The sequence below is a fragment of the Cyanistes caeruleus genome, chromosome 4 (genome assembly GCF_971803275.1).
Source record: "Cyanistes caeruleus chromosome 4, bCyaCae1.hap1.1, whole genome shotgun sequence".
NCBI classification, from domain to species: domain Eukaryota; kingdom Metazoa; phylum Chordata; class Aves; order Passeriformes; family Paridae; genus Cyanistes; species Cyanistes caeruleus.
Genome location: NC_141704.1, coordinates 40,487,005 through 40,559,093, shown reverse-complemented (window position 1 = coordinate 40,559,093; position 72,089 = coordinate 40,487,005). Strand labels below are relative to the sequence as shown.

The window sequence follows — 72,089 nt, the reverse complement described above, 5'->3', positions numbered from 1 at the left end:
TTAAGAAATCATAAACCTGGGAACATATCAGAACAATTCACAGGTAAAAAGGTAAAGGAGAGACTTACCCAATAATTGATAGCTGATTACAAAACCAAGAGTGTCACAGGGTTGGTGGGTTTTGTTTGTTTGTTTTTTGTTGGGTTGTTTTGGGGTTTTTTTTGAAAGCTATTTTGTTTTTATAATTGAGACCAGATTTCTAGGACAGTGAGTGATTTCTCTGTACAACACAGAAAAATGTCTTTTTTTTTTTTTTTACAGAAATATTGTAGCCCTGACTGTTGACAAAGATGCTCTCTCAGGCAGCCAAGATCAATTGCATTTGTGGTTGTTCCAGTCATGAAAGCAAGTGGTTTCTATTATATTTAGAATAAAAGAAAACCCAAAATAACAAGTATCAAGGATTAGCATTTTGTGTTCTGGCCACTAAATCAATTGAACATAATTTACATTTCAAATCCTCACCAGTTGTCATGAAAGAAACCACGGTGTTTCTGTTTGGCTTTTTAGTTTGTTTTGGCAAGTAAGATATAGTTCCACTCCTTTGGCTGAATTCCAGATTAGCAATTAATTACATTCTGTCCACTTAAATGATCTTAGAAATTTCCTTGGGAAAAAACCCTCCTCCCTTCTTTCCTAAGTGCAACATATTGCTGCTTCCCACTGTTCAAATACCAAACTCATTATATCCCAATTCCATGTCTGAATAAGCAGAATGAGCTCTAAATGGAACAGTTTTACAGGAAGTGCTTAGGGATTTCTCTGAAAGACAATGTTCTAGACATACAATATGAAATTGTTATCATTAGAAAATAAAAAAGCTTTACTTTCAAAAACATCTTGTTAAATATGTTCAGACTGTCTTCTAAAATGTGTTTTTTATTTATTAAAAGCTGAAAAAAGCCTAAAGTATACTAAAATGTAAAATAAATTCTGACTTCTGACTTTCCTATTTTCTCTGCAATATATCAGGTTAAAAAAGATGAAGACAAACATAAACTTACCCAATTGCTCTGATTCCAGGGAGCACTTTGCGTTTCTGTTTGGTTTTGGTTTTTTTTGTAATTTATCAGAAAGAATTCTCTGACTATTGGTAGTCTGAGTATAAAAAATGAAGGAGATTGAAGTCAACCACAAAGCAGTTCATGGTTGCAGTTGTATTTTCTTCTCTAAGAGTTCTTTTGCCCCTTCAAAATTCTCTCTCCTCTGCTCTGTTTTGTGTCCCATACTGAGATGAGCCATCTTCCAGCTGTAAAAGATGAAACATCTAAGGTATAACATATTTCCAATATCGAATAGTAAATGAAATCATTCTCATCAATGAGAGAAACAGGTTTCAAGACTACAGAACTGTTTATTCTTATTTGGAGTTCCAGTTCTGGAACATAGTACAACAGATGTGGACAAAAAGAGAGAATCCAGCAAAGGAGCATGATTCAAAGACTAAAGCATCTCTCCATAAGAGGCTTAAATAGCTGAGTTCAGTCTGAGAAGGCTCAGGGATCTCATCAATGTTTCTAGATACCTGGAGGGAGGGTGTAGAGAGGACACAGACAGGCTCTCTTCAGTGTATCCATTGTCAGATGCAATGGGCATGAAATGAAACGCTGAACAGTCTCTCTAAAAATCAGGAAAAGTGTTTTACACTGGCACAGGTTGCCCAGAACAGTTGTAGAGTCTCCATCCAAGGAGATACTCAAAAGCCATCTAGACACTCTTCTGGACAATCAGCTCTGGGTGTCCTTGCTTGTGGCACCTATTCCTGCTCAGGTGCCTTCCAATCTCAGTCATTCTGTGATTACGTAGAAGTTTTCACTATAAATAATACATTATTAGAAATCTGAAATACAACATATAACTTAATACAATAGAAATTATCTTGCCAGTTTTTCTGAACACTTTATTAGTCTTGATAAAAAGTATAAACCAAGCCCCTGCAATTTTATGGTTTTTCTGTTATGCAATGTTCACATTACCATTTAATATTAAAACACTTATGAATGTCCAGTATTAATTATACACAGAAGAATTCCTCTCATACACATTCCTTTTGACTCTTTAAATTCTTTTGGACAATGCTCTTCCATCTTTTTTTTTTTCCCTTTCTCTTAGTCTGTTATCGCTCACATCTTTTTCATTGCAAAATTGTTTCAAGTTATTTTTCCCTTTATGTTCCCAAGTACTTTTCAGAAAGAGAGAAAGAACTGAATTAGATGTTTTTCATCTAAAATATAATTTTTTATTTTTTGAAAGTGGAATCCTAGCTCTTTTGGACAGTCCTAAATGCTTTTTAGGCTTGAACTTTAATTGCTTCTTGGTCCTTGCTCAGCTGAATAATGCACATAAAATAAATTAAAAAGTAGAATTATATTATCCAGTTTACTTCATTACTTTTTCTATGTGACACAGTGAAACAGTTCACTACATATATATATACATTTATAGATAGATATAGATATATTTTTATCAACAACTGGATTTTTTTTAATCTTCATTTCTTTGCTGAATATATACACATTTCACCTAAGAACACCTAACTATTAAATTTTCTTGCCTCGATTATACCTTTGCAAAGCAATCATATGATAGTTTCTCATCCAGTGTAATCAAACTGTAAATATAGATGGTCTGCTTAGTGTTTTCTGTTCATATATATCCCTGTTGTTCGACTGGTGTTTCCATTCTTCCTACCAATTTTCCACACTATTTCCCCAGTGATTTTTTTTATCACACACATTTTGCTTGGTCTCTGTTTTCTTACCAAGATAGGAGTCAATCCATTCCTGTGCTGAGCAGGGGATATAATGCAAAACAGAGTCCACAAGGGAAGGTCCTGATGGGTGAGTTCCTGCTGCTACCTGAACTAATAGAGAAGAAGAATGTGTTCAGACAAGCAGAGAAGATAAAATGCAGCAGACTTGTTCAGGGATGAAGTAGCATCAAATGGCTGTGTCAGCTGAAACAGAACAGAATTGAAGCTGCTGGGAGTGAAACAGTGGATGGCAAAGGAACAGAAGTTGATGAGATTTGAAGACATTATTTCCCAAGACAGAATCAAGAGAGCTTTCTTTTAGAGTCCCTTATAAGAGCCACAGTGACCATTTAAAAAGAGCTACTGAAAACTCATTTCTTCATTTTCAGTACATTTAAAAAGTTTAAGTAGACTGTGCAGCCTAACTGCTGCACATTTTGCTAAATATTATCACCATCATATTTTGTGAAAAATTACCAGGAACACTTTTAAACATATGATAAAATCTGTCTAATTGAAATAAAGAATGAATGTCTTGGCCAGTTTGGGCAACTCATTAAAATTTGCAGAGTAATTAATGTGCTACACCTTAAAAAGCACTAAAATAGAGACAATGAGATAAAATTTTCAACTGAACCTTAAAGGGATTCCATCCTCATTCTGTTTCTGAAAGCATGTGAAAGCTCTGTCCATTGTGTTAGGTGACTGAATGCTGAACCAAAATGTCCTTAGTCATTTCTGTACGGTGCTGTAGTTCAGCAGCACCAATTCACTGCCACCTCAGTACAGTTTTTCATAGCTTTTCATTTGGAATTGTTTGAGAGCTTGGTCACATCCACAAAAAGGAAAATCTTAATGACAACACCCATATGGGCTAATGCAATCTAACCTGGTAGAGTCCCTTTTAAAGCTAAAGCACCCCAGTACAAGCTGTAATTTTTTTCTCACATACAGAGATACCAACTGCAACCATCAAATTTATTTGACTTAACAAGTCAATGTAAATTGTGCCAAGTAATGATAAGGGAAATACAAACAAAGGAAGTGGTAATAGCTAAGACAACTCAGCAGAAAGAAATACAGAGGTACAGTAAAACTGTGGACAAATGACAAGAATAAAAGTATTTTGGTTGCAGAATAGTTGTACTTGCTAAGATTACTGTATTCTAATTATTATAGACCAATATTCATATGTATATACCTGACTTCCTAGTAAATCTAAACTTTCAACCTGTAGGTATGAAACTAAAAAAAAGTAGCCTTCAAAAGGGAAATAAATTTTCTCCTTAGAAAATTTACTGCTTATTTGTTTTCTTGGAGCATCAAATGACAGAAAATTCAAATCTAAGTTCTTTTTAATGCCACTTCCATAGCCATGGTACTGCATACATTGCCCTATGCACCACTGGGATAGTAGTGTTATAATTTTCTACATTTTTCATTCAAGATTTCCAACAAATTTCTTTTAAATTTACCTTTCCTGAAACATGCAGTTACTTCATACTTCCTGAACTCCCCTTCAACAGTTTATAAAGAAAAGGTGGATCAACAATTTAAAAATTATCCATGTTTCTATTCAATTTTGACTTGGAGGCAAAACCTAAGTACACATGTGGTCTGTCTTTACCTTTAGTGTGGCTGGTAATTCAGTAAAAGACAGAAATAACTGGAGGTTTTGTTGCCCAGCTACTGAATCTTTTTCACTTGACAGAGTGATTAACTCTCAAAATCTTTTCTAGTGTGGTGGAAATTGTTTTATACTTCAGCTATATCATTTAGGTTTTGGGAAAGGGAAAGCAAAAAAAATTCACCACTCCTGAATTTCACCAAACATTACTTGTACACTTTTAAAAATTCTGCATAAACATTTATATTTCATATCACATATAGACACCAGTTTTAAATTATAAGATACATTCAAACAGCTCAGACTGCCTTTACTAGCAGAAATTTGTCATGTTGGCACAACACATGACCTCCACAATCTCAGCAATAGAAGAAAAATGCTTTGTTAATGTTCACTCACAAACAGCCCTGTTTGAAATTGCACAGATGCAATTCTTATTGTTAACTTTTTCTTTTTCTTGATAGAAGCATTGGTTATGGCAGTCATCTGATAATACCAGTTTTCTAGCATACAGTATTCTGAAAGTGAGTGGAGAGATTGAAACACTGCATGCTTCAATTCATGCAGCAGCAGCAGAGTCCACTGCTCCAAGAAAAAAAGACTGGAATATCACAACAAATTATCCTCTGAAAAAATGACAGACTCCTCTCAAGAAATTACAAGGAATAAGTTATTTATAAATTAAAACTGCTTAAATTGCCAAATATTTGAGAGGAGATTAAATTATTTTTGTGGTCTTCTCCAAAAATGGTGAATGAAATGGGTTTTTGCTATGTTCCAGCTAAAAAACAGTGGGTTTTGATGTCTACATATCACCAGTTCAGTCACAATGTGACTGAGCAAATAGGATCACTCTAAAAACAACATTCAGCCCCAGAACAATATTAAACACTTCTTCACAATCAAAATTTACTTACAAGACCTTTCTTTTTCTCACAGTGTGATTTCCTTGGATCAAAGACCAACTGTTTTGAGTGTTCTCAAAATGTCTAGTTTGTAGAAATACTACTATCAATAAAAGTATTTTTGTCTTGCTGCGCTGAACAGCAATTGTGCAAGAATGGCTTTGGCATGCCCGTCAATACATCTTAAGAATGTAATAAAGAACTACACCATAGCCCAAAAATGCGCTACGGAATTCTTTATTCTAGGAGTGACAAAAATTCCAAGGTTTTAATAAATTTCAGAGAAATTAATGCAATCTTCTTTTTTACAGCTTATTATGTTAACAATTAACATCCAAATAAAGAACTTAGCTATAAAAATCAAAACAAGATGTAATTTTGTCTTTTCAACAACCTGATTTATTTTGTATTACATTTTGCTATATTTTCTGCTGGGATAAAGGTTTCATACAGCTGCACTTTCAGTATGTCAAAGGGTTCAAAAGTAAATCAGATATCAGACAGAGTTCATGAAGATATTCATTTGTGCATTTTAAAAGAGTAACTCACAAATATTTGGATATTGTCTTTATTTTTTTTACTGGACTCAGGAAAGTCTTTGGGTACATTCACAGTCACAGACACAGAGATTGCTTAAAGGTTTGCATAATTAAAATCTGTGACTAGGAAATAAAACTGCAGTGGAACTAGGAAATATTAACTGCAATGATTCAAGTGTGTTTTAAATAATTATGATTTTGTATCTGTGGGAGCAGAAAAAGACTTACTACCACCTCTCCAGTTTTTTCCTGTAGTGCCCACAAACGAATTTGATTTTAACACAGTCTTAGCAATATAGAAGGTTTTTCATTGCTTCTTTGGAGACTCATACTAGGAAATGTGTCTGTGATCCTCATATGTAATTTGGACTATGTCTCCTTTTTATAGAAAGAGACTTTATCCTAATTTTATTCTTTTGACCTATGCCATACCAAAGTAATACAATTAGTGTCAGTATTTTAAAGTAGAAAATATAACAGTGCAGAGCCAATGTGCATCATTTAGAAAACAATATGAACAAAATAGCTTGCCAATGTGTTAGCAAATATTTGGATGTTATACTTTAATATCCCTACCATAAATGTGTCAGCTCAAATTAAAAGTGCATTGTATACTGCTTCGTTGCAAGGACAATGAAAATGAATCCATCTTAATTTTCATTGTCCAAATGTGCAATTAAACCCTGCTGATCTGGTAAATATAAAGCTGCTTTGTTGCTTCAATGTGAGTTGGTATACAAGGAAGCCTCCCAGTTTGAGTTTAAATGAGAAATCAAATTGATTAGCATATAATTAGAGATAAACAGGCTCATATAAAAATCTAACCTCATGCAGGCATTGTCTGTTCAGTTAAGTAGGGCTCAAACTGAGCTTTCCATTTATAAACATAAATTGGACTTAGCTGAAAAGTGCTCTGTCTCCTGGCTTTCAGTGATATGATTCAACATATTTGATAGTCTGTCATTGTGTAATGACATTTAGAACACTGAATACCAATATGCACTTCACCAAAGACTGCTGAACTTCATATTTGTTATTCAAGTTTAAGCTTCACATCTGCTATTTAAGAAGAACCTTGATGGCTTAATGGATAAGATGCTGATCTTCCCCAGTCTGCCTTCTAAGTAATGAGCACAAGAGTTGTTTGTGTTTAATCCTACAGAGGCAGGAGGCTGCATCCTGCACAATCAACAATAACTTTTCAAAGACAGATAGGGTAATGTTTGTACCATGTCCTTTATAACCATGCAATCAAATACAACGAGTTTTATAAGTGCACTCCTAAGTGTGTCAAGAAAAAAAACAGGAAGATTTTAGACTTTAATTGGAGTCTTTTTTCCTAAGAGAACCTAACCAAAGAAGTGTAAACAGATTTAAGAGACAGTTGCCATTCAGGGGAAGCTACAAACAGAGAAACGTATTTAAACTGTTACAAAAACTGATCTTATTTAGTGTTCTTGTGGCTTGCTTTGGACAACACTTGTTAAAAGAATCTCTGAACATCTTATAATATATGAACATCATGAGAAATAGCATTTTAAGTCAAAATATTTTAAAATAAAATTGCTTATATGGGCCACACTGGTTCTGCAGTCATATTTAGCGATTATAAAGAATCATTCAAAAGTTTTACTAGACCATTTTAATTTCTTAGAGTTAAGAGAATTTGTTTTATTACACCAAGAACTGGGAATGCTCTCTTTTCCTTAAACACGCTTCAATGCTTGGCTTTTCACACGCTGTTGCTAGCCTTATGCAGATCATCTCATTCTTTTAACATTTTTTTCCCCAAGGAATTAACTGCAGGGAGTATAACTATAGCTTGATATCTCAAGCAAGTAGTATAACTACACTGGATTAATACTCAAGGTGAGGAGTCCCTACATCAATGACAACTTAAGATACTGAATACTGTGAACCATTTCCATTTCAGGTATTTTACTTGTCAAATACCATATGATATTCTGAGTCATAATCAAATCTTGCTTAGAAGTTGATAAATTGAGTTCAAATTAAAATTATTTTAGAGAGAGAAATGTAAAGTATAAGGAATACTCTTAAAACTTCTCTGCATAAATAATTAAAAAAATGCATTACCCTAGAAAGGTTTTGTAGAGAGGAAAATACAGGCCTTAAGATTTACTTAAATAAAAATATAAGATTTTCTTTGCCAGAAAGATTTTTTTATTCAAGGCATGCTTCACCCAAATCTTTTTGTTTTGCAACAGATTTTTCTGCATCTCCATAAAGCATTTTAACTTAGCATTTTAACTTTAGTGTCTCTACAGATGTCCCAAAGAGCTTATGCAGTCTCCATTTTTATAGGTTTTCAATATCCTAAAGTTCTTTTCAGGCTGAAGGAACACTCCTTTTAGGTGCTTGGACAATTCCCTTCTAATCATAGATCAACTTAATGAGAAATATAGGTTAGAACATTAGTGGTGGGAAAAACCTACTTGAATTTCTGTTAGCTTTTTTAAAAAATGATAAATGTTAAATGAATGACAAAAACTCTTATCTTAAACTTAAGGTTTCATTTAGTAATTGCTCTTCTGGCCAGTGAGTTAATACTGATATCTCCTTGTTTGATCACTTAAACCCGTGTGGTGGAGCTATCATAACCTTTTAGTCATAGGTGTATCATGAGCATTTTAGTCAGCTAGAAAGGCCAAAAAAGACAAAAGAAAAAAGATTCAAAAAAGACAAAAAAGATTCACTGCTCCATCCTTTGGAAACACCAATTCCCTGTGAGATCTCACAACTGAGCCTGCCTTTGAACAGAGGAAGGCTTGCCTGTCCCTACTTTTCATACTATTGAAGAGAAGGACATTCCCTTGTCTTCCAATTATGTTTCCAATGATTCCAAATTGGAAACTTTGCAAGATCTTTTGTTGATTCATATCCATGTGGCAAACTGGATTCACATCCAGTGGGGCAATAAAAGAACTTTGTTTGTTAGACAAGGCAGGCAGGGCTAGCAAATGAAGCAGTCAAAATATGGCCCACCTCACATCAGAGACACCTCCTACATTTCTAGTCTAACCTTTTTTATTTTTTCCTCACTAATGGAAATATTTTAAAATATGGGAAGACAAATATGTTTCTATTTGAAGATGTATTCTGAAAATATAAAAGCAAAATTTCTAATTACACAAGGTTTTTGGGGTTATTTTGAAACTTGATTTAACGTGAAATGACTTACCTCTACATCTTAGTATTTAATGTGAGCTCCTGAATTGGGAGGAATCAGAAAGAAAGGTCAGATAAGAAAATCAGAGAAAAAAAATCACTCACAAAATGGAGAGGCTATTTCTGTCTTTCAGAAAATACAGAAAAAGGTTTATATCTATAACTGGTACAAGTACTAAAGGTATAATATCCTGATGGAAAAAGTGGATGAAAATGACCTTAGAGAGAATTATCTTTTGGAATTGTTTTCATGATCTATTACTTGATATTCCATTTCAGGATTTCATTCCATTTCTTTCTAAATTTTATAAAAAAACAAACTAAAAAACAAACAAACAAAAAAAAAATCAGAAAACTCAAACAACAAAATAAAACCAAATGCAAGTAGAAATCCAAAAGAGCAGAGAAATAAAAAAAAAAAAAATACATTTTTCAGTACAACAGTCAAATTGATGGTCTGGGAAGAAAAAAATAGCCTATGTGCAGCAGGAAATGAAATAAGAAAATATGTCCTTTTGTGAAACTGTTGTTTCCTTCTCAATCACTACAGAAGTTTCTGAAAAAGGCTGGTAGTGCAGTGAAAAAAGCTATCTTGTCTGAAACAGGTGATAATCTTCTTTTCATTGGGAGAATAAATAGCCAGTAAACAACAGGGGACCAATTTCTGAGCTTTTGCCTATTGCCTTCAAAGGCAATACAGATTCTAAGGGACTCTCTTGTAACAGAGAATGCTGTGAAACACAAGGATAGCCAGAGAAGGTCTGTGTACAAAGTAGTGCAGCACAGTTTTGAATCACAGTCAAAAAAATCTAGACACTTATACTTTACAGAGCAGTATCACTGAATCAGCACAGTCACCCTCATGCTAGTAAACCCTGCCAAGATCAGCCTAGTCCAGACCCCTGACTATTAAAGTTCTTGCTCGCTAGAAAATTAATTCCATGGAAAGATCCTCATGTAACTAAAATGTTATCTGGATTTCTTCTGGAGCAAGGTCTGACATCTAGACATAATTTCCTCTTTACTTCTTTTGTAGGCAAGGCTTTGAAACTAATTTCATTTACAGTACTTCAAGGCCTAGACAACTAAGAATATTCACATTTAAATAAATTTCCTAGGTATACGATAAAAAATATTCCACATTAAAGCTATATATGAGCTGTCATTCAAAATGGAAGAATGCTATGAACTTCTATTTTGTCAGTATAAGTGATTATTTTTCCCTTACTAATTAACACTTCAGTGAAGCACATAATTTTCCGTTTTCCCTAGAGTCTGTCTTAATTTTAACCAATACTCATCCTATCAGCTGACATTTTAGTATGTATAAATTCTCCCCAGAATACGTACTATATAAATTGCTGATCGCTGTAGGACTCTACACTTGTTGACAAAAACAATAAAACAATTCACCTATGTATTCTGCAACAATTTATCCAGTTCAGTTACCCAAGATACAGGAGACAAAAAGTAATGCTGCAGGTCATTCCAAGTTGTGCAACCCTTCCTCGTTAAAACCTATCACCTCTCAGTTTTTGTGTGAGATGCTGCCATGCCTCATGAGTGACAGGTTAAAGGAATCCCAACAGAGTTGATATTTTATTCAACAGAACTGATTATTCCAATGCAATAATATTTACCCAAAGTCAATTAAAAAGTAAAATATAAAGTTTTCTGAGAGGAGTTTTGTTGGTTTTTCTCATTTCTATTGGGTTTGTTTGTTTTACACCTCCTTGAAATATATGTTGTGATAGCCAAGGAATGAACAAGTTAGGAAATCAGTCTTATTTCAGTGGAAAGCAATTACTTAAATTTTATAGGTGATTTTGAGTCCTCTTTCTCTCCTCCCACCTTCAGTTCTCTGTTTTATCAGAATACATTTTCAAAGGAAGCAGCACTGAAGAGATGTTCATTGGTTGAATATTGTTGTGTTTCAAACAACCATTACTGAAGTGAGAAAGAGCAAAACAAATCAACTGCTGTCATGTTTCTGCAAATCATCAGTTATTCAGTATGCCTAGAACAGAAACCAGGCATTCTATCACTGTTCTCCAAGTCCTGTTTGCAATGACAAAATAATATAATTGTAAAATGATTGTCACTGGGATGAAGTACTCAAGATATAATAGCTGCACAAAAATTCAGCACTTATGACAGACAAGTCAATGCTGCAAATACTTTAGGGAAGTACTTACAGAATCTTCATATCCTAAAAAAAAAAAAAATCTGAAGTACTTCCCTGACATGCATTATTTCCTCTTCTTCCTGAACTTCCTGTGCAAACTTTGATATTACTACCTTGCAAGCAAGTACTGAGAATAAAGTGAAGCAGTACAAGTCTCCAGACAAGTCTCCCACCAACTAACATCACACTGTGGTATCCATTCTGGTTCTTATATTAATCCATTTGAAACCATGCAATTTCTGGCTGTTTATTTACAGACAGTTGTGATCTAGTTTATTTACCCAAGTCTATTGCACAGGCAAAAACTCTTAATCACATAAAATTAATGGAAAACTGAATAACATAATTTCCATGGATTCACAAAGATAACTAATCAACCCTAGCATAAGACCATAGCACATCAGAAGTGTGAAAGTCCTTGTGTACCTAAATATTTCACTTAAAGGCAGGAAACAGGTGAGTGGGAGCACATTTTGAGTCTCCTCACAGTCAGCAAACAAATGCCAATAGAAGAACTCTTCAGATCTGAGCTAATCCCCACAGCCACAAGTAACAGCAAAAAAAATTAGGAGTTAAGTCTGCTGGTGAGTCTATCTCACATAAAAGATAAAGCTAGAACTGAAGAATTTTAGAAGCAACTTATAAGACTCAATGATTGAGCAATAAAATGTTATATGAGGTTAGACTAATTTAAGGTGACATACAGAATAATCACAGCATCATGTTTTATGTTCACAAGAGATGCTGAAATTATTTATTAATGAAACAAAGAATCTTGGCAGGGGGGAGGTGGAGGAGTGATTTTGGTGACAGGTAGCTCCATGAAACCAGCAGTTCAAAAGTAGATACCCATTTCTAGCATTGGGTTTTCTTTTTTAATTAGAAAAAAAAATGACAAGCCCAAAATCCCTTTTGATATTTCATGGTAGAGATCATGACTTGCTTACACCTTGAACTCTGTGTAGTTATTCTGACTCACCTAAATGAAGAATGTAGCACAGATAAACATAAATTGTTCAAAGGGTGACAAAGGTGGTCAAGCAGCTTCCACATATTGAATAGGGTGGTGGTCAAGTACTTTTTAGCTTAGAAAAGAGATGACTCACACAGTACGCGAGAGAAGTTCAGAAATCTCAGAAAGGACAAGGCTGAATAAGACTGACTCCTCATTCTGTATTACTCATATGATCTTTGTGTCTTCCATTTGTTTAGACAAATCATTATGCTACTGCTTGAGAAGTTAAATACCATACAGCACAATACTATTGATCTGCTGTTTCCCTCTGTGTAATCACACTTTTCATGCGTCCTTCTATATTGAAAATACTGTTCAAGCTTTGTTACATAGTTCTTTCTTTAATTCATAGCCCAGAATGAAAATTTAGGAATTGTCTGTCACAGAAATTGACAGAGAATTACAGGACATAATCAGAAATCACAGTATCAGAGAAACAAAAATAAGAAAACAACACTAGCAGTCATGAAAAATTCCATATTAGCATTTTTTATGCAATTTTTAAAATTTATGTATTTTCCTGGAAAAAAGCATTCTGCACATAACATGTTTAACCAAACATGTGGAAGGAGGTTGCATTGGACAAAAAATAATTTTCTTTAGAAAACTTGAGGGAAAAGAAAGTCAGACTTTTTATACTGGAGTCTCAAAGAGAATTTTACTGAAATACAATTCTCTAGTGAGGACATTTAGGAAGAAAATTACTGGTTTTTTGGTTGTTCATTTTACTCCAGGGTTTTTTTACCTAATAGACTCTACTACCATTCTTTACTAAAACACTTACCATAGGCAGATCTGGATTCACAGAATAGCAGAATCATTGAGGCTGGAAAAGACCTCAAGAGAATCCAGACCTTCTCTGATCACCAACTTATCAACTAGATCATAGCACTAAGTATCCTATCCATCCATTTCCTCAATAACTCCAGGGGTGGTAGCTCCACCACCTCCTTGGCAATCCATTTCAATGTTCAACAACACTTTCAGTGAAGAAATTCCTCCTGATGGCCAGTCTGAACCTCCCCTGGCACATCCTGAGGCTATGTCCACTTGTCCTGTTCTTGGTTGCTTGAAAGAAGAGACCAGCTCCCACCTGGCCACAACCTGGTTGCAGGTAGTTGTAGAGAACAATGAGGTTGAGATTTATGAGATAATATCCAGAGTTGGAAAGGTCTCATGAGGATCATGCAGTCCAATTTCTGGTCCTACACAGGAAAACTCCAAGAATCATACCATGTGCCTGAGAGCATTATCCAAATGCTTCTAGAAGTCTAGAAAGAGGCTAGAGAGATCCCGTCTACATTGATCTTGCTTATGGTTTGCAGTCTGGACCTGAGAGCATGACAATTACCCACAACAACTGGTGATAAAGACCAGCAAAGTCAATCCCCTCGTCCAGATCATTGATAAAGATATGAAACACACTAGACCCAATAGTGAGCCTTTGGGAGCACTACTGATCATCTGCCAGCTGGATGTAGTTCCATTCACCACTACTCTCCGGGCCTGCCCATCCAGCCTGTTTTTAACACAGAAAAGACTGCACTTGTCCCAGACATGGGCTGCCAGCTTCTCCAGGACAATGGCATGGGAAACTCCATCAAAGGCTTTGCTAAAGTCCAGGTAAATAACATCCACAGACTTCTCCTCATCCACTGGGTGGGTTATTGAGTCATAAAAGTTCCGGCTGGTTAGGCAGAACCTGCCTTTCCTAATCCATGCTGTCTAGGCCTGATCTCCTTGCTGTGTACGTGTGTGATGGCACTCAAGATGACCTGTTTCATAACCTTCCAAAGCACCAAGGTCAGGCTGACAGGCCTAGAGTTCTCCAGTTACTCTTTCCAGCTGTTCTTATGGGTTGACATTACATTGCGTAACCTCCAGTCATCAGACACCTCCCCAGTTAATCAAGGCTGATGATAAACCATGATGATGAGCCATGGAGACCCAGCAGGACCACCAAGCAGGTGGTCTGGACGTGAGTTTTTACACCAGTTCCCGTGGTACTCTTGGATAAAACTCATCTGCTCCTAGAGACTTGTGAGTGTCTAAGAGGCTCAGCAGGTCACTAACTTCTTCCTCCTGGATGGTAGAAGTGGAAGCTATTTTGCTGTCCATCCCTATATACCAGCTCTGGGGGATGATTGCCCTGAGTTAGGTTCTCTCATATGAGATATTGGATTAAAAGTTTTCCTGGAAGGGTTTTAAAAGAGAATGGGTGGACAACACAGAGATAACTGAAAATTTATGAAGCCTTGTTTTCTTTTATTATTCTGAAATCTATATATCTCAGTAGAGTGCTACATATACCATGTCTTGTGTAAAACTCTTCTGTCATATTTTTTTCATTTTATATTTATTAAAATGCTACAGGCAGCTGCTACACAATAAAGACTGAAAGTTACCATTTTATTTCCTGCTCACCATGCCTTCAGGAATAGGCTCTGTACAGAGACAGGTACAGAAACCTGTAATTTATGACTCCCACTGCAGTTTAGACAGGAGAGAGCTTCCAAACAGATTAGTGTTGTCAGAATTTCAACTATCTGTTCATACCCTGCAGCAGAAAATTAGATATCTATAGGATTTTGCTAGGCAAAATTTACATGCCCAAGGAATTGAACTTCTTTCATGCCAGACAAGGATTCTGAGGATCTACATTTCAGACATTATTGCCCAAATCCTCTAGTAAATCTATCCATAAAGCTGAACTGCTATAGTGTTTCTGGGTTTATAAAAGACATCATATCAAGACAAATTTCCATAAAATTTTTCAAATTCCAAATTGATGATATAGCTAAATATGAAAGGAGATCTCACTGAAGTTTTCTAAAATAGATCAGCAATAATAATTGGCAGTAGAAAATCTATTATATTAACTCTTGGAAGTTTTTTTTTCTTTATTTTCATTTTATTACTCAGCCTAAGAGCAGATCCTGGAAAAGATTTTTTTCACTTAGCAGTTATGGTACGAAATTATTTAGAAGCTGTTGTAAAAATACCAAAAAATGCAGTAATTTGTCTCTCAGAGAACACACTGACTTCCATGTTAAGAAAAAAATGCTGTTTTTCTACAACTCAGAAATGTATGTTAAAGGACATTGAAGCAACTAAAATTTTCTGTAAAAGAAGGAAACAAAAACACTTAACGTAAAGAAGATGGTAGATTTTAATAGAACAAAATACAAGAAAGTTTGACTTACTGTAAGATACAGCTTACATATGTTACCTACAGTTTAATTCCAATTGCTATTCACATGTTAAAATATTTTGCAACATCTTTCTTTTTTAAAATGCTTATATGTTGAAGTATAAAAAAGTAATATGGATGCATGCCTGGTAAGGCACCAAGTTACTTAATATTCAGGAAGAGATACTCTGCTGTCATGAAAATGTATGTAACTTTCTTTTATTTTCTAAGAATAAATTGAAATGCATCTGCAATCATATCTAAAATACTCACTCCTAAAAAATGCCCAAGAATCTCAGCTTCTTCTGAGACACTTGTATACAAAAATATTATTTTGTAGTTATGATAATCTACTGCAAAATGCTGAGAACCCCAGGTCGATTCCCTTTCACTTCACACCAAATAACTGAGCCACTTTAGTAATGACATGAAGTTTACATGAAATTTTATACATTTTTCCCCAGTAGAGTATACTCAAACTCTTCAATAAAACATGAATTGAAACAGGAGCTTTAGAAACATCATAATTTTTACTGTACTTAGACACAGCCTTGAAGAGAACTGGAAATAACCAGCATGAAAACAAACCCCACAGTGCCAAAGGTTTGAGATTCTAAATACTGTGACTCGACATGATTCTTGCAAGGACATTTTGCTTACTAGACTTTTTCAAATGAAGCTGTGATATTACATGTTTCTGTCTGTTTGGGAGGGATTACTTCTTAAAGAAAAAAAACATATATTGCAAAAAGGTAGCTCCTTAAATGTGCTTAGTAAAGGTTGCATAAGACAGAGACACTGTTGCATCCATTATGAAAATTTGTCTATACCTTGCAAAGTCTGAACTGCAAAACTTCTGTTAGTTCATTAATTTTAAACCTAATTCTTTCAACATGTCTGCAGGAAAAAGGAAAATTGCTGCAGATGTGCCTGGCCTTAAGTAAATATCTTCCCATATCCTTGATATTCTTCCTATTTTTAATGTGAGGATAGCATAGACTTTCTTTAAAAGAGAGATTATATATATATGTTAGATATTAACACTAGGAAAGCTCAATATAGTTATTCTATAAAACACTACAAGGCATATAAACCAATTTAATAAATGCTGTTCTACTTTCATAAAAAATCTTGACAGAGTTCAGTGATTATTAGCATGTGAGAAGGTTTTTTAAAATATTTTATCAAATAAGTTCTTTAATGTTAATAAATATTAGAATTAGGAAAATAAATTTGTCCACATTGTGCAAAGTTTCTTTTGACACTTCTAAAAGGTAAATTTACCTGTTAGTAATGTAAAATAGCTGTAGTGCAAAAATAAAATAAAATTCATAGCTGGTGAAATTCATTTGAAATGCATTAAAGAAAAAAAAATCAATCTTGTCAACAGTGTTTACTGCAGAAGAAAGAGAGAAGAAATCAAAATTGCAGGGTTTTATGTCTGGCCAGTCTTATTCTAAGGGACAAGAGAAAGAATTACAGTTCACATATATGGAGAAAATATTAATGCACTAACTAAAGTTGGTCTGCTCAAGACAACTAAATATACAATACCTGAACAATATTTATATTATTATTTGCAGCATATTTTCTATGGAAATAAGACAATAAGACAGAATTGGTATGATTATTAAATGAGAAGGGAAAGCCTTGAAAACATTGGGTTTTGCATCCCAAATGAAGAATTTTTCCCTTGAATGATCATTTTACAAATCTTTCTGGCCACAGATTGAAATTTCTTTATGCAAAACAGTGTCTGCTTTAAAACTTATTATTATCTACTTTGTTTGCCATCTCTTTATTAAAGCTCTTAAATCAATAGCCAGTCTAGATGGAACTGGGAAGAATTAGATTTAATAAACATGAAAATGAATAAAAGGCCACTGAGAATTGCCATTTGTATTCTAGCGGTGTAAATACACAAACTCAGGTGATTATTGTATTTTTTCATCCATACTAAGGAATAGGAAAGAATCTGCATTGTACCACACTCTCTTTCATCTGTATACTGAGATTCAGGGTGAGATTAGTCACAATATTGATGAAGGGGTTACTGTTTCTACAACATAAAATAATACATGTCCCTGTAATCTGTCCAGTGAAGATGTGGAGATTATAGCTGTGCAAGAGCCTCCAATAAATCTGGAATACATCCATTCACAATTATGTCTAACTTTTGGCAGTGTGGTAACAAGCATAGTTATATAGATATTGTCACCACAGGTCCCCTCCTCCCCCCATTTTTTATACACACTTTTAAATACCAATATTTATTCCAGCATTTTCTTTATTTACATATACATATAAATAAATATACGGTGGATTAAAAGAAAGTTATAATAAGAAAGGAAACAAAAACTCACTGGAAACTTCTTTATTTCTTTTATGGTGTAATTAAAGCAGAATATAGTATATGAAGGTAATGGAATAAATGTAAGATAAATCCAGACCTTCTACATGTTAATCAAAATCATAAACCCACAGTGATATTTTTAGAATTCAGATAGTATATCACATTATTCTTCTGCCTTTCTTATACTCTCATCTTAAAAAAATCTTAAAAAATATATTCTAATCTTAAAAAAAATCTTCAAATCTTTCTATAAACTTAGAGAATAAGACATATAAGGAGACAAAATCTGTATCTAATTTGTAAACCTATTTGATGGTTCAGAGAAGCCTACACTGATTCCAGCATTCTCTATATTCTATTTACTTCATATTTACAGCATATGAAATAGATAAGCATTTTTAGTACTGATGTATCTGTTTTCTGATGTCATCAGATATGTACTTCTATATCTCATACCAGCCTTTCAAAATCTGGAAGTGGGAAATATTTCAAATTGCTCTAGAAGTTTACCAAAATGAATGTCAGTTATTGCTATCCATTGATCTCAACAATTAAAGTTTAATATACCTGACAGCTACCCAGTACTCTTAAGCATTTCAACCAGCTGGCCTTTAAAATTAAAGCAAGTAACTCTGAAAACCTGTGTTCTCAAACCCATTCACATGCAGTTTTTAGCTTTCCCAGATGCAATACTCCATTTTTGTAGTTTAAGTTCCAGTGGGCAGCCCAGCCCAAACACAGCCACTCACTCAGTGCCCCATTTCAGATTGCAGGAGAGAATGGGAAGGATAAAATTGAGAAAACCTGTGAGTTGAAACAGTTTAACAGGCAAGGCAAAATCTCCACACACAATAAAAGAAATTAGGAATTCACTCACCACTGCCCAATAGCAGGTCAGTGTTCATCCATCTTCAGGGAAACAAGACTGCATCATGTTTTTATAGTGGCTTGGGAAGACAATTCAAAGGTCCTCCTACTTCCTTCCTCTTTCCCTAGTTTTTATTGCTGAACAAAGCATCATATGGTCTGGAATATCCCTCTGGTCAGTGGTGTCAGCAATCCTAAATGTGTCCCCTCCCAGCTCCTTGTGCACCCTCAGCCTCCTTGCTGGTTGGGCAGTGTGAAGGCACAAAGAGCCTTGACATTGTGTCAGCACTGCTCAGCAATAGCTAAAACATCCCTGTGATATCAATGTTGCTGCCAGCACAAATCCCAGTCACAGCTACCACAAGGAAAATTATCCTAGTCAAAACCAGCACTTCCATCTCAGTACCTAACACAATCTAATTAAAAAACTGAACAGCTACGATTTATAAATTATCCACAGATATCCAAGATATCGTAAACACCTGACTGAATTTAACACTTCAGCATGTGATTGCAATCCCACAGCTGTCATCACAACAACTAATTTATTATATAGAAATACATAAAACAGATCCTTCTAGAAGGTATGCTAAGGCACATGGAAGACAGGGAAGTAATTTGAGGTAACCATTAAGGCTTCACCAAGGCAAAATTCTGAATAACCTAGAGGTTTTCCATGATGGAGGAACTACATCAGTGGATAAGAGAAGAGCTACAGATGTTATTTATCTGGACTTCTCTAAAGCTTCCGACATGGTCCCCCACAACATCTTTCTCTCCTAGCTGGAGAGTGATGGATCCAAAAGAAACACTGCTAGGTGGATGAGAAATTGGTTGGATGGTTACATCCAGAGCATAGCGTCAACAGCTAATAGCTCCAATGGACTTCAGTGACAAGGTGTCCCTCAAGGGTCTGTACTGGGACCAGTGTTATTCAATATCTTCATTAAGGACATAGACGAGGAGATCGAGTGCACCCTCAACAAGTTTGTGATGACTTGAGAAACGGGCCTAGGAAAATCTCATGAGGTTTCACAAGACTTTGCAGCAACCTTTTCACATGAAATTGCAGCAAGGTGCTGAATCTGGGTGAGGGCAGGCTGGGGGGTGAACAGATGGAGAGCAGCCCTGGGAGAAGGACTTGGGGTGCAGGTGGGTGAGAGGCTGGACACGAGCCAGCCATGGGCACTCCCAGCCCAGAACACCAAACGTGTCCTGGGCTGCATCCAAAGCAGCGTGGGCAGCAGGGCCAGGGAGGGGATTCTGCCCCTCTGCTCTGCTCAGACCCCACCTGCAGGGCTGCAGCAGCTCTGGGGTCCCAGCACAGGAAGGACATGGAGCTGCTGTATCAAGCCTAGAGGAGGGAAAGCCTGAGTTCATCAGAGGGAGGGAAAACCTCTCCTACAAGGAAATGCTGAGAGAATTGAGATTTTTCAGAGTGGACAAAAGACTTTCTCTTGTCTCACTGTTAGAGGTGACCTAACTGTGGCCTTCTAGTACTTGAAGGGAATTTACAAGAAAAGTGAGGCAAGACTATTTACAAGAGCATGTGGTAACAAGACAAAGGGGAATTTGTTCACCCTGAGAACAGATTTAGATTAATATGAGAACATTTTTTTTTTTTATTCTGAGGGTGGTGAAGCAATGGAATAACCTAGCCATGGAATTTGTGGATGTCATATTACTGGAAATGTTCAAGGCCAGATTGGATGGGGCTCTGAGAAACCTGGTCTAGTAAAAAATGTCCCTTTCCACAGCAGGGACATTGGAACTAGATGATCTTTGAGGTGCCCTTCCAATCCAAACCATATCGTGATTCTGTGAAATACAACTATTGTTTGATATTTTGCAATACATCCAGTGTGTTGCTGACTTACATATATTAATACAGCCCCAGATAATTCAGTATCCAATTCAATATCCAGTTTCATGGATATCCAGAAGCATTCCTTCTCTGCTTTATTCTACCACAGTTTTAAAAACATAAGGAAAAGCACCTTGGAAATAGCTGGGCTAGATTCCATGTGTTATTTAATGGTTTTTTTTGCTAATTCCTCATGTTTGGACAAGAAAAATACATTAGATCTTGGCACAGCTTATCTTCATTTTAATTAGCACTGCCTTCCAAACAAATGGCAAGAAAGTCCTGACCTACATGTGGAATGACAGTATGAAATATGAAATCAGATATCTTCCTGGAGATAGACAGTTATACAAGCATAATAGAAAACCTCCTAACAGTTTACCTCTACAATATACTAATTCAATTATTTTTTCCCCCATCTTTCCTTAGTTTGTTTTTGCTAAAAGTTACATTTCTTTTGAAAGACAAATGTAGGACACCAAATTAGTAATGTGATAGGTGCTAACATGTAATTCCTTTAAACACATGCCAATGTCCTTTTTGCAGGAATAAGAATGAGTGTGAGTTTTTTACACAGGACAATTGCTACGATCAAGACAGATTTAGGTGCACTTGAAGCCCTCTGAGAATCAAAAGAGCAGAATTCTGTAATTCTTAAAAGACAAGCCAAACATTTAGTTAAACTTTTACTTCACCAGAATTCAAATAAATGTAGAATTGATATTTCAATTGGGTTGTTAACAAAGTACTTAATAAAAAGCTCTGATTTTTTTTACCATCTTGCTTGGACAGACATAACACTGTGTGCCTTTCCCATTTCTACACTTCAGTGATGCAGGGAACAGGTAATTGTGGTCTGTTATTGCCACTAGGAAAGTTCAAGAATTTTTTCCTGATTTTTACTTTTTTGTCAGACCAATTTTGGACCTTAAAAGCTCACACTGATGATATAATATTCAAAATGGTTTTAGAAGATTATATTAATATGATACTTTAAAGGGCTGCTCTAGAATGTGTTTTGGAAATATCAGTCCTCCAGTTTGTATTTTTGCCACAGAATCAGCAATGTACAGAGAAGGCACTTATAACCATAAGATATGTTTAAACTTATAATATTCATTATTATCTGCATTTCAGCACTGAAACAGTACTTCATTGGAACTGTTTCAGTTGGATCATATGTGCAGCAAAATTTTACTTTTTTTATTTGATTTGACAGTTGGAAAAGATTAACTTTTTGCTTCAGAGGTTTATGATGTCACTGTTCTTAATACAAAATTATTTTGTCTATGAATAAAGCTTAGTAAAGTGACAGAGCAAGTTAATACTTGATGGTATTTTGTATGCTTTGAGAATTAAAAATGTGATATTTTGAACTGTTATGGAAATCATGTAGTCTAGTTCCACTCCTATTCCAGAGGGTAGTCTAAAATTAAGAAAGTCCACAACTTGTGTTGAGAATACTTTAAGCTCTTAGAATGCCTAAACTTAAGCTCTTAGCTTGCACCCAAAAAATTGTTTTAAAGGTAAAGATTTCAGCAAATGATATAACTCATTTAGTATACAAATTTCTTAAGTGTGGTACATATTTATTACTGAAACATATAATTTTTCCCCACAATAATATTTTCTGGTTTATACACTTTTTTAATGGAACACTGTAACACAGAGAAGTGATGGAAACTTTGGTTGTTATTAAATGTGTTGTACATTATATTTATTAAATCCATGAGCTTTTTCATGTAGTGAGATCAAATTTAAAAATACATTACATGATACATATTTCTCAGTATATTTACTGAGAAAGGCTTATAGGTGATGCTCGTTTGCAGACAGATTACAGCTCGATTACAACTGTAAACCTATTGGAAATATAGCATATAAAAAATTATTCTTTGTTTTTTAAAATAGAAACTTATATAGGTAAGACATATTGGAATCCAGACTGAATTAGCTATTTTGTAATATTTCAAGCAGATAAAAAAATTGTTCTTCAGTCATAAAAACTAAAAGAGGAAAAACTATGGTTACTATGCAAGGAGGATAGCCATAAGACAAAATAAAAACAGGTACATTGACATTGTGTTGACCAAATTAGATAAATTTCACCAGATGCAGGATGTTTAAAATAATAAAATATTCACTTCTGCTTTTGTCTCCCTGATTCCCCAAACTTTCTTCCTATTCTGAGTACAATTTTCTATGTGTTGCAGATGACACAAACACCTTCTACAGAGTCTGACTCACTGTCTGACTGTCTGAATATTAGTCCTTTCAGAACATAACCCCATTTATTCTGAAAACCTGCAGTGAATTGTCTGGTGGCTCAACAAGAGGAAAGTTGGCAGCATTCTAACTTCTTGTACAGCACTTCAAATCAGCTTTCAAGCAGAACACTTGAGAAGAAATACAATATTGTAGAGAGAATATTGCATGAGTCAGAAAAAGACATTTTCTGGTATTTTTTTCCTTTTCTGTGACTTTCAGCCTGAAAGAATGCAGATCAGCGCTGACACCTTTGATACAGCTACAAACTTGGAGTACTTCTGGCTGTCTAGTGAGGTATTTCCATTCAATATTGTTCTGAATTGGGAAAAAAACAAAAAACAAAATAAACCAACAAAAACAAACAAAACAAAGACATAGACACCAATACATATTCTTGACCATTCATTCCCAGCTGTGAAAACAACACAATTCTGCTGCATACTACCGCCTTGGTATTTTTCAATCTGTGTGACTCCCAGCAATGTCCCTCAGTCGAACCAAAATCACAGGTCAAAAGAATGCAGTCAGTGGAAGTCTGTTCTTGTTCATCAGTGCTGATGTTTCTCTAGGTGTCTTTGGGCAAATTAATCAAACCCAGTCCAAAAGACAAAGCACACTGAGAACTGTTAGAGATGAACCGGAATTACTTGTATGCAAACTATACACTGAAAACTTCTAATTATAGAAAGAACACACATCAAAGCCTTAATTCATAAAGAGCTCATAAATGACTCTCCTTAATGTGTCCAGACCAGACAAACACACACACAAAATTACATTTGTAGGCTAAGAGTAGAATTTGACTAAGACTTTTAACCTAATGAGGAAGCTGACTTCGAATAAGTTAAGAATGTAAAATTATTTAGTAGTTTGTCTCTCAACACAAAAATTCCCCCTATCTCCTGCTCTGAAACACTCCTAAAATTTGTGTTAAAACTAAAAGAAAATTTTTAACAAAGGAAGAAAATTTTTAACAAAATATTTTCTTTCTGTATGTGTGTTTGATTCATTAAAAAAGTACTATATTCATTTAAAAAAGTAGTGTACATGATTCATTTAAAAAGTATAAGCTTTTAATCTATTTTTGCATTGTGCATAATGCCCATGAATTTTAACACTTTAAATAACCTTTAGCTCATTGATTTCTCAGTCAGTTGATGTTTTAAAGTTTAAAAGCTTCAAAATTTCATTTTAAAAATTAATCTTCTCTAGTTAGATTCTCAAACATGTAAAGCACTACAATAAACATACCACAGAAGACCTGAGGCTGATAGCCTCACTATAATTAAAAATTATTTGAGGCATTGTCAATGTAAGATTCTATTTCCAACTTTGCCAAACCTCCAGGATTTTATGTGGAATTTTTCACAGCAGCTATGTTCTTCAGTACACACTTTTATTTGTGTTTTTGGGATTTAGTATTATCCTAGGGTGAGAAAAATATTTATTGTCTTTTCTAAAAGTCCTTGAAATTTTACTTGAAAAATATCCTAGCTCTGCTTTGAATAAAGGAAGCAATGTTAATCATTCAGGAAATGTCACTCGACAGACAGAAGTGTCATTTTGCCACACCATTAAAAAAATCTCTGGATATTTTTTTGTGTATTTACCAGATAGTTCAATTAAGCTTGTTTTAACTTCACAAAGAATGAAGCAGAATGAACAATGTTGATCAATGTTAAAATCTCTCTGTATCTCCTTGAAAGTAATCAAGCTACACCTTCAAAAAATCCAGATGTCATTACTGTTACAAGGTGAATTAGCAGGAACAGTTTTCAACACAATATTATATTCATGAGCCAGGAATACAATGATAAATGTCTCTCCATCTCAGACAGACAAATATACCATTTGAAAGTGCCCACAAAGATTTGGCTGCCAAACAAAAGGTCATTTCTTTGTAATAGAAGCAAACAAAAAAACCAAACTAATTAAATATAAAAAACTAATTCAATTATACAGTCACCAGAAACTGTCTTTGACAGCACTCAATTCACACTTAAAATGTAGGTAAGCAATTCACATATAATGCCTTTATCACAAAATCAATTGCCCATGGTCATGTTGATTTTGACATACTGGTTTGTTGTAATTTCTATAGTTTTGGCACTGCTATGTGTTATGGTTAGAAAAAAAATATGTAACTGTGTGCATTTTAAAACGGCATTTCATTAGTTAGACTTGTAACTCCAACATAGATTCGCAGACAAATCAGAAAAACAGGTTAAGTTGTTCTTACAAATCTAGTTGATGTAAATGAATTCTCCAAACACTACTTTTATTTCTTCTTTTTGATTCACAGTATGCTCTTACGAAAATTCTCTGAATTCCTCATATCTACTTCCTAGAAATCATACTCTATTTGTTCTAACTGTACTTTTGGTAACACGATAGTTTCTTTTAGCCAAAAGGAATTTAACCTTTATGTCAGATGAGTATCCTACTTCCACCCTGAAGAAACTGCAACACTCATTTGTTTTTACATCATAGACTGTAAATCCAGTGCCATTTTGTATATTTTGCTGCTGTAGACTCAAAGAAGCGCTTCAGCCATTAGTCAATGATTACAATTTCAGTCACAACTTTAAATAGTTCACCAGATACTTTGAATTCTAACATTGTACTAGGTATTAAGGCACGATATAAAAGATGAAACTAAAATCTTTGGCTTGCTTGGCAAATTCATGCAGAGGTTTATCTTAGAAAGCTTTTCCCTATTTACTCTCTGTATACAAATGTATGCTGTATTTCTGTCAGTGCCACTGCATCAGCTGAAGACCTTGGTTACTTTGATTTTTTTACACTGCGAAACACGTAGGTTGTTCTTATTATCATATGTCTCCAAAAAAAAATTACATCTGCCAAATCCATCTCCAAGCTTTGCAGTGACATTATGACAATGCACTGCTATTAGAACATCTTGTCATAAAGCTCTGCTAACTGAATGGTAATTTGTACTGGAATAACCCTGTGTGTCACAGATCGCTCCTGAGTGAGTGAGCAGTGAAAATGGAGTTGCATTTAATGCAGCAAGATGTTACACTCTATCTTTTCCACTCCTTACTGTTCCTCTTTCTACTCCACCCTCCTCCTAAATATGCAGATCTAGATTAAACCAATAGTTCCCAATCAAAAAAGACAGACATTTCTATAAATGTTGCTTCAAAAAAAAAAGGAAGCAATTTCTCCAAGGTGGGAATCTTGGTTTTTGACCACCTGCCCAGAAATGTGTGTGATCAGTCTAGCTCAATAAAAAGATTTCTTTCCATCTAAAAGTCTATCTTACATAAAATCTGAATGTCAGAGTGCTATTAACCATCCTTGTCCTTCAAGCATTTCTTTATTGTTTCTTACATTATTCACGACACCAAAAACAGGTTAAGACAAAATACTGAGACACATTTTCTGAAACTGAGGTTAATTTGATAAGAGATTATTTCTATCTTGGCACTGCTCTACAGTAAAGCTGGGAAGGGGAAGGCTCAAAGTATATTTGGGCCCCTTCTACACCAAATCTTGAAATCAAGATATAAGGCCTATATACCCTTTAATGAAAACATGTTAGGGACAGCTGAAAGTATTGTCTCTAGTTTCTAAACACTTTTGCTTTGATGTTTTTTCACACATAGGACTATATTACATATTGCAAATCCTCCAATAATTTCTTCCAGCAGAAGGAAGAGTTTGGATAAGATTGCAGCCTCAGTTTATAGTAAAATTTATTTCAGAAGTATATTTTTTCTTGCTTAATTTCTCCTATTGTATAAATTCTTAACATGAAACCGAATTATTACTGATTCTTTGCAAATTTCAAAATTCTATTCAGTAAGAAAAGGATATAAATGCCCATTTGAACTAGGCAAATTCTGTGACAAACTATTCTTTCAGCAGACTTAATTCAGTACTTTGTTAAATGTTCCATTCATCCTTTCAACACCCTTTCTTTCACACCTATGGGCTGCAATTCTGGCTGTATATCTTCATTAAAGATTATTCGAAATCAAGATACAGAAAAGCCTAAGAAAGGTTAGCTCACGTTGATGGACATAAATATTCACACAGCCAGGCAGATTCAACCTGTGCTGCTCAGAAGCTGTGCAGCTTCAGCAGCACCATCCTTGAGCTAATTGTACACAGCCTCTCAGCAGGAGAATGACAGTCTATCTTGTAAGTGGAGAATAAATGAAAAAGACTTGTTTTGCCTAAAAAAGCAAACAGTGAGAGAAAATATGACTGCTATCTTGAAGCACACTTAAGCTTAAGGGCACAGCTGGCAAAAGAACAAGTGAGTAGAAACTTACAATGAACATGCTCAAGCTGCAAAACAGAAGATTTCTATCCAGTAGAACACAAAGGCTTTTATTTGCTTTCCAGCAGTGTTTTCCACTCAGTTTTTCTAGTTTTATCATAGCACTTCATAAGTTTATGAAGGATCACATAAATTAGATACCCATTGTAGCAGTGGTTGGACTGGATGGCTCTTTGAGTTCTTTGCTTGGCAGATGTGTGAAAAAATATGAATTATACCATACATGTCATCTTGTAACTAGCATATCTACCTATTTTCATATCATGGATCTGACTTTGAACACAGACTGGAAACCAAAGATGTATTCAACATCCTCCTCCTGCAGAAATGGCTGTCCAAGCTTTCTAATTCAGATTACCTATGCAATTTAAAAAGTCCTTTACCTATTTTTAACTAAAAAGAGTATCATGTAATCAAGCTAACTGTACTTCTGAAATATATGTCACTTCCACACTGTGATGTGCTGATTGGACAGGTTCAATTGCACTCTTATTGCAAATGCAAGAAAATGATGCATCATCAAACTTTTGACTTCAAAACCAAGACACCATTTAATAAAATTAATTGCCTCCAAAGAATCACTGCCACTTGCCGTCAAATACTCCTAAAAATTTTGGCACCAATAGATTTGTTCTATAAATAAATAGGTGCTACTAGAGGATGCAACTTGCTACTATTATCTTTAGATTAAATTAAGTAAATGGAAATACGTGAAAAGGAAAACTTCTGTCAAAAGAGATTCCTGGAGGGCTTTTCAATTATTTTTTTTTAGGGCCTGAAAAAGCGGAAAGAAAAAGGAGGCATTTCCAAAGAAAGATTCAGGTCTACCTTAGGTCCTGAAATTGCCTTGAAGGTCTGTCTTAAAACACTGATGGATCATTAGATATGAATACAATAACTTTAATATTCCCTGAATAGCAAATCAAAATTTCCACAGTTTTAATCCAGCTCTTCTTTTTTGGTCATGTTTTCACTCACCTGCTGCTGTGTCTGGAATAGTCTGATTTTTCATGTAGTCTCATTTTCATGTAACTCAGGTACTATTTTTGTAAGAGTATTCCATAGTTCTGTCATGATTTAACCCCAGATAACAACCAGGCACCACCCACTCACTCACTCACTCACTCACTCACTCACTCACTCACTCACCCCCAGTGAGATGAGGGAGTGAACTGGGAGAGTAAAAGACTGAAAACTCTCAGGTTGAGGTAAAGACAGTTTAATAGATAAAGCAGAAGCTATACATACAAACTACACCAAAAAAATAAAAAAAAATCATTCACTGCTTCTCATCAGCAGGTGTTCAGTCATCTCCAGGAAAGCAGGGCTCCATCATGTGTGACAGTGACTTGGGAAAATAAATGCCATCTCTCCTTCCAGTACCCCATACCTTGAAGTGGAATGTTTCCAGCACACAGGACCTGAAATGTGGCAAGGAAATGGTAAGGAAACCACCTTTCTTAGATTTCCTAAATGCTGTGATACCTATGGATTAGGGAATCCCTGTAAATTGCAGTGTGTTGTATGAGCACTGCTTATAAAATATACAAGTAAAGGGCTTTCTAATATTATTGCTGATTTAATTTACAGTAAATTGTTCATTTACTGCCTTAGAGGACTTTATTTAATTTCTTTAGTTTTCTATAAATACATGATAATATCTTGTGAGAGACTGGACTCCTAATGACTAATGACTCAAAACATCTGCCTATCTGTGGAGGTGGCAGTGTGCTTTACTGAGGCCAGGTTTGTATCCCTTGAGAGAGATAAGGTTTTGGGTGTGAAATGGTTAGACTTCTCTCTCTTTTTTTCTTTCTTTCACCTTATGCATTTTCTTGAGTAATATTTTTTGTCCTTTCATATTGCTATATTTCTGTATATAATAACAAAAATACAGCCTACATTCTTGCTTTCAACTGCAAAAAATTTGTTCTAGAATAAACCCTACATATATCTATATATTTATATATATTTACAAACACCAATCCTTCAGCATCATTTCATTCTAGTCAGCCCCAAGGGATCTATTAACAAAACCTGTGTTACTCCTGCCTTTGTGGGGGCAGCTGGTAACATATGTTAGAAGGTATTTCATTAAATACCAAACAGCTGGGGAAAAAACAGATGTTCCACTAAGGTTAACAGAAAGAAAAGTGCTTTCCTCTTCAGATGTAAAATGAGTTATGCAGAATAGAAGGTCTGAATACAAGTGGTAACACTTAAAAATTTTAAAATCCTAGATTTAATCTAAACCCAGTCAGACTACCAGATGGCTCTCTTCTTAGAAAACAAGGAATTTTTGCTAGAGTTCCCCAAGTACATACATCTCTGGAGAAAGCTTTAAAATTTATTTCTCCATAATTTCTGCCGTTGTTTTGCATTTAACTTTGCAATTACAGATAGCTTTCTAAAATATTTCTGCAGTATTTTGTAGCACTTTTCTTATCAATTCAAAATTATTTATTTGTGCACATATAAGTGTTTTTACTTTCTTCTTTATCTTGCTCTAAATAATTTAACTTAGAAAAAAAATCTATTCAAATGTTTCCGAATAACAACAGGCATTCTGCCTTGGTAAATTTGAATAAGAGAGAAAATACCCCTAGCCATACTCAGAGATCTTAAAAAATGTTTTTAATCAAAATTTTGCCTCAAACTTGAAAGTACTTTCCTAATTATTTTACTTTTTCTCATTCTTATGTGTGATACAAGCACCTACCTGAAGGATATTCAAGAGCATGAATCCATGGGTAACAGATACAAAAAAAAAAAAAATCTATGAAAGGAAAATATTACTTTTCAGTGCAGTGAGAAAATAAAGATTGTGTGTGTCCACGTGTTACAAGATCTAAATCTTATTTGTGGATCAAGTTTATTATTCTTTCTAAAAGAAACAAAAATTCCATTCCTCCTTTGGTTCCTATGCTTCATCCTGTTTTCAGAGCAAGCTCTGTCAGCTATGAGGCACACCCATAGCAACAGACATCTTAGGGTTCTATTATCCAAGGATGGAATAATCACAGTACTCCTGGAACAGATATCCCCTCTGAGATACATACAGGTCCTTATTATTTATGTTCAAATCACAGTGTACTTTCCAAATGGGCCAAATTGAGATTTTTCACAGCTCCAGTAGAAAACTTCTAGATGGAAAGGTAATGTCTTATATGAATTTTGTGTTTCTTACCAAAATAGCATTGTACTTTCCTTAAGGTTACCCTGATAAATCAGCCAGCTGAACATAAAAAACCAGTCCTCCAGATTATTATTAGTGATATACTTGGAATGCAAAATTTTATCTCAGATTGTTAAAGTTAAGCAGATATTTATGACTTTAATTGTGTAATTAAAAGTATACAGAAATAATTTTAAAATTGTCACTGGAATATCCAGGTAAATTTTTATTCTACAAAGGACTTTTATAAAGGCAGCAAAAAATATTTTTTACATAAGAAATAGGTAAAACAAGCAAAACTGCTTTGAAGAAGTGCAGGACACATAAATCTGCCTTGTAAATTAGGCTGCAAAGTATTTTTAAGATTTTGCTAGGTAAAAACCATATTATTTTCTTTTGTGATATTTTCTGAATATAACTTCCATTTATCTATATGAAAAAATGCTTGGTGTATAAAATAGCAATTCAGTGGCTATATACTGTCTAAGAAGAACTTTAAATTCGTTTTCAAGCTATACATCAGTTTAATACTTCAAGAGTATTTGAAGTATTGAATTTAAAGGTTTGGGATTTTTTCCAAAATAACACTAAGCTGTCCTATAAAGCTCTGTTGCATGATATAATATGGTGAAGTTAAATATTATCATTCTGAGCTCATATGAAACTTCAGCTGCATTCAAAGTATAAACATGTAAAATACTGACCGCATTTCAACTACCATTTAGACTTCTCTCTTCTTCAGAGCAGTATACCTGAAAACTGTCTTACTTGTATTAACTTTGAACGTTAAAAAACGTAACCTAAACCAGATGGCTGCGAAAATGACTGAAAACCGACGGAAAGATGCGAATTGCAAGTTTCACCAATAGACCGTATCAATCACAATGACATTGCCAATTACTCACTTTAACAGCCTATGTCCATTTGGCATTTTTTCCAAACAGATTTCATTTAGAACACCACTGCATTGGCGACTACATACACATATTGAGACAGGAGGTGAGACTGAGCCCATCCAGTGCTCTTCCCTCTCCTGCCAAAAAGCAGTCAGAAAAATCTCCGTTTTACTCTTCTGATTTGGAGCCACATGGCTCTAGTTTTGTTTTCCTTCCCACAGTTCTTGTAGACAGATCTCTTTCTGCAGATTCAATCTATTTCAGCTATTGACTTTTGGGTTTGAGGAAAAATTTAAACTAAAATTGGCTTAGACCATCATGATAGAGTCTTGGCCAAAAGAATGGTTGCTGGTTTTGGCCTTTATTGTAGCACAGCTTCACAGAAATGGAAGTTGATAAATTATCAACATTAGGAGTTTGACAGAAATTGATAGTATTTTAGAAACATTGACAGAGAACACTGAGGCCATTTTTCTGCATGCCTACAGTTTAGCGATGCAAAGAAAAATTAGACAATTTAGGTCAAGTAATAATACAATTTTAAATCATAATAATAATATGGTATGTACATATTGAATTTATCGCAAATTAACACCTTAACGTATTAACTAGAACAACTGAGACATTTTGAAAATATGTAATTAAATATGTTTCAAAAATATGTAATTAAAATGCAAAATATATTATTACAGCAGTGATTCTCTCAAATATCTTCAAGGCTGCTGTTCCTAGCCTTCATAATACTGTATTCCTGCCAGGACATACTAAGATGAACAAGGTAAAAAACTGATTTGGGTTTAGCAATCCAGCCTCTACAGAAAAGCTGTGTGATTTCTGCTTGACTGATCTCCTGACACTAACCAAAGATAACATGAGTTAATTGGGCCCTATGCTGTCTTCTTCAGTGAAACAAACAATACCACAGGCAGCAATTCCAGATTTTAACTCAGAATCACTGATTTTTAGAGGCATAAAATTATAATATTTGCTGAATCCTTTGTGGATGCAGCCAATTCTGATATTCCTGCAATATTCTCTGTGTGCAGTTGTGTTTGTCTGTATTGCCATCTAAACTTATTGTGTTCCCTTTTCTGAGCTGCTGCTGAAGTCTTCAGAAGAATTTTACTTTTAATCTCTGTCAGTCTCCTAAATTTCATTGACTGTTCTGAAATGTGCTCCACGGTTTCCTGCCAAAATACATAAAAATGTTCTCCTCAACAGTAGTCAAGCTCACTAAGAAGTGTGAAGTCACTAGTGGCAATACCTGGCAGAAGTGTCTCTACTTGTATATGAACTGCCAAAAGCAAGACATTTCTAGGAAATCTGAAGAAACAAAAATAACTACTGAACTTGGTGACTGTCCTGTACACTATTAAGGCTTTGAGTGAAAGAGAAACCACAGTGTATATTCTTGTCCACAAATATCTAAACTGGTTGTCACTGAACCATGTATATATGACAAAAAGATGCGTGCTTCTCCACTTTTGCAAGCTAGAATCTGAGTGGTATGTGTTGAGACAAGACAAGACACATTATTTCTCATCTCGTCAAAGAGAAACAAATGAATGTCAGGTGCAAAACCAATATAAATAATATGTCACCCATACTTTAAACACCAAGATGTGGAATTCCACTGAGATGCAAGATACAGGATATGAATGAGCTATGGAAGTGTAATTTGCTTTTGGCCAGAATTATATTTAAGGTAATTAACTTTTAAAATACTTGGTAAACTGGTGTTTCAAATATTTAAATGTATTGCTTCTTTCAAATAAGGGAAAAAGTGATTTTTTTAATACACAAGGAAGAAAAAAAGGAGATAATGAACCTTACAGCTGATGCAAAATTGGGGCCTTTTTATTATTTTTCTTATTATAAAGTGTCCTGCATAGTCAGGCAACAAAATTAAATTTGAGTCAGGATCAGAGAGATAGTTGATTTATTGGCCATTCTGACTGACAACGTAAGTCTAATTCCATTACTAAGAGATTTTTTTTTTTTTATTTTAAGGGCAGAATAGCCACCAATATGTGACAGAAAGGTTACTAATGAAATGTGTTCTGTCACCAATGTCAGTAACTGCTTACTATAATCTCTGAGATGTGTAATCATTTTGACTATCTTGAAATTATAACATGCTGTTTATCAGATTGATGGACCCCCATTTAGCATAAAAAATTGCTGAATTTTTCTTCTCTTAGATGAAATTAGGATATCATAATTAAAAAGAAAACTTGGCATTATTAACATCATACAAGTGCAAAATCTGGTTTCTTCAGATTCTCAGAGTTAATGTAGGATTTATTTTTCCTGCACGACAGAAAATGAATGTTAAAATTGAGTTTCCGCTCACATAAACTTTGCTGTAGACACATATGGGTAAAAGGGAAAAGCTCATATGGAAGTGCACAGGTACACATAAAACTTGGCTTCTCAATTCAAGAAAATCTTGCATTTGTATATTTTTTGTATAACATAGCTTCTGCACATGGAGTGAAGATGACTAATTTGAGTTTTTAGGCTAAATTAGAGGAGGTGAAATGTTCATTAAGGAAGTGTAATGACTGTGAGGCATAAGTGAAACAATTCAAGTAATTTGCTCTTCTTTTGGATTATGTTCTCTTTTGAAAATATTTGGCAGATGTGGGTGCTATTGCCTAGAACATGGATAACTTCTTGCTGCAAGATATTTATGCACAGAATCCTCCACAGGGAAGTTCCCCAGCTCCCACCATCACCCCAAATGCATCCATCAAATGAGCAGGACCTAGGTTTCTAGGTCCTGGAGTGGGACTTTCGTTACTGGAAAGGAGGTTTAAAGGTTTCAGTCCTCCTCTGGTAGTAGCTACTGAGGAATCAGGGGGTTTAGGATTGTGTTCCAGCCTGTCTGTAGAGTTTTTGCTCAAATAAGGACATCCCTTCACTGACTTGTTTAAAAGTCAGATTCTTATATACTGAGTAGCAAAGATACTTAAAAGTCTAAAAATATGAGACATTACAGTGATGGTATTTATAGAAGTTATACACTGATATTGCAATGCAGTATAGCTGAACTCTCCAAGGAGATAAGAAAACCTTTCCCTCTGTTGGACCAAAATCACCCCAATGACTACAACCTTCACCATAGGATTTACAGCTGGGTTTTTTTGTTCTATTTACAATTAGACCTCTATGATGAATAAACTGAAAGGTGTGTAACAATTTGTATGCACTTGTAATTTTGACAGACCTTGCTCTTCTTCTTGTCCAAGCAGAAGAAAACTTTAATACCTGCTCTGCAGAGATAACTGGTTACTGGAGGCAGATACTCCATAAACAATCCTTCTATTATAGGAAAAAAATGACCTTTTATTGATATGGCAAAGTTTGGGGAGAAGAATTTTGAGCAGAATGTAGAGAAATATGCCACCAGCCAAATAAGAGAACATGCATAAATATGTCTATATATAAATGTCTTCTGACATTTAGATTTTAACAAAGGCCTGTTTCTTAGATTTCTTAAAAAAAAACCAAATAAACAGTGTCCCCCACACACAATGAAAAATATAATTTGCTGCAATACTTCTTGTGGAAGGACTACTGAAATGGGATGTGCCATTCCTGCTGAGACTAGCATACATCTAAGTCAAGTGTATTTGGGCTGATAAATGCGTCTTTTTTCCAAACATGCACTTTCTCTCTCTAAAAACCTAACTTAAAATTATTTGTATTAACTCAAGCAGTTAATTCACACCTAGATGTATTTATGAGTTTATTACACAATTTTCTGTGTTTAATACAGCATTAATATCTAATAAGTCACTGTTAGGAGATCATTTACAAATTTAATGAAGATTATTGCCACATGTAAAGGATGCTGAACAGCATCCCTTGTCTTTTAGAAAAGATGTATATATTTACTTCATAGGGAAAGGCAGCTATAAAATGCACCTATGTCATTTTCATTACCATTTTCTTTGAAAATTGCTCCACGTATTCAAAGAAAACCAAGCTGTTTTAGGTGATGGAAAGCAGAGGGGAAAAAATTAGTAATCATGTAAAAAAATTCTTTTTCATCATGCATAAGCAATCTGTTGAAGGAAAAAATGCTATCGATATTCTAAACACATTGTATGGATGTAAATTCTCATGTGTGAAAGCTGTAACATGCAAAATTTTATCTTCAGATGCAAACTACAGTGGAGCCAAGTGCCACATTATCTGCAAACAGAATTACAAGGACCATTAAATCATTAAACCATTAAAGTCATGATAAAGCACAGACTACAAAAAAGTTAATGGAAGTTCATTTTCTTGAGGATCATGAGGCAAGCCCTCAGGTCCAGTTTCTGTCTTTTCACTTAGAAAGGAGAAGGATTTCCTGTTCAGCCAATGTGCCTGCTGCAGTTTACAATGCCCCAGAGGGAGCTTATGGGGACAGGTAGCAGGCAGCCATTACAAAGATTAATGGAGCCAGCACCACCTTTTCTGCACTCTGATAGGGAAGGTGCCTTTACCACCTTTTCCCTTCTCCTCCAAATAATAAAGTTTTGTTTTGCCCTCCATACAGGTCAGCCATTAAGCCACAGATTGGGGCACCAAATCTGTAAGGATCTGCAGGACCCCAGAGGATTGTATTTTTTACTAATTGATATCAGCATATTGGAGGTCATTACTTGCATCTCTGACTGGGAAGATTAATTTAGTCCTTTCACTAAATTCCTTGGTCTTCCTGTGGTCATCTCTCTACGGTTCTATGGTGTTTCAGAAAGAAAAATCAAAGCAAAACTGTATATAATATGTTCTCAGATTCTTTCAAAATACTGAGAATCTTTTCTGTCTAAAAATCTGAAGAGTAGTTGTATATACCTGGTCTTTTAAGTAGACCACAGAGACCACTTCTTTTTGGAGAGGCTGCAAATAACAGATCTGAGCATCAGCTGCTAGTTTTTCACAAAGGCCAAGTGTTCCTTCACAGTTCAGAATCCCTTGATCTCACCTATAAACTTGCAACTGCTGCTGTGTTACAATTTCCCACACATCTGGGAAAACACCAGCAGTATATGTGCAAGAGAGCAATAAGCTTTAGGAAGATTCCCAGTGGGTCCATCAATCTGACTTAGTGGCATCCTACCTCACAAGAGAACATGAAAAGGTAATGTGGAATGGCTATCCCTTCATTTTCTAACCTGAGTGATTGTGTAATTTAAGAGCAACATGCTAGAACTCCTTCCTTACTTCAGGACAGACAGATAATTGTATTTTTTTCCTTCTCATGTCATTCTATTTCAGTTGACCACTCTCTAATAGTTACCAAAAATTTATATTTAGCAAATAGATCCTCTAGTCTCTGCTCAGCTAAAACTTATATCTACTTTTACAAAGACATTTAAAAGTCCTGTACTGAAATTCAATATAAGATAAGCATACATATGTTTAAACATATATGTTTTGGATATTTTCTTCCAAATTTAGCAAAATAATTCTGTCCAGAATTGGTTTCAGTGAGACTACATATGGAATAATGTACCATTGGCAGCAGATGCAGGCACAGTGTATTTAAGAAACTCAGTATCACTCTTCATTAAGCTGTCATTGTGTAATACTTTGTATCTAACATGTTATTTAATGGGGGCACACTTTTTTGTGTGATGCTCCTTGTCTGTTAAAGATAATCTGCAGTACATACTTCCCTCGGGTTGTATCTGACAATGCAGCGTGCTATTTATAATTTCTCAAAATAATCAAAATTATACAAAACAATATAAAAAACTTAACTAATTTTTAAATAAATTCTAGAGAAAATTTCTTATCTTGGTTTTAGAAAAAGACATGAATACTGAAAAAAAAAATAATTTTTTGAGCTTCCTCAAAATGCTACAAATGATTGAACAACTTCAGAACTGCACTATAGTGAGAAACCACTGAAGAGACACTGAGAAACCATTTCAAGACATTAATGCCTTTCTGTGCATTGACCACTGCAACCCTGGAAATTTTTCTAATTCTTCTCCTATTACTAAAAACATCTCTTCATTCATTTGATAGTGAGTTTCTTGACTTAGCTTCAGAACAAGGTAGCTAATATACTATTTCTTACATAAATTCTTCTGGTATTTGAGAGCTTAGATAATACTAATGTTGAAGAGTAAATTAATGTGATTATTTAGTAATTCAGTAATTGCTCTTTTCTTAACCCTTTTAAGAATTTCATACAAGAAAGCAATCTGTGGACTCTAACAGTGTTCTACAATTATCTATCAATTTTGAAGAAAGTGAAGGACACAATAAGGATTAAAACTGCACTTTTTAGAAAGTCTGATATGTGGAGAAGAAAGTTTGAAAAATTGAGGTTATATTTTAAATTGTAATACTTTTTTTGATTTATTTCTAAGTAATTTAGCAAAAGAAAAAAACAGAACTAATTGTTAGAATTGAAAGTTTATGTACTTCTTAATCCCTTCCACAAGTAATGAACTGAAATCTGATTCAAAACTCAGAAGAACATGTAGTTGTCAGATTTTATCTTGTGATGTTTATGTCAATATACCTTGCAGAGAGAAAATTTCTAGCAGTCACCTTTCTCCCTGAACTGCTGTTATGTCTAAATAGAATTTAATTATGATTGCTTCTATCCTGATCTATAAATTTTGGTTAGCAACAGATGTTTTCTTTTTCTGATGACAAGGATGAAAAGGGCATTACCCACGTAAAAAAGAAAAGAAAAATTCTGAGACAGCCAGCGTGGCTAGAAACAGTCAAATTTAGAGCTTGGCAGTGTGTCAAAAACTGTATGTTGTGTTGTAAGACTGAATGAAAATATCAGAACTTGCTGACATTACCATCTCAGCAACTACAAGACCACAAAATTTTGTTCACTTTTGTCTTGTTTTTCTGTGTCCATTACCCTCTGTATTCAAGCTGTTGCCTTGAGAGCAGTCAATCCTAATTTTCCCAAGGAATTGTCATGTAGACAACAGCCGAGTACACCGATAACAGCACCAAAGTTAATTTTATTTTACTCAATTTAGAAATGTTGCCACACTAGATTAGAAGATCTAGTCATTTAAACTGGCAGCAAGCTTCTAGCAATGGCTAATGTCTGCTGTAAAAGCATGTTCTCATGCTGCAAAAAGCCAAGTGTGAATAATTACATTCACATGAGAAACAATTCCTTCATTACCAGTACCATGATTACTCTCTGTCTAGAAAAAGAAGATTTTAATATCTTTGGCACACACTCTGTGGTTCCTTATCAAGAAAAACTTATAATTAATGCTTGACCTAACAACCAACTAACACAAATTTAATTGCTTAGAAGTATGAAAGTAAAAGCTGTGTTAGTAGGAGAAACATGTACTGCTATCTACCAGGCCTTTACTAACCTCTAACTCAGAAGAAGTGCGTGAAATTATACCGGTGCTATATGAAAAGGCTGGAAAAAAAGAATGCCCTGTGATGCAAAGAATATATTTCCCTGAGTAAAGAAACTTCATATTTCACTGTTTTGAGGGAAAACTGTGTTCTAGGTCAGGCATTAACTGGAAATCTGACTGCCAGATTTCTTATTGAACACTAGCCTTTTAAGCAGTGTAGATGCTGCTGCCACTCAAAGTCAGGATAAGCAATTACCAGCCAAAGCTTTCTGCCACCAGCTGTTGTTTTAATTTCTGTCTCTATCTTTCCCATATCCTGCTGCTGGGATTCCTGCTTTTCCTTCACAGCAGACACGGTGAAACAGCTGGATGACAGTGATGGGAAGAGTTAGACAGAAGTACGGGTGATGACTCCTTTCTCTGTAGTGACTTCACCTGCAATACCGAAAGAAGTTGCTAGGTTCAGAAAAACTGAGAAATAATTATGTTCTATGACTTTTAATAAGGAACATTGGGTTTAAACTTGCAATAAACACCCCCTCCCATAATATATGGTACTGCTGGAAACTCCAATGGAAGGATAACCCACATATGCTGTTGTAAGAGATAACTTGAAGAAAATTAAAAATCCTATAGAGAAAGTAAATTTCATAGTCGAGATTTCTCCTAGTTTTGCCACCCTGTACTATCTGAACAGAGAAGCAATACTGAAAGGAAAGATTGTTTTACAAATCCTATCTCTGCATTTTTGTTTCTCAGTCAGCATTAAAAACATGTTTAACCTACACAATAAGAATTGTACAATGAAAAACATTCAAAATTTTATCATCTATTCTCTGGACAAAATAAACCTGAACCAAATATCCTAAACTGCGTAAGAAAACATAATAGTCATTAAAATATAGTAGCTTTCTTTATGCCAATGAGGGTAGCCCATCCTAGTTAATATATTTCATGTAATGCCAAAACATATCCTTATAAAAATATTGTCCAAGTTCTAAAATTGCTTTATTTCTGAATTTGCATGCAAACATTAAACTGTCTGTAGCAATGCACTTGATATAAAATGGGAAGATCACATCAAAACCATTGTTCTTCTCTAACCGATCCTGTCAACTTTTATAAATCACAAAGCTTGTGAGAGTATATATATGGCTTTCCCAGGTAAGTTCATCCTCTTTTTGGATGATTTTGAGGACATAAAATTATTTTTTCACTGCATATTTATCAGTATATGCTAAAATCCTCTCTGTATTCTTTTACTTTTTAATGCTCTTTCTCCTTACTAGAGTACTGCCTCAAGATTCTTATGCAATTAGGGAGTTAATCTTTACTGTTCAAATTTTCCACTGGACTGCAGTACTTGATGAATTGCATATAATCTCAGTACCCACTCATTTCACAGAACTTTACTAGTGCAAGTGAACATTTGAACTCAGATGTTGGTTATTTGGGAACTTTTTTTCTGATGTTAATCGGCTTTATAAAGCTACAAACTGTGTTTAAATAGTAAAGAACTCTTGCAATGGTCTGACCAGTTAGTTTTAAGACAAAAAAGTGTATGAAAAACTAGGATGTCAGTTTAGCAAGCAATATGCTCTCTACTATTTTCTTTCTTTTCTGTTCTCCTAATACTTTTCAGTTCTTTTTGTAATACTTTTCTGACAGCTTGCTTCTCATTTCTGTGCTGGCCCACTCAGAATGACACTTCTGGTAAACTGGCAATTTAAACTCTATTATTATTCTGCATTAAACTGATACAGAATGCCAGTCAGATATTGCAGTTTTTTCCATCCAGCTGTGCTGAACTACAAGTAGATATGGAGTAATTGACCTTATTGTTCACCGAATTGTACAATGCTTTGCTACCTACTGTTTTGTGCCACTCACTTCACTTCATGTGTCTTTACAAGTCATGACCTTTATGGGGGATATTACTCTCCAACAGAGACAAAAAACACTTTTTCAAAAGTAAAACATAAGCCATGATCAGCACAACATTTAGGCAACAGAAAGCCCAAACAGACCTTCACTGTTAAGCTCATTAATAGTTTCTAACATGGGAAAAGGAAAAAATAGAATTGTTTTTATGAAAACATACACTTGAAAAATCTCCAGTGGATGAATTAATCCTTCCTATTTTCCCAGAAAGACATGGTGGCTTATTTTGTAGTTGGAAAAACTAGGCATAATGAATGTACTACACAGAACAATTTAAATAAATAAATAAATAAATAAAAAGAAGTTGTAAAAGCAGGCCAACTGGCAAAACTCTATAGGTTTCATTTGACCTTAGAGAATTGTTAATCCACTTCAATAGTACAGACTGCTAAAAGCAAAAATACACAGTTTATTAAATAAAGCCTGTCACTTATATGTGCACCAACGCCAAGTTCAATGGGACAATCCTCTCTTTTTCCCAGGTATTTGCATATTTGCTGCATCCCAGGATGCAGTTTGCCCTCTTGGCTACCCGAGCTCACTGTTGACTCATGTCAGCCAGCAGCCCCAGATCCCCTCCTGCAGGCCCTGATTTTCAGCCAGCATGCTGTGAATCCCACAGCTGGATAACATATCCAAGAGAGTTGTCTGAGGGACAGTAAGGGAAGCCCTACTGTTCTCAGCTCCCTGGTACAAGAGAGATATGGGCAGAGTGTAACAAAGAGCCACAAGGACGATTAAAGGGACTGGAGCATTTCTCCTATGGGGAAAAGAGGGCTGGACTGGAGAAAAGTCAGAGGGGTCTTGTAATGGAAGTAGACAAAGAGAAGGTACAAAAAGGACAGAGCCAGGCTCTTCTCAGTAGTGCCCAGTGACAGAACCAGAGGCATGGGCACAAACTGAGACACAGGAGGTTAGCTCTGACCATCAGGAAACACTATTGTACTGTGAGGGTGACTGGGTGCTGGCACAAGTCACCCAGGGAGGTTGTATATACTCCCACCTGGGAGATGGTCCTGGGCAACCAGATCTACATGGCTTTGCCTTGGTAATTGGGGTGGCCCAGATGACCTCCAGAGGACCCTTTGCACCTCAACCATTCCGTGATAAGCAATGTAGAAACTGTGGCCCATGGAGAGCCCAAACTGAATCGAGTGTTTTCTGAAGGATCTCTCCTTCAGGGACCCCACACTGGGACACTTCAGGAAGGACTCACCTATCAGGACCCACACTAGAACAGGGGAAAAGTGTGAGGAAGTATTAGCAGAGGTAAACACTTACAGGCCAGCTGTAATCACCGTGCGCCTCTGATCTGCTCATCAGGGTGAGGAGGAAGTGGAGAACATTTTTTAAAATACTTATCAGATTTTAGAATTTCATTTTGATAAATAGGATTCAAATTAAAGTAGTTTCATCATTCACCCTGGGGTTAGCTCATCTGATTAGAGCCTGATGCTAGTAACACTAGTGCCAGGATTCCAGAGTTGTAGTTGATCATCCTTCTGGGTCCCCTGCAACTCAGAACAATACATGATAATATTTTTTTATTAAATAGCATAAGTAAAAAAGAATAATAATACTAAAAAGACACATTCATGAAAAGAGGAGAAAATGTTTCTCTGTTTTATCAGGATAGTTTTATAGAACTTTAGGGAAAAAAAAAATCCAGAAATCATACTTTGAAAATGTCGATAAAATTATCCCATTTTCAAACTTTTATTTTTAAAAATCAGTTTAGTTCATCACCTCCATAAAAATTTTTAAAAAATGGACAAAAAATACATTCCTTGAAGTGGATAGGATTTGTTATTGCCCTGTTCACGTATGATATAGATAATTCTGTTGCACTGTAGATTCAAGATAAAGTCATCTTAGTCCTTCATGGTCCATGATGTGTTGAAAGACATATATGGCATGCTAGGAAAATGTGTCATGCTTCATTTAAAGAAACTTGAGGGAAAGTCAAATCACATAAGTAGCTGATTTTTCTTTATTATTTAAATAGGAAAACCATCTCAAAAAGAATAAAATGTTTTTCTACTCTTTATAGTGATCTAATTACTTTATAGTGATTAAATTACATACTTTGAGAATCTGGGTTTTAACATAAAACTGCAATATTGGAAGGAATGAGCTGATAGAACAAGCAGTGGTCAAACTGACTTTTGGGGTTTTTTTAGCACAGGGAATTGGTGTTTAAGTATGTCACCCTGTCTAGTCTAGATGAGTCTTCATTTAGCTTTTAGATTTAGAAAAATCCTCAAATTCTTTGGCATTATGGCTTGTTACAAGGAAAATGAAAGAGGATTCCTAAAGTCTCTAAAAAAACCAAAAACCAAAACAAAGCAAAGAGAAAAGCAAGCAAAAAAAAGAAAAATCCCAGGGCAAGTAAGTAAGAGAGAACTAACAAAGAATACTATGTTGGATTTCCTATTCATTACAAGTTTTTTAATAGAACCTAAAGTATTCATGTGTACTTTGAGAAGGATTGCCTGAAGCATATTTCCACTAGAAGGAAGCAAAGGAACCTTGTTCTAATGTTGTAAGTTAATTCTGTCTTCACAGACTATCGTATCTCAATACTCACAAAGCAAAATCCAATGCACAGTGTTCCACCTTACATGGGACTATGAATGAGAAAGAGCAAAGCAGATAATGAAGTGGTTCCTATTCCAACTCTCTCTTGCAGGTATTCTCAAGGGAAAAAACACCAACTTCTCAGTTCGTATTTACATAATATTTCTGTGCAGAAACATTCCATAATGTCTAGGTCTCTGTAATACCTTTTGAAAACAGAAGCACCTGGTTTGATTTATTTCTGTGCTCTAGTCTACAATCCTGTACATCTAAATCACAGAAGCACAGAATATTCTGGGTTGGAAGAGACCCACCAGGATCTTTAAGTCCAACTCCTGAGTGAATGGCCCATACAGGGATCAAACCCACAATACTTTTCATAGCATAAGAAATAGCTGGTTTTTGTTCTTATTGAGCACTTTAAACTCTAGTTCAAACTTAGTTAAAATTTTCTTTTTTTTCTAACAGTCAATTTAAAAATGTATTTTCTGTGCAAGCACCAAATTTTTGAGACACTTTTACAAGTTCCTCTGGATTTGATCACTACAATATAAAATTTAGTGGCTTCATTTTACTTTTCTCCTCGAGGCTCCTGAAGGCTTTTAAACTCTCATTACTAGTAAGAACTTCAGGGCAAACTACAGAGATACAGCTAGTTACTGATCTTCCAAATAAAATGTCATTCCAAAACTGTTTGGGATATGATATAATTTATGACAGCAGCAAATAGCTTTCTGTTACGAGCACACTTATGTTAGTAAATCTGTACTTTATAAAAATATAACAGGGCAAACTGGCAACTGGTCAATCACAAGAACTTAAGAGGTCAAAGATAGATTCAGTTTTAATATATTGCAATGAAATGTCCTCTACCTATTTCTAAAGTTCTGTCATAAAAAATTGTTAATAATAATGACCACTAATTTAAGAAATCTCTGTCTGTAGCATCTAAGTGTCATTAGAAAATTATAGCAAAGGATACATTTAACTAAATATGTATTTTCTAAATGAATGTATGTATAAATACAATGGGATATTATATTTCTTATGCTAAGAAATATCTCTCAGTAAAAAACTACTTTTGAATGGTTCATTATCAGTAGTAATATAAGTTTAAGTGATCATCACCCACCAGCCTATCAAGAGTTAATTATATTCCATACCTTAGAAAAGCAATAACATAACAACAAATAAACAACTGATAAAAAACTAACACACCCTAATGTTTTACTTAATGAAATAAGGGCAATACAAACTTAAATATTCTTTGGCTTCTTTGTTTTCAAGGAATGAAGAATTGTGGTTTCACAGAAGCAAGAAGCCTAGGAAAGGCAGATTATGATGGTTCTAACTACCAACTCTTTATGCTGTTATCTTTTTTCCTTAATATAATGGAAGAATTGCTTACCTCAAAGGACGTGTCATGTGCTGTACTTAATAAATGTTAATAAAATGCTTAGAGTCTCAGAAAAGTTCTATCTAAATGCCAAATATTATGATAAATAGCATTCTTCATTTTATGCAGAACATTATATTCAAAAACTCATTTCTCTATAGCACACTGGCACATCCAATTTCTAGACTAATAATATTCTATATAGAATTAATAAGTGTTCCACAGAATAAAACAACACATTATTCTTTTCCTTTCAAAATATATCACACATTTTACAATAATTTTTGACAGAACTCAGAGGGTTAGAAACATAACATACTTGACCATCTCCTTCTTATCATTTACCACATGGCAGATTTATCTACGCTGAATAAACAGATCTGACGTTCCCAAAGAATGCAGATATGAAAATAAATTACCCTGGAGTAAGCTGCTGCATAGAATAATAATGTGGCTTCAGAATGATCCCAATCTTTAAAACCACAGCATCAATTAAATAAAAATTAATGGCATCTTAACAAAAGCTGCACTTGTTTAAAATGACAGCATTAGAACTGTCTGGTAGTAATATTCACATGATGTCCATCATGTTTACGTGTGTGAAATATATGGCTTCACAGAAGCATCAAGTACTCCTTAATACCATTTGTATGCCATTCATTTTATTTTCAATGTTTTAGAATCAGTTAGAACCTTATACTTTAAACATACTGATAAGGAAAGTATTCAAAATCACTGGTAAGATTACTGGGGCACCAGTTTTCCTTTGAAAGCTTTGGTAGGAATTTAATCTGGGTTTCTAAATGATGCTCCAGTGGGCAAAAAAAAAAAATAAGCTAATATATTTTTTAAATTACTTCTCTTGGAGAAAATTTTTGTTTCTCATCTGCCAGTCCTAAAAACTTAACTCCACAAAACCCCTGGAGATAATTCTGTCCCTCAGAAGGATTCAGTAAGTTCTGTTTTCTGTATGTATTACAGTTAATTTTCTAGGAAATATTTATTGTGGGAATCATTTCTTTGGGTCAGTTTAGGTGTCTATTTATGGACACAGATGTTTATTAGGCTTAGTAAAATATTCAGACTGGAAGTCATTGGACAGCAGTGCAAGCAAAAGGACTAAAGATGAGGGCTCATTCCTACCTTAGTTCTTTTGCACCCAAATCATGGAAGTTGGGCTCAAAAATGTGCCTCTGAATGTGCCAGGGCATACAGGGAACAGAAGACATAGAAACCTATGCACATCACATTTATATTAAAAGTAAGATATTTTGTTCCTTGAATATATATTCCCCCTTCAGCAATTCGTAAGCCTGAGTGTTTTGACTACGCATGAACTAAAGATTAAAATTCAAAGTCGATTTGAAGTAGGAAACACACTGTAATGACAAATTTATTAATGGATGATTATGTTCACTCTCAGAATACTATCATTGTGCTTGCCAAGAATCCCTCCTGAAGGAACCAAAGTCATGGTACAGTAAAACAAAGCTATGAGTAAATAAAGAGGATTCCCACAGAGGGGAATATCTAACTGGGAATGCACTTTTATCCCTAAGACTATTTTATAGTCTTCTGGATAACAAAAGGCCAGCAAGTACTTTAAAGGATAATTCTTATTTCCAAACAAAACTTATATAATTTTTCTCCTGAAAACCATTCTTGGTCAAATTCATTTTTGAGTCCTAAGGCAACAAGGAGTTTCTAACACAGTACTGTTCTGCAAAAGATAGAATATAATTAGATTCCTCTATTTAGTGAGAAGTAAAGGAACATTTTTTCACACTTTAAAACACTCTTTGACAGTATTGCAATTGAACAATGAAAATCATAGTTGTTTCTTAAAAGGATATATAAGGACATATAAAAGGATAGGATATATATATATGTAGGATATATATAGTGTATATATATATATATATATATTTATAAAAGGATATATAAGGCAGACTAAAGTAACTACTGAAGTGCTCCTGAAGAGCAGGTAACTCTAGGAGCCTAGAGAGAAGGAATACAAAGTGAAACTCAAGTGCTACTGTACAAAAAATTTCCTCCATAAGTCATCTCGCTTCTCACAAATGCCCTGAAACCTTTCTCCTACTCATCTCTTCTACTGTGTGAAATTTTGGGTCAGAATTTTTTGAACAAGTTTAAAGCAGATGGTGTTGTTTTCCCAGCATAAGTACATCATCCTTCTTTAGTAAATACTATCTGGTGTTCTGAACCTCTTGCATTATCCAATGTCCTAACCAGAATGACTTCTGTTGAGTCAGCCTGGATGTTACTCCTGTTGCATTTGTCTGCAGAATACAGAGAAAGGCATGGTTTGTAAAAAGCTTTCTTTCATCAGTATTAATTATAGACATATCATAACCTTGGAGCCCCATAACATACTATTGATGCTGTTAATAAAGAGATTGCAAGCTTTATACCCTTAGCACTGAGGTTTGACAGACCTTTCCTCTCTAAACTTTAGCTGAACTTCCTGATTTAGCCGGTTGGTGTTTTAGCAGATCTTTTTTTTTACCAGTTGACCAGGTGGTTTCCTTTCTCTATATGGCAGCACCACAATGGTTTTACGACAAACGTAATGATGAGAAATAAAGGCCTGGTATCACAGCTGAGACCTTAGGAAGGGGAGACACAGGATGTGGCACCTACATGGGATGATGACTGGAGACACAGGGTGGCACTGGAGACGTGGTTGTAAATGCTCACCCATGGTCAGCTTTTGACTTCAAAACATTAAGCTGGAAAAAATGATCTTTAGAACAATTAAAAGAAAAAATAAATAGCTACTGACAAATATAGATGGCAATATACATGGTAAGTTTAAATGTAAATTGCAGATACAGACCAATGAAAAAAAGAGCAAAGTTATAAGAGTGTTCTAGAAAACACAGAAGCAGATTCTAGACTGAGGAAGAAGACATTAACATGAACCAAGAGAAGACCTCCAAGTGCTCACAAGTTACCATAACATTCACCACACAAACAAGGAAATACAAGTACAAATGAGCTCCAGAGTACTGCATCATGACAGATTCCTAGGTTGGGATTTATGTAGGAATAGCAATAGGTAGTTAGAAACAAGAATAAAGAAATCAATTCCTTTACTGAAAAACAAAAACAATGGATACACTGAAAACAAAGAATAGATATTTATACTTAGGCAAAACACAAGTTAGCAGACTTTTATTTTCCTAATAAAATAATTCAAAAAAAAAAATGGGAAAAAAAAAGCATGTCAAAATAGAAAAGAGGATTCAATCTCTATCCATAATTAGAAATCTGTGAGAACTCAACAGTCCTGTCCTTGTCATGTCCTGCAGTCATGACTATTGAGTCTCCCTCAAATGGCACCAATCTGAATACTTAGATTTAGGCAACTAAAGGCTACCTCTACTGACAAGACAGCAAAACAACTTTCTGGAAGCTACTTCTAGGTACAATTGCCATGACGCAGGATTTTCAAAAAAACTGCAGCCTTCAGTAAAGACTGCTGGAAATGGGAGGTGTGAGCACTCAACATTTAAAACAACATTTCACACTGATGTAAAACAACTGAATTCTGCTGTGAGTGACCTGTAATATAAAGTGAATAGTTCTCCATTTGGACCAATAAATATAGATATTTTATTCTTAAAGAGAATTTCACTAAGGAAAAGAACACTTTCTTTAAATATAAACCTTTGATTTTTTTTTCTAAAATGGAACTTCTATTATTTGTAAATTCATTCATTTCTTTGCTCATTCTTAACCAAAAATATGCTCTTACATAGAAAATTGTAATTCCTATTAAAATGATTGATAGTTTTACATGTGAAGGAACATGGAAATGTACATGAAGAAGAGCTTCAATGAAAAACTTCATTTTCAAATGCATTTCCACCGGCAGTTTTCCAAGCAGTCTTCCACAGAGACTAAAGCTATAGTCCAAACAACCAAACCAAAGACATCTTCAAAAGAAACATTCAAAGAAATCCCCCCAAAAAAACTCAAAATAAACAGTAATTCATTGCATTAAAACTTCCTTCTATATGAAAATCTTCTACTGAACAAATCTTCACTATAAAATCAACCACTCGAGAAAAACCTTTGCTATAGCAATCAGGCTAGAGATGAGTAATAACTACATTGAATGTGTGAGCACATTTTGGAGAACATTTTCCTGTCTTTTAAAGATTCTACAGTCAGTTCAGCACAGCTTCAAATATGTTAAATGTGTTTTATGATTGGTTGCATTCTCATCCTGAAGCAGCATTTTCCTGGCGCAAACAGAAAGAGGATCAGAACTTTCCTAGTAGTGGATCTGAGTGATTAACTTGCCATATGCAATGATGCACTCATCCAAATACTTATTTAGTTATAAAAACTTAATAGACCTATTGCAATAAGAATTTCCATACTTTAGAACATACGTTTCAGGGCATTATAAATAAAATTGATGTGTTTACTGGTACTACAGAAATTTGTATGCTTCCAGAAAGATGTCTGGAAATACTTCTCCCAAAACACTAGATGGTTAAAAAAAAAAAAGAGTTTCAGCTTTATATTATTTGATCAGAAGAAGTTTCTGAAGGCTTATTCAAGTACAAAGATTAAAAAAATTGAGAATTTTAAGATTCTAGTGTATATGTGAAAAAAGAAAGCAGAAGAGCATGCTTCAAGCAAAATGCATTAGCAGAATACAAAGGTTATATTCTCATCTGATTCTGCATGTTGGTGTGATGCACAATCACATTAACTGCTTTTTAATGTTTCTCTTTCCCTTTCAGGAGAATGATGATGAGCTGAGTTTTTGTTTATAGTCTGGTTCTTAACTCTGGAGGCAAAGCTGTTGATGACAGACATGCCTAGGGAACTAAGAGCATTTAGCACACAACTTTCTTAGGATTTTGTTTTATATGCATATATGAAAGGTCCAAGTTTTCAACATAATTTAAAGAACTCAGATTTGTATCTATATTGGATATGTTTGCAAAAGGATCACAGAAAACAATTTTTTTTAAAAAAGGAGGAACAAAGTGTCTAACACAGATCTTCATATAGAGGCTAAAGGGAAAAACCACATTCCTGTGTGTTCTTACTTCCTCACAAGAAACGTTTAAGGGGGTAATTCCCTTTTCCACAATGATTCCTGATTAGGAACTGGACCTGAGATACCTCCCTCCTTCATTCCAAATGATAACATACCTTTTTCTCTAGAGGGCATCTCTCCACTCCACCTGAAAAAAAGATACATTGGATGAGAAAACAAAATAAATATTAATCCCATCTTAAAACTCATTACACAATGACCATTACAATTACACAGAAATATGCTTCTTAGAATCTGTGCTTTCTGACTGCCAGGGAAGCAGAGTGGGTTCCAGGACAGACACTAACTAAATAATGTATTAATTAAAATAATAAATATGAATATGTAAATACATTATAGATGTATTATAAATACATTATTTATATAAGTATATTATGACATATTATGAAATATTATAAATATATTCATATAAATAAATTAATATTGAAGAACAGTAGATGACTTGACAAATCATATCATTGTTTTACATTAAATATCAAAGCATCCAGAGATATCCAGAGGCACAGACACTTTTGCCCTGACTTGTTTGGATGCATCTCAGTAACACCATAACAGTGACAAGAGAAACATTTCACTTGATATGCTAAAAATGGTGAAGTGCTTTAACAGCACCTTTTCCTGAAATACTATTTAATTAAGACATGGACATTTAATTTAGTCGTCTTCCCCTATGATTAAATTTTTAAAAACTAACTCTGATTGAATTCTGCTTTTCCTGCATCACTGTTAGAAAGGCTCAAGACAGAGTATTTTAAAAGGTCTAAGAGTAGGATTCTACACTGGAAAGAACAGAGGCGTACAACAGGATAAAATCTCTCCCATTCATCAGCAAAAATATTTCAGTTAAGAAAAACCAAAAAAAATAAAATAAAATAAAATAAAACCCACAGCTAAAGCCAAGCAAAAAATAAATCCCCAGAAAAATATAAGACAAATGGATGACAGTCCTACCATTATTTTTTTCAGGAAATAAAACAGCAGAAACAACACTGTTTGATTAAAGCCTAAAAATCCACAATGTATTCCAAATCCATAACTGCAGTAATCCAGCACAGTCCTCCTAGGGTAATAATCATAATTTTTAGTTAATGTGCTGTACATCAATGAGGAGTTTCACCAGATTCCTTAAATTCTAGCTTCCAATGCAAGTTACTATTTTATTCAAAGTATTGATACTGCATATAGTTTCTTCACAAATGAAAAGATAAACAAACAAGAGGACTATGATTTTTTCCAAAATCATAGTTCTAACTAGGACAGTCAGATTACATGAGCTGCTAGGATAACAGACCTCTAACAGTGAGACAAGATGATTGTAAAAAGTATCTTTAGCTGAAAGGTGTCGCTGCCCATGGCAGTGGGGTTGGAACTGGAACATTTTTAACATCCCTTCCAAACCATCCTGTCATGCAGTAATTGTTAAACTTCTAATTATTGCCAGTAGATAATTTAAGATTTTTTAAAAAAATAAATAAGCTGGATTTTTTGCCTCCAAGATTTTTTGTTATGCTTAGACACTGGTGTTCCCCTTTAATCAAGGCAATGTTGATATAATTACTTAAAAACAAAGTTTGAAATAAAATATAATTTGTATATTTCTATTCATCTCATTTACATGTTTTTTTCTAGTTAAAGGTAAATATTTCTATGTACTCAACATGTTTTATTCCATATTTACAGCAATCTTTGTTAGAACTACAGTTTTGGAAAGCTGTAGTCTATCAGTTATTTTTCAATGTTTTTTGGAATTTTTTCTCCAGCTGAACTTATCTCCCATTTTATTGCTAAGAGTCTCTTCTGGTGAATTGTAAAGACAATAAGCAACACCTCTCATTAGAGAAATATTTTGTTTTACTGGATAGAATATTGATTAAAAAATTAGAATCTCAAAATATTAGAAATAATCATTAATTACAGCTAAATGTTAGCTCAGTAATAATTAGCTCATTATGGTTTACCTCTGCTTTTAAGTGCTCATGTGCAGTAATTGGCAATCTGAAATAATTTGTCTAATTATGATTCCAGTAGTTTGTTCCCTGTATCATTTCATTTAGACTTTGCCAGATACCACACATTTGATTTTTTGTTTCAGTATCTTTGTCTTAAATGCAACTGGGTTTTTTTTTATTATTGAGTATATTAAAAAAAATTGAAGATAGCCATTTTATAGAAAATTTCAACATTTCAAAGTTTTCAATACCTTCTGAGGAGTACATTAGAAAAGCATTCTGTAATGAATGACATTAAAGCAAACGTGATTTCCAATGAATATTAGAATTCATGCATTCATTGCCACTGCCATAAGTCAAGACTGTAAAAATATATAAAAATATTTAATAAGCTCTTTTTATTCAACATACTTCTCACATTTTTATCAGTGAACTCACCAAAATTAGTTTTGTTGCTGGCCAAGAATCTGACTGCAGCAAAATATTTTAGGGATTTTCTGATCAGGTCTAACACAGTAACAGTATGTCCCTGAAATCAAAGTAGTGGGCACTAGATAGATGGTCTGTATTTAAAATGACTGATTTTCCACTTCACTTCAATTTGCCTATGAGATTTTCTGGCAAAATACATAAAATGGGCTCACAGTTTGAAAGCAGGCAGAAGTAGGGATTAAATCCTACACTGCCTGGCAGAAAGACCTGGACCTCCCAGGACCCAGTGCAGCTGAAGACCTTCAGCCTTCAGGCACAATCTACCAGCAAAATCTTGGCCGTATGTGTATCAGTTCAGAAAGTTTGTGTGTTATGGCTACAAAGTTGCTATTATTTCTTGATACCAATAAAGTTTATTCGTGTGGTGATTAAAATTATATTACATTATTCGTAAGCTTACCAACTTTTTACTTATGCATAATTACAAGCCAAGTTTAACTTACTTTTAAAACAGGCATTAATAAAAATTATGTGCTGCAAAAGTAGTCTTGTTTAATCAGTGAATAAAATGGCATCAACTACTGTAAAAAATATTTTTTAAAGGGCAAATCAAAATTACTTAGCGGGTTACTTGAGAAAAAGTGTAGCTTTTTATGAATCTTTCATTGTGTGATGCATAAATCATTGCAGAAGAGCCTGTATGATAAGCTAACTCAGGGGATGTTGGAAAGGTTAAAGCCTAGATAAGTAATGAATGAGTGAAGGAAAAAAGAAAAGCTTTTCCTTGGTTAGGTAAGGTATTGTATCATGACAGATTTTGTATAAAATAGATTTATTAATATCTTCAAGCAAAATTTTGCTAAAGGATCTTACTCATTAAAGGGGAAAAATGGACTCATGCTGTCATCACCTGCTGTGTCTACAGTTAATAGATATTTCTTAGTCCAAGGCTTCTCTAGATGCTACAAGTGAAAAGTAATTCTATAACTCTATTTCCCCTCCAAGTATTTTTTTTAGCTCTTGGTTCCCTGCCTCCACCAGAAAAAAAAAAATAAAAAGACATATTAAGAAAAAAAAAAAGAGACATAGCTCAAGATTTCAGCAGGGTTTTATAAAAAGAAGTATAGAATCATTTTGAACTATTCCTACCTTCCAAGTTGCAGTTATTAAAAAAAGTTGGGTTTTTAAGAGATGAAAGAATGGCTGAAAAAGAGCCCTTAACTTACTTTTGTAGGTTACTTATTAGGTACATTATTTAACAATAAATATTATTTATTGTTAAAGCAAATAAGTAACATTCCCATAGACTACAAATAATCTATGTAGATACAACACGATGCTTTCTGATTCTCAGAATTCGATGTTCACCTCAACAGTCACAGTAGGGACACACATTTTTGATAGAAAGAAAAGAATTATAACTGCTTATCTCTGACCCATCTAAAGTAAGAATATTGATATACATTAGAAAAATATATTGATATACATTTCAAAAAGAAAAAATACACAAAAAAAACCTCTTGTTTCTGCTGAAGTATTTTGAATTCATCCATCTTGGAAGGAAATTTACACACAGCCTAACCAAAATTTGATGATGGAAAAGACAAGATTAGGAATGGATTCTTAAATTAAAAATAAAAGGAAAATAAGTGAAAATACTCTATTTATTTCAAACATAATGAGGAAAAGATCCTAATGATGAAAATTATGAAAAGAAAAGCACAATGTTAAGCAACCTTTGAGGAGATGCAGTGCTCTATGTTGGACATCTCAGTATTGCAGTGTTTAAGATCTTTAAGATGTGAGACATTTTACTTGCTGCGTCTACTTGAAAGTTTCAGGTTGATCTTTTGGCCACACTCATAAGTTCATCCCACCAGGTACATGACAAAATCCAAGCAGCTATAACCCATGAAAAGTGCCATTCAACTGCAGACACACTCCAGGAACTCTGTGATTTTGTTTTCTAGTCTGACTGGCCTAAGGTCACCCCACTCCATCCTCCTTTTTTTTTTTTTTACTGTCCCCAAATGGTCCTTAGTTTTTCCCTTTGTTCCCTTCTCGCTGTCTTGTAACGCAGATAATGATCTTTAGCCTGATTGTGGGCCAGGCTCTCAATCTAGCCTTTTGGCTCAGCATTTTACTGCATTTCTTTTCTAGTGCTTCTGCTTAGTATCCTCTCTGTTTCCCAGCTTTTGCCTGCCTTGCCTTACCTCACCAGTATTGTCTTCTGCTATCAGCCATCCCTAGCTCTCAGTCAGTCTCACCTACCTTGTAGAGATTCCTCTGTATATTCCATCATATTGAAGAGCATAGAAACTCTGGACCTATATCTTTTGTTTTGTTATACTAGAAATTCCACAAACAAGCAGGAATCCTCAGAAGAGAATAACTTAGAAGGTGTAGTGCAACGTATCTAGTCATCATGATTTCTCTTTGAAAACAGAGATGGATATAATAAAGAGAAAGTATTTAATGTATTATATTGTAAAAATTCTCTAGAGGTATCCCAAGCAGATGAGCCCTGAGAGTCCTAGTGTGTGTATATGGTGGGACTGCCCTATTGAACAGAACAAAGCTGATGGCTTCATTAATTTACGATGCTTTGCAAATGTGCAAGGCACCACGTCACTACACTGCACATGTCAATGTTGGGAATGCTTGGGAAAGAAAATAAAAGAGCTGCATTATCACTGAGTGTAGATTGCTTTTGGAGTGCAAGACAATACATAGTAAAACATTAAGGTTTCAAAGCTTGATTTTTCAGTTCATATAGTTGTTTTACATGACATAGTCAGTTGTTTACCTTTGGATCAACAAATATTAATTCTATATCCTTCTATGCAGACCATTCACTTCAGACGGTGAAGAACTTTGCTCATAGTCCATCTTTGAATCAAGTGCACCAATCCCTTGTGCATAAAACAGCTTTCCATCATACACATTTCCAACTTTTAGTGGTTGCCCCATTCAACAGGCTATAGTTTACTCTTATCTGGGTCCATAATACCACCTTAGGGACACTTCTGTGGGAAGTAGATATGTGAAAGGAGAAATTCTTCCTCAATCTTGAATTCAATCAGTTCTAGGGAGTTTTCTCATTCCATGAAAAGTGACACTTTACTCAAATAGTAAGCAAAGGCAGAAAATATTCCTTCATTTGGATGAATTCTAGTTTCAAGTTTCTTTTCCAGCAAACTGAGGTTGTTTTATTACAAAGGCATATAAATGAATGCATGAAGAAGCTCTCAAAGGTTTAGCAATTCATTTGTTAATAATCCTTTCCACAAGCACTTACTGGAGGAATATTTTATGTCCATCTAATGATCTAGATTATAAAAATGTGCACATTAGAATACATCTTAGATGATCAGAAATATTAAGTTATGTCCTGTTACACAATGCAGGTTGAAGCCTTTGCAAATTCAACCTTTTCCCACAAGATGTTTATATTCATCAGTGCAGACATGCTGAACAGTCAGGCTAGCATAAATATTTGTTAATCCATTTTGATAATGCCAGCATTATTTAGGTTATTCAAGACATTAGCTAGACAAAACAGGAACTGCAAACATGTGAGGTCTTTTTCCACCCTGATTAATTTTCTTAGTACTTAATCTCTGAGGTTTAAGAGATCCTGCTTGTTTTCCTTTTCAGTGATTAAAAATACTTAATTTAATATTTCCGTACTTCAGCATATTTCATGCAATATGATGATTTCCATTTCTTGTATACTGCAACTCCCTTTTTATAATGCAAACTCTGTCAACATCTTAGAGCTCTCTTATGTCAGCATCTCCTGACAGGAATGCAAACCTATGAGTTTGGTGAAATTGTTCAGTGTGGGTAGTAAAACTGACTCACAAAAGAATTGTGGGGCAGACCTAAAAATTTTAAAATGCTTGAGGAAAAACAAAAGGAGGGGAAGATCTGACACTTCTTAATAAGCATCGATAAAGAAATAGTAAGGAACATAAAAAATGGTGAAATTGCGAAAAACTAGGAAATAAAGTGGATGAGAATTGTTAAGCAACTTTATGATGGGACAATTTTCTGAAAGGTGAAGTGTTACCACTCAGAAGTGCTATGTAGCAATTTTAGTGCATTCTCACAAAATCTGAAGTTTCTGTAAGGTGATTCTCCAGGAATACTCCTAGTAAGAAGATTTTGAAACCAAAGAAATTCCTATGAAATCATCCAGTGAAAGCATCAGAAAATGACAATGAGCATCCTTTCTTATCTAACTTTGGAAGAAGGTGATTTTTTTAGTTCATAATTTTCTAGATCCAAGCAGCTTTTTACACCTAAGTGGGATCCAAAACTAGGAGGAGAAATGCTTAAAAGATCTGGAAGAATCCAATATGGTAGACACATCCAAGTGTGTTTAATACCAAGCCATAGGACTTGTTCACTGAAAAGAAACAGATGCAATCACTCTAGGAAAACAAAGCTGATGGTGTTATTGACTGTGTATTCCAAACATTTTTAAATACCTGAAAATAGGACGCTGGGTTTTCAGAAATGTGCAAGTTTAATCCAAATGTAATGTTCAGATTTTCAATACAGATTACAATATAAGGTATGCCATTTTGCTAAGATTATATCAGAAAAATGCCAAGTTCTTAGAGTCAGTATACAAAAAAACTATACCATGTCTGGAAATAGACTCCTATCAAATATACATGTTTTTTATTAGCAGAAAGAACAATGATTAGTCATCATTTTAGAAGATATCACATGCATGGGGAAAAAAATTGTTATATTTTCTCATTGCTTCTTGGAGGAGAAACTAAGATTGGTCTTTGGGCAACTCATAGAGACTAATAATGTAAAATTACTTAGGTCAAAGATCCACTCTTGTAAATCCATCCAGGACTATAAGGGATAAATTGCATATTAGGTCTTTCTCTTTGCAGTATCGAGCAAATTAAGGAAAAAAGTTTCTGAAATGAGATCTCTCTATATTTTTCCTGTTTTGATTCCTCTTGGTATTTAGGCTTAGGCTTTTAGTCAGTTGTTTTGTGGTGGTTTTTTGAGGTTTTTTTGTTCACCTCTATTATCTGGAGAGGTATTTGATCCTTGCCTTGGGTGACTCCAAAAAAACAGATGTATACAGGGGGTAGGAAATTCTGACTACTTGCTACATGTCATGTTTCAGGAGTAAGCTCAATTATTTGTGAGGCAGGACTGTGTCCCAGACAGACACAGAGAAGGTTCAGCTTGCTTTTAGAGTGCGGAGTTTGACCCCTGCCCACTGTAACTGTCACTAAATGCTCCATCATCTCCTTTCTGAACCACTGACATAAGAAGTTGCCACAAGGTAGTAGGGTAAAAACTGTTTTCAGCTTGTCTACTTTTTTTTCCCCTGAACTGAAATGCATTGAGACACCAGGCTGTCAGATGGGCTATGGGTGACTGCACTCGTCAGGAGACAGGTGGCAAAGAGTCTTGCAAAATCTCAGAAAATGGAACAGGTAAAGATGAAACACAGATATAAAATAACATATAAAGACTGACAGTGCAAGACAGGGGGAGAAAAATTACACTAGCAGACTTCCCATAAGATGCAAGAGATCCACAATGCTCGTGACTCTATTATCTACTTAAACGTCTCCATGTTTCCAGCATTTGAAACTTGTACAGAATAAAACACAAATGAAATTGATATTGGGTATTTACCATGAAAAGCCATTTCGTGGGTATCAAGTGGTTCAATTTAGAAGCAAAAGACTAACCCACAGACCTTCAGAACTGCAGACTTTTCTGAAAATTCAAGCAAAATAAAAAAGACACACTAGGATTTCCAGCTGAGACACATTAATATTTTAGTCAAGTCTTCCATGGCATTTAGTGTAGCATGTATAATGCAGCATTTGAAAAGTTGCCTGACTCTCTTAGGACTGTAATTATTTCTGTAATTTTGAAACCTGGTAGGATATGGGTAACGGCAGTAATTATAGGCCAATTTCCTTAATTAATTCAGTCTGCAAAATACTCACAAAAGCAATAGCAAAAATTATTAGAATAGATTCCTATCAAAATTAATTCATAAAAAGAGACACTCAAACAATAACACATGACTCTCCCTTGACCTCATTAATGAAATTTACAGTAAAATTAATGAAGTGATAGATACAGTATCACCTAGAGCAGTGGGACCAAATTTAATAGTGTAATATGTTTTTACCAGAGTACAACCAGACAATGCAAAGGAAAAAAGAAAACTGATTTTTCTAGAAACATATTTTCCTAATTAGCTTGTGCTACTACTGAGATCAAAGTTATCTATCAGCAGAACACAATTCTTTGGCTTTTCATTTATTTTTGACAAATAAAATCAGGTAACCAGAAATTTCCATTATCCTTGCCAGTTTTCATTCATCATAGATACAAATTTTTAGAAAAGACTGTTTAAAAAAAAAACCATACAGAATTAAAAGTTGAGAATAAGCCTTATAATCTTTCCCAGTTCCTACAGCACAACTGAAATTACCAAAGCACTTGAGATCATTAGGCCTGAACAAAATCTCCACTCAACCCAAGAGGATAAAAAAAGAAGAAACCAACTTTGTGATAATTGCAGAGGATTTTTGAACAGTATTGAAACTAATATGTCCTGATGTATTTGTGTACCACTGTGAACATGATTATCATGATTTGTTATGGACGTTTATCAGAACTAGCTGATACCTAGTGTTATTAAAGAAAAACATCAATTTATAAGAGATACAAAAGGAAATGGAAAGTCAAAAAATGTGAAAATATCTAACAAAATAAAACATTTTAGTTATTTGTTGACCTTCTGTCAGTCTCATCTGCTAAGAAACATAGCAATTCATCTGATTCTGTATTGACAGATACTCTATTGTATAAAAAGTCCCTGGGTAAAAAATAAAAGTTCATATGGCTTCAGAGTTTGTTTCCAATTGACCAACAAAGCCACTAGGAAAATGAATAATTTTCTGAAATTTTAAAAGTAGTTCCATCTTTTATTACAAACAAACTATTTTTTTTTCTATTTACAGGTAGCTCTCTCTTACTTTAGAATTTTATGAAAGCAAGATCAACAGATTATGTAAATTTATATAAACTATTATATTGGTAAACAAAAATATAATAACTATTGATTCAATCCTAGAACATGCATTAAAACATGGATACTCATCTAGAGTTCTGGTATTAGCTAGGACAGATTGGTTCCACTCTGTCACATTTTGCACAGATACACTGGCATGAAGTGAATTTAAAATGAGTTCAAAACACAGCATGCAATTACCCAGACCTAGTAACATACAAAATCTTAATCCTACCTTACCAAGCACAATCTAGTACCACTGTGACAGCAAAGCTTAAAGACATTTAGAGATGAGAATCTTGTCTTTAATTGTAATTTAGGTTCTTGGAAAATCAGTTTCTGACTTATGCAGACCTTTCTTTGTCTGAACAGTTCAGGGAAAACTTCAGGGGAAGAAAGAACTTCTGGCAAAGCCATCCTGAGAGCAGGTCTGTTGTACCTGCAATACTGAGATCAGCTCATTTCAGCTCTTTTCCAGCCAACAAGATAGGTTAAAATACATCCCTGCACTTTCTTACTTGCCAGAACTTAAATGGGTACACAGTATGGCTTCAGATGATGCTGCACCGGGGGACATTCAGATTTCACATTAGCAAGAAGTTCCTCACTGACAGGGTGGTCCATCACTAGAACAGGCCTCCCAGGAAAGTGGTCACAGCACTCATGATGCTACAGTTCAAGAAGCACCTGGACAATTTTAGCCATATGATTCAATTTTAGGTAGCTGTACGAGGAGCAGAAGTTAAGCTTATTGCGATTCTTATGAGTCCCTTCCAACCTGAAGTACTCTGTGGTTCTGGAAAATGCCCACCCTGAAACATCATCAGACTAATTGTGTCTGCTTGTTGTAGCCATACTGAAAAGTCCTCTGAGGATCAGCTGAAGGAGCTGGGGATGTTTAGCCTGGAGGAAAGAAGGCTCAGGGCAGACCCTATCACTCTCTGCAATTCCCTGAGAGGAGGCTGTCACCAGGTGAGGGTTGGTCTCTTCTCCCAGGTAACCATAAATAAATAGAACAAGAGGAGACAAGTCTTAAGCTGAGCCAGGGGAGGTTTATGTTGGACATTAGGACAAAAGTCTTCATAGAAATGGTGATGGGCACTGGAAGGGGCTGCCCTGGTAGGTGGTGGAGTCACTGTCCCTGGAGGTGTTTAAGAAAAGACTGGATGTGGCACCCAGTGCCATGGTCTAGTTGACAAGGTGGTGTTTGGTCACAGGTTGGACTCTGTGATCTCAGATGTCTTTTCCAACCTTTTCCTTGGAAAATAATAGGTCTGATGTTTAAGACAGCATCAGACTCCTTCATAAATTATAAACATCATGTTATGCTAATCTAGGAGATTCCCAGTCCATATAAGGATCCCTACTACTACCCTACTGCATCAGTAGACTGGCAAGGCTTGAGATTAGGTATAGATACATTCCTCAAATTTCATATTCATCATAGCTCCTCATTCAACTGTACCATATAGATTGCTTCAGCACAAATTGTGGGAACTGTATAATGCATTTTTGTTTGGCTAATAATATGGGAACATGCATTATCCTTCCACCATGATCTAAAATTAAATACAAGTCGAGTGGGATTCTTTCTGGTTCTGTCTGTCAAGGGATAGAGGAATATATTTGCTTGTATTTGTCACTGTCATTTAATCTTGCAGGAAGGACATTCAGCATCAAAGAAAATTATTTGTACTTTCAAAATTTTTGATTTATCATGAGGAAGACATAGAAGCTCCCAGTTCGTTGCCAAAGTTTGAAAAAAATTCAAGTTTCAAACTGAAACAAATTCTCCATAATTAATGTATTTTTAGTGTATTTTTGTAACAGATGACCTAATAAAGATCAAGGCCACGAGGCATTATTATGCACACTAAAACTACAGAGTTAGGAAGCGAAGAGAAATCAGTCATGGATCCTATGCTATTTGCTCCCAGTAGTCCCCTGTATGCTGCCAGCTCAAGGCTGCTGGGAACAAATATTGCAATGTTGTTTTGCTCACTATCTCAATGCACTATGCAAACAGGGTAATGAGCATATTCTAAAAATTCCTTCGGAATGTACTAATAAATAAATAAAAAAATCTCATGCAACAAGATACTGTCTTTGAAACTTCCCAGGCTTGTCAAATCATGTTGACAGCACATCATGCCCTGTTTCACTGGCTTGTTAGCTAAGGGTGAATGCCAAAATAAGAACTCATGACAGGCCAATTATCCTGGCCTGAGAATCTTTATAACTTTCAGTATTTCTCCACTATAATGAAATGTTGTACCAAATAAGTACCAAAATGGCAAGTATTTATGTGCAGCCATGGAAGCTCGTATAGTCCACACAGATTAGAATTTATTTCCAAGAGTACCAACTTCATATTTAATTCCAAAACCTGTGTGCTATAAGTTCTGAATGTATGTGAAGTATAGGTTGATGAAACTGATTTCAATCATGTTTTTTTTATATTAGTAGGAATATTAAAAATAATTACTAGACAAAACACACCCTAGCCATAGCACAGATAACTCATGACACTTTTCCAAAAGCTTTGAATTTAAAAGGTTTCAACTGGAATGAGGTGAAAAGTGAAGATCTATCAGTAAAAGCTGTCTTTATTCTGACTCTAACATGTTTCTGTGACAATTTATAGAATTTTCTGCAGTAATTCCTTCCCTAGATAGTTGCCCTCAGTGTGAAAGGATAGGTAGTCTCTACCTATCAGTATTTTGCCCTAACACTCTCAGTCACATTTGACAAGGCTGGGCACTTGCAGCATGTTCTCCCTACTTCCAGTGGATGGCTCAGGAGCCATTCAATTAAGTGGAATGTCATTAGTATCAAATATTTGCTTGCTCCAGCTACCTAAATTCAAACCCATGCCAGTGCAAGATACATCAAAAATGAGACATAAAATGAGACTCACTCCCATCACCATAGTGATGGTTTTCCATCTCTGCCTTTATAACTGTGGCTTTCCCTTGAGTCTAATTGCTCCTCTTGAAAACTAATCCCTTGCACAGGAATACAAATAACATGAAAATTTTGACTTCTGAAATATAATTTATATCATACATAAACATCCTCCAAAATATGTGTACAGAAATACTAAACCCTGAAAGCTTCTCTTATTAATATTCAAATCACATCGTTGCTTAAACAATGTGCAGGATTAATGAATGCAAAGAGATTCAAAAGTCAATGATAAAATGTAATTGTATTTATATATAAGCAGAATTAGGTATTCATCTAAGAAAAGTATTGAGATAATTTGAAGATGAATCCCAAACAATAGCAACCTACAACAAGAGAGAATGAGCAAATTATAATCTTTAAGACTGATGATGAAAGAACGAGCATAAAGCTTCTTGTGGTTTAATGCTTAAAACAAATAAAATGTAAACAGCCATCTCCTTATACTTGGAAATATTTATTTCTTAATATTAGAATTAATGAAAGTAAAATTAGCAGAAATTACTATGAAGTTGCTTAGAGATATTTAATTTTTGGAATGTTCATTCGCTAATTTAATTTTAATCTTCATTTGATAATTGTTGAAATCATTGCTTCCATTTCTAAGCTGGGAGGTATTATTCAATGATATAATACAAGCAATGTTTTCCCTGTCACTGGCACCTTCACTACTTTTAGAGCAGTCTGTATGTTAATAAATACATCCCTAGTATAACATTAAACATGAAATTTTATTTATTTTTGTTGAAAAATTGCTGAGTAAAAGAAGAACCTGAACATGCACATCCTATAGGAAAAAACTATTAAGGTGGTAGCACTTAATAAGAACTGTTGAGTTTAATCATCGACACCAGCTAACACCATATGCTTGCAGAATGGAAAAGCTGGACTCTTGTTTCAGAGTTTATAGAATCTCAGCCTTAAAGTTTTAAAATCATGACTATTCTCAAGATTACATTATTATTTGCTACAGTCAACAGGAGGGAGTGTTGATATTGATATCCACCCTATCTGGCACCCAGCAAAATTTGGAGCTTGAGTTTACAGAAATACTTATAGAATCAGTCTTCCTAGCTAATGCTTTTTTTCACTCAGTGAAGTAACACCTACAGAGGTAATGATTCAATATAGTAAAAAAAACTGTTTTCTTCAGCTTAAACTCATTTCTAAAACCTATTAATTTCAGTGACATTTAAAGTTCAGCACAGGTTTTGAGTACATTGCTGAGCCATAATTCCAGGTTAGCCTGCTAGCAGGTATTGTGTACATCACATGGCAGCCAGGTGTTCTTTCCTGACAGCTGCTGTCATTTCTGTGTTCTGAAATATTAGACAAAACAGTACCATGAAGTGTGTACCTCCACTTTAATGCTAAAAACATGCAAAATGTCAGGATCAATTTACACCTGTTTGTCTTTCTAGTGGAAACATATACATACTAAGATATATAATGAGTTTCCACTGTTCTAATGAGTTTTAAATGTTAAACATGAAATACTGCCTGAGGTTGTTTCCCTAGAATATTTCTGGTACAGGTTTGCAATTGTCTTCAGTATTTAGAAACAAGAATGATCACAAATCTGTCAGCTCTTCAGAAAAACCTACAACTGGGGAAAACCGTCCAGTGTTCTTCAATGCAATGAAAAATGGCCTAACATTTAAAATTATGATTAACAATGGGATACTATTAATTAATAGCATCTGTAGTTTTAACACCTAGGCTATATTTGTAGCATATTCTTCATAATGAGCTAGAAAACATATCAATACTTAAGAAAAAAAGCTCAAGGTTTGCATTTCTTAATCAACTTGATAATACTAAAGAACTATTCATTGTTTCTTTCTGCATTATTACTGTAGGAGTCAATATCAATATAAGCATAGTTCCTGTTTGAAATCCAGAGTGATTTTTTCATCCATATGACAAAAATCTAAGTGGGTTTATGGTAAGCTGGACTCGTGTAACTTCTTTCTGCCTCAGTCAAAGCAGACCTCAGACACCAAACTGGGAAGGAGACACGTAAGAGTAAAGTCTGTCACTCACTCCCCTCAGCCCATAGCTCATTCATTTCTGCAGACCTACTGGTATCATCTGGGGTTCCCAGCACCAGATTATCTATTGCTGTGGAACCTCTTCAGGAACATGGTGGAAAAAGCCAGAACGCATATCTAATAGATTCACAATGTTTGAAAAGTCACACTCAAATATATTTCTTTATTAATACTCACTATGGCAAGACATGGAAACATGGTTCTCTTTTCATCAAGTATTTTGTTTCCACAGATTTCATGTTGTTAAGTTTGGCAAAAGATAGAGCAAAATGATCCCCAAAGGCCACAATTGAAAGTATCCAGAATTATACAGCACAGGTATCCACCTTTGGAAATTTTTATGAGACTAAGAGGTAGGAGTCTGTTTTAGGTGGTGAAACATGATCTTTCACAGATGTGTTCTGGCAGAAGCGTCATAACAGAGGGAACAGTGCAAATTTAATGCCCTTTCAATATCTTTTGAGCACGTACTGTGCTGCAGGACAAGAAACTAACCTGATGAACTTGCACATTTGTATATAATTTAGGAAAGTTCAACAGCGAATGCTGTTGTAATTCTCACACGTTCTGTGGTGATGATACCTGGCCACACAGTTGCCACAATCTATAAGGCTGGAAGTTAACAGAGGAGCTAGCTGAGATAGCAGACCTGCTGTCCTGGTTTCATCTGGGATAGAGTTAATATTCTTCCCAGTAGCCAGTACAATGCTGTGGTGTGAATTCAGCATGAGGATAATGCTGATAACACACTGATCTTCAGCTGTTACTCAGCGGTGCTCATCCTATGTCAAGGACTTCTTCGTTTCCCATGCTCTCCCAGTGGGCAAAAATTAAGCATTTTTTCTCTTTTATTATATTCTTGGTTCTTAGTTATGTTCTAGAAAATAAGGTATGTATTAATCTTCCTATAAAACAGTAATGCAACACATATACTTGTGAAGCTATACTGAAAATATTAGCAAAATCAAACAAAATTTTCTCATTTTAACCCTTACTTTAGGCATATTTGCATCATGAATTAACAACAGAGTATAAAAATTAGTTATGTTTTTAGCAGACCAGACTAGGTACTTGAAATATATAATGGATTTCAACTTCATAACTCTTTTCAATATTAATTTTAAACAGAATCAAAGTAATTTTATAGCTAGATGAAAAAGTTACAATTTCATCCTTGTCTGCACTACAACTGTTATCTTTGGGCTACTTGCTAGCAGTTAAAATTCTTTCTAAGTAATTGTATTGGTACAAATCATTTTAAAAACCCATACTTTGTTCAAGTGTGTGGTGGGGAGTGGGGGAAGCAAGAAAACATCTCTCAACATACTCCTCTTAAATATCACTGAATAATTATTAAAACAATAAATCTAATTTGCATCTCTGATACTTCCTATGCAAAGAAGATGACATTAAAAAAAGGAAAGAACATGAGTAATAAAACAGAAAAGTCAAAGATTATGTTAAAAAGGCCTTTGCCTTTAATGTTACTAAACTTAATAAATAGATAGGTACAAAAATAAAACATACTATGTGACAGACTTTAATCATGTGAAACACATGTGAAACACATGCTTAAAGCTCATAGAAGCAATACACCTGTCTCCAAAGCATGAGGGGGGAAAAGGTCACATTTTAGATCTTTTTTCTTAAGCTAATTTTAAATGCAAAGACTATATTTAATAATAACAATAGTTATTTTATACTACATTTTTTAGAGTAGAAGGAAGGTTTATTCAGTATAGTTTTACCCAAGTTTGTGTCCTATTGTTGACTAGGGAAACCATTGGAAAGTGTATGCAAATATCAGAAAGAAAAAGATATTTTTTCTTTCTTTTTAAGATCTGGTATTGAAGGAATATTTAAGTCAGCAGCAACAGTAATTCTTTGGGTTATGAGAAGGGTTATTGAAGTGTTAACCTTGAGGTTTGAGAGCAAAATGAAGAGCATTAAAATTCCAAACATGGGGAAGAGATAACGTACATTCAAATGTGTTTTTATTTCATAATATTCAATTTCCACATTTAGTATAAACTAAACAAACTTACACATAAAATTCTCTATAAATTTGATTGACAAACTGCACATTTTATCAGAGTTTGAGAATGAAAATGGGGAAGGGGAAAAATATACACGAAAAATGTCTTAATTTGCTGACAAATATGAAACTTCTTTGGAAAATTCAGAAAGAGTTTAGGCTTCAACTAGTGGTTTGAAACCAATTCTGGTAATTCATCCAAAGGATGACTAGCTCCCACTGTAGACACAATAGGCCTTCACCTAAAAACTGGTCTCCTACAGGCAGCAATTGTCAGCCTGCATCTGTGCTTGAATCAAAACTGCAGGCCTGAGCAGTCAGACTCTGAAATATGGCAGGGAAGGAAACTTCAGCCTGCTGTAACATTCAGAGTCAATTTAAACTTGACTTGACCTACCTCATCAGCTCTGTGGGTGCCAGCTCTCTGGCCAGCTGATTCCCTCCCTACATATACCATTTTATATTGGAGTGTTATCATAAGGTCAGTGCAATTCAGAATTGCTGCTGTCCTCTGCAGCTGCAGGGCAGGGGGCAAGTCAGGAAGTACACTGTGCTTTAATATTTATTTGTATAGCATAAAAAGTGCTGCTACAAGTACCTTCACTGCGATAAATACTGATTTGTTACTTCTTGTTAGTCAGTGTTAATGTTAGTTATGGAATAAAGTTCTACTAAGTCTTTGACAGACAGCTGTCATCACAAATTTCCCTTTGCTGGGTGTAGCATTCTACATCATAGACCTTTCTTTATGAAGAGGAGAAAATGATCACAGCACTGACAAGTGAATTTTTGAGCAACAGAACCAAAATCAGGACTTCTGCAGACTCATGTCTCATGATGAGATCTCAAATGTATGCAATGGTGAGTTCTGACTGAACTTTTTCATACATGAGGCATTCACAGTATTGCTCTCACACCTCACACTCAGCAAGAAGTAAAACATCAAAAACAGTTTTCTCTATTTTCACAGGGAATGGAGAAAATACCTTGATCAGGGTAATTTGTGAGATTTCAGAAAAAGTCATCTCAAATTAAACTTGGTCAAAAAAAAACCAAACAAACCAAAGTCTCTTACTGAGGAGGACATGGCACATTAAGAACAGCTGCTTTTGTTACTCATTAAGCATCATCTGAGAAAAAAGAAAACAAATGCTCTGATACATAGAAATCACTTCAGATTTTTCTTGCAAGATATTCAAAAGAAGAGGTTACACTCGATTAGAAAAACAAAAAAAAATACAAAAATCACACTTGATTAAAAATACAGCCAAATTAAAAAATTATAGTGAATGGCAAAAAAATTATAATTTTAATAAATGCAAATCAAGAAAAAGTAAGTATTAGGGCATGAGAAGAGCACAAATCACATATGAAACTGAAGAGGGTGTTTTGAATGTAAGTATTGAAAAACAGTAATCCTTATAACTGCATTAATACACTCCACAGCAGAAAGAGTGGATAAAGCAAGGAAGAACCAATTATTTCTGTTGCATGTTAGTAAGGGAGTGGTGAGAAGGGAAAGCGGAGTCATCATTCATAAGAAAGTTTTTTTTAAAAATTGAGTATTTCCTCCTCATAACCCAGGCCAGGAACAACAATTCCACATCATTCAAGACACTAATTTCTAAAACTAATTACTAAAACCAGTCTTATAGCGTGCAAAAGACTGTATCTTTGTAACATCCTTATGAATAAGCTCTTAGCCTGTGGTCTGACACCCTTAAAACAATTTAATCTTAAAATAATTTGACCTGTGTGCTACTTGCTTTTTCATTTCTGGATACAGAGGCCATTTTGCCATTAATTAAACACAGCTCCTAGTTATTTGGCTTGTTCATATAATTTCAGGAGAGTAAAATTAGCATTATATACTAAGCTGGTATAAGTAGACAGACAACCATTTCAGCTTTCCTTCTTGTGCATCTGAACAACACATTTCATAATATTTTAGTAAGAAATGTTCACCTACTAAACTAGTTTACTCTATATGTAATACTTTCATAGCTGTAGCTCTCAGCAATAGCTAACCTTGTTATGGATATTTCCAATCATAATATCCTTAGAACACCATCTGCAGTATTGATTGTGAGATGGGAGTTTAAGGGAAGTGAGCAAGATTGACAGAAGGATTAAAATCCTGAACTTCAGAAAATCAATTTTTAGCCTCTTCAGGTACCTGCTTTTTAGTATCACACATGAAACTGCCTTAGGAGGCAGAGGGGTACAGGAGACCTGACTGATTTTCTCAGTCTCCTCAGAGCAGGGAAATGGTCCTTTCCTGTGTGCAGGAAGGCAATCAAGCTCTGCAGAAGGCCAGCATGGGTGAACACAGAACGCCTGTCTGCACTCAGAGAAGATCACATGTGACTTCAGCTGAAAGCAGGAGCACAAAGGCATTGTCTGCACATGTAGGAACAGTGCCAGTCAGCTGAAACTGAAATTAACAAGAGAAAAGAAAAAAAGAAGAAAAGCAGAAGGAAAGGTAGGCAGAATGTAGTTGAAGAGTTGGGTATCACTTAACCCACCTGGGCATGCAAAAGTCTCAGGTATCAGGTAGGTGCCAGGAATGAATGTTTTAGGTTGTTCAAAAAATCACTGCTAAAGGTGATCTTCTAGATGAGAGCAGTGATCCTAAATATTATCATTTCTGTAACACATTAATTAATTTATGGCAGCTGACATTGTTATTGCTATATTAAACTAAGTTTCTTATTGAGAAGCATTAGGAGAACCTAAACAGGAAGAATTTCAGATCTGGAAGAGACAGCCTCGTTTTTCAAGCTGGTCCCAATTTGAAGTCAAAACATCTAAAGAATATTAAAAGACAGAAAAAATCATGATGATGCTCATAGTAAAAGTACAAGATGCTTCCAGCTGGTTCTGTTATGCTTTGCTAATTTGGTGTATTCCTAGGAAGATTAAAAATGTGTAGGAACACTAACATCATAAATGCTACTCCTGCTTCCACTATTGTCTTTTTTATGTTTTAGTGAGAGCATCATATCACCTGTATTCTCTTCCTTGATCAATAAAATAAGTTTCCAAAGGTGATATTTGCATAATTACACATGCAGAGCAACAAAGATAAATTACTGCATATTTAGCAGAAGTGTTCTCTACTCCCACTGTTGCTCTAAACTGTTTGGCAGAACTAAATAGGAATGTAGTAGCCCAGATGTTGTAGCATTGACAGGGTTCTCTAAATTCATTGCAAATTTAATAGGCAACAGTTATAGGAGTTCTTCTGCACTTACATTTGTATAGCTGGCATCTGTATGAGATGACATTTAAAAAGGAATGGCAGGTTTTAAAGAAGAAGAGAGAAAAGGAGGGTATGTAGGTTCTAGGTAGTATAAGGGTTCAAAAAACTTAAGAATTTTAAGGGAAGCTTTAGAAGACTGCAATGTTATAAAAATACTTTAAAACAATTCTCTTTCTAAAGTTTACAAAGAAATTCAGTCAGACACCTGATGGAAGTAAAGCATGTAATCTTTTTGGATGTCATTTCATTTCAAATTCAATTCAGAGGATTAGAGTGCTCAGGGTTTCTTGGTGTCAGGCATCAAAATGAAAAGCCATAGCTGAGAGCAAACATTTTCTCACAGATACTGCACCTTGTTGTTGCAGACTCTTCTAGAAGTATATCCTAAGATTTTTTTTGCATGATTTGTTCCAGTTCCTTTCCAATAAACTGTGAAATGACTTGTCAGTATTTCTGGACACATTGGAAGGTGATGGAAGAAGATGAGAACTGAAGTAATTTAGCTTGTGTTATCACCAGCAAGACCGAGTTGCCCACGTGTGTAAAACATTAAAACTACATCCTGTACATCTCTGCTGCAACTTCATTCTATACCACAGCCTTACACATGCACATAACTTAAAATGCAAATATACTGTTGGTTAAACAGTTCACACCTTCACCTCAGAACAATGGCATTATTGCCTAAAGCACTGAAACGAGCATGCTGTCTGAACAATGTAAATTGATTCACATATGAATGTGCACAGCAAATGAAATATTTTACAAGAATGGAACTCTTCTTAACCAAATACTTTTGCAAAAATGGCATTCATAAGAATATGCATGCAGTTAAATAAAGCCATACCTGTTGGGCACACCACTGCCCTAAGCCAGCTCCTAGCCAGAGACCTCAAGCTGTAGCTGGCAGAGTACTGCTGTCTCCAAGATAATGGGCCCAAGGAGTGCTTGCAGGTAGGAGCTTTACTCATGGCCAGTCTGAGCTCATTTTATTTCCTGGAAATAATTTTGTAGGCCCTTTTTAAGAGTGAAGGTGCTATGCTCAAAACTAGTGTCACAATTTGTCAAACAATTGAATCGAATCTCCCCAGAACACCAAACACCCACAGATTAAGCTGGTGCAAACAGCCCCACTTTACTGAATGCAAGAAGCTAGGACTTGAACTAGAGATTCCTCATTAAAAGGGTCATCAGTTGAAAACAACAAAAGATGGAAAGTCATAGATTTTCACAAATGCAAACATAAGTAAATAATGTTCAGAGACTAATTTTGTTAGAAAAGGAAACTAAAGAATGTATAAAAATGATAGGTATCATTGCATGAAAATATTCTGTTTACATCCAAAAACTTCACAAAGTTACAATATTCTACTGTATCTCTTACAGAGTTCACCAGAAGAACACAAGGTGCATTTCAATTCCAAGACTGATATTTAAAGAGACAGTGTGAAGACTCTAACTCCTTTTTATATATATAAAAAAATTACTATATTGAACAGCAGGCTGGTAAAATTATTTACAAACAATGAATTTCATATTTAATGTTTTTCTACCTCAAATTTTTCTCTTCTCTTGTGATCCATTCAACAAGAGCTGCATTTGAAGCCATTTAGAATTCAAGGTGAATGCCAAGTTTCATCTCAAGCAATTCCTGAATCTGTAGGTTCTCATTTCATATGTGATTCTCTCCAGTTAGCAACTGCTATACATATGAAGATAAGGAAAATATGTATGGTTGGATGACTTTAAAATTTGTTTTCCTACACTGAAAAGCTTACGCATATCCTTAAATGCTTCCTTTTTCACCCTTGAAGAAAGATTTTTTTTTACTTTTCCAATAATTTTTGAATTGACATTGTGTATTCCTGTCACTGCAGCTCCCTCAGCCTCTAACTGTTAAGGTGCATTGCTAGAAAGAAGAAAATCACAAAACTCTAAAAATTGAGCTGATTTGTATTAATTCATCTATCTAATTCATGGGGAAAAATGTTCTTTATTAACTTCTTCTCTGAGGAAAGAAATGCCTCATTAATTTTAAACACATCAATCTGAAAATGCAATCCATGTCAGATAGAATAATGACTGACATTACAGAAAGCACAATAAACTGCACAGAAAATACAATCACCCATTATTCACTGCCATGTGAATTTATACTCATGTGTGTAAATACATGGTTTTTTGTCCTATGAAAGCCTTGAAAAGTAGAAATGTTAAGAGTAACGGGAATGTAGGGGAGAAGAGAGATAAACAACACGGATTTAGAAATTTATATTGAGACTGATGAAATACTGTGTTTTGCATATCTGAAATAACTGATGCTATCTTGCATGCTCTGGTCACCCTGGGTCCATAGACCTAGAAATCTCTTCAGAGAATGCAATCAAATTGGTCAGGTTTGATTTATTCCTGGTAAATCCACACTGGCCTGTTCCCACTTACTTGTTTTTCTCATTTCTGGAAATGACTTCCACGAGGCTGCAGTGTTACATTATATTACTGGTATCAGCCTGTTAAGCATATCTACCAGTCCTATTTAATTTCTGAAATCTGACCACTTCAGAAGTGCCTTCTTTCTTGAGATTTCTACAACAGAAGTTGTCCTTTTGCTTTTTCTTTCTTGTTAAACACGGCATGGAAATGCACAAACAGCCTGACTGATTAAACATCTGACTGAATGGAGTGAAGGTGGGGAAACAAATAAACAGTAGTTTCATAATATATGCAAATGTCAGCTAGCTAAGCTTTTTTTGAAGGCAGCAGCTATCTGAATCGATATGAAAGAAACAATCTGTCAACATATCTGTTAAATCACAC

General features: G+C 34.8%; 2 long non-coding RNA genes across 2 annotated transcripts; one reads left to right on the top strand and one right to left on the bottom strand.

Moving 5' to 3' along the window:
• Positions 1 to 30,068: 30,068 nt before the first annotated feature.
• LOC111933433 (uncharacterized) lies at positions 30,069 to 44,463 on the top strand. The gene is made up of 3 exons (XR_002866702.2): positions 30,069 to 30,218; positions 42,996 to 43,119; positions 44,295 to 44,463. It is a non-coding gene; the product is annotated as an uncharacterized LOC111933433 (long non-coding RNA).
• Positions 38,102 to 49,634, bottom strand: LOC147653595 (uncharacterized). The gene is made up of 2 exons (XR_015286496.1): positions 49,600 to 49,634; positions 38,102 to 38,924 (listed from the first exon to the last, which is right to left on the bottom strand). It is a non-coding gene; the product is annotated as an uncharacterized LOC147653595 (long non-coding RNA).
• Between the last annotated feature and the right edge of the window lie 22,455 nt (positions 49,635 to 72,089).